Source organism: Takifugu rubripes, chromosome 13 (genome assembly GCF_901000725.2).
Source record: "Takifugu rubripes chromosome 13, fTakRub1.2, whole genome shotgun sequence".
In the NCBI taxonomy this organism is placed as follows: Eukaryota; Metazoa; Chordata; class Actinopteri; order Tetraodontiformes; family Tetraodontidae; genus Takifugu; species Takifugu rubripes.
The window spans coordinates 496908-568996 of record NC_042297.1 but is presented as its reverse complement, the minus strand read 5'-3'; the positions used below and the strand labels follow the sequence as shown (position 1 = coordinate 568996).

At 51.3% G+C, this 72089-nt stretch overlaps 1 protein-coding gene across 2 annotated transcripts; it reads right to left on the bottom strand.

Annotated features, from left to right (window-relative positions):
• Positions 1–31284: 31284 nt before the first annotated feature.
• On the bottom strand, positions 31285–58482 carry LOC101063854 (tyrosine-protein kinase CSK). Of its 2 annotated transcripts, XM_029846493.1 has the most exons (13): positions 58196–58482; positions 44482–44557; positions 44128–44241; positions 41599–41711; positions 37189–37408; positions 35728–35821; positions 35483–35548; positions 35076–35175; positions 34906–34996; positions 32429–32502; positions 32090–32285; positions 31892–31978; positions 31285–31692 (listed from the first exon to the last, which is right to left on the bottom strand). In XM_029846493.1, exons 2-13 carry the CDS (start codon positions 44494–44496, stop codon positions 31510–31512), a joined length of 1353 nt encoding a protein of 450 aa, XP_029702353.1. In that variant the 5' UTR covers positions 44497–44557; positions 58196–58482; the 3' UTR covers positions 31285–31509. The 2 variants fall into 2 exon arrangements, with proteins under 2 accessions (XP_029702353.1, XP_029702352.1); XM_029846492.1 differs by lacking the exons at positions 44482–44557; positions 58196–58482 and having other exon boundaries at positions 44128–44262.
• Between the last annotated feature and the right edge of the window lie 13607 nt (positions 58483–72089).

The window sequence follows — 72089 nt, the reverse complement described above, 5'->3', positions numbered from 1 at the left end:
ATGTTCTGGAGCAGAGCTTGGACCATGTTCTGGAGCAGAGCTTGGATCATGGTCTGGAGCAGAGCTTGGACCATGTTCTGGAGCAGAGCTTGGACCATGTTCTGGAGCAGAGCTTGGACCATGTTCTGGAGCAGAGCTTGGACCATGTTCTGCTCAACATTCCCACCTGCTTCCTTCAGCTCTGCGTCTCCGCCTGAGGGACAGAAACAAGACCTCAAACTCCTCAAACTGCTCATCTGCCTCAAACGTTCCTCATACTTGACATCATCAGACCTGCCAGGAGAGCCCACAGGAACCAACAACCTCTAATATCTCCAGCATCCATCTCCACCCCCATATGAGGCAGAATGCTAATGAGAACATGGTGAAGGTTCAGACAAAGAATGGTTCAAGACCCACCATGAAACAACTAAAAGGGAAGCCGCGTACCCGGCCCGGACGGTTACCGGGGCCCCACCCTGGAGCCAGGCCTGGGGCTGGGGCTCGATGGCGAGCGCCTGGTGGCCGGGCCTACGTCCATGGGGCCCGGCCGGGCCCAGCCCGAACCAGCTATGTGGACACTCCCGTCTCCAGTGGACCCACCACCCGCAGGGGGAGCATGAAGGGTCCGGTGCAGTGTGGATTGGGCGGCGGACCAAGGCGGGGGCCTTGGCGGTCCGATACTCGGTTATGGAAATTGGCTTTAGGAACATGGAACATCACCTCTCTGGTGGGGAAAGACCTGGAGCTTGTGGGGGAGGTTGAGCGTTACCGACTAGATGTGGTCGGCCTCGCCTCCACACAGAGCGTCGGCTCAGGAACCCAAGTCCTTGAGGGGTTGGACACTCTTCTACGCTGGAGTTGCTCAGGGTGAGAGACGGAGAGCGGGGGCGGGCTTTTTGCTTGCCCCCAGACTCTCTAGTTCGACGTTGGGGTTCTCGCGGTCGAGCGAAAGGGTTGCTTCCCTGCGCCTTCGGGTCGGGGAACGGGTTCTGACGGTTGTTTGTGCGTATGCACCAAACAATAGTTTAGAGTACCCGCCCTTTTTAGAGGATCTAGGACGGACGCTGGACAGTGTCCCGACTGGGGACTCCATCATGCTGCTGGGAGACTTCAACGCTCACGTGGGCAACGACAGCGTGACCTGGAAAGGCGTGATTGGGAGGAACAGTCTGCCCGATCAGAACCAGAGTGGTGTTCAGTTATTGGACTTCTGTGCTAGTGGCAGTTTGGCCATAACTAACACCATGTTCGAACATAAGGTTGTTCATCTGTGCTCTTGGCACCATGACGGCCTGGGCCGTAGGTCAATGATTGACTTCATAGTCGTGTCAGCTGATCTGCGGCCATATGTTTTGGACACTCGGGTGAAGAGAGGAGCAGAGCTGTCAACTGATCACTACCTGGTGGTGAGTTGGATCAGGTGGGGGGAGGGGGCCACCGCGTGGACCTGGCAGGCCCAAACGCTTAGTGAGGGTCTGTTGGGAACGGTTGGTGGAGGAACCCGTCAACTCCCACCTCCGACAGAGCTTTGATCGTGTTCCGAGGGCGGTAGGGGACATTGAGGCTGAATGGACCATGTTCCGCTCCGCCATTGTTGAGGCGGCTGTCGCGAGCTGTGGCTCCAAGGCCACCGAACAGGGACCTCCAACACGTGCTAGGATGGTTCGCGACCGAGTGTGAAGCGGCAGGGATGCGGATCAGCACCTCCAAGTCAGAGTCCATGGTCCTCGCTCGGAAAAAGGTAGAGTGCCTTCTCCGGGTTGGGGAGGAGGTCCTGCCCCAGGTGGAGGAGTTCAAGTATCTCGGGATCTTATTGACGAGTGAGGGTAGGATGGAACGGGAGATCGACAGGCGGATCGGAGCGGCATCAGCAGTGATGCGGGCGCTTAACCGATCCGTCGTGGTGAAGAAGGAGCTGAGCCGGAAGGCAAAGCTCTCGATTTACTGGTCGATCTACGTCCCAGTCCTCATCTATGGCCGTCATCAACGCTGGGTGATGACCGAAAGAACGAGATCGCGGATACAAGCGGCTGAAATGAGTTTCCTCCGCAGGGAGGCCGGGCTGAGCCTTAGAGAGGGTGAGAAGCTCAGACATCCGGGAGGAGCTCGGAGTACAACCGCTGCTCCTCCACATCGAGAGGAGTCAGCTGGGGAGGCTCGGGCATCTGGCCAGGATGCCTTCTGGACGCCTCCCTTTAGAGGTGCTCCGGACATGTCCCACCAGGAGGCGGCCTCGTGGCCGGCCCAGGACTAGGTGGAGAGATTACATCTCTCGCCTGGTTTGGGAGCGGCTGGGGGCCCCCGGAGGAGCTGATGGAAGTGGCCGGGGAGAGGCTGTCTGGGCACCCCTCCTGAAGCTGCTGCCCCCGCGACCCGGATCTGGATAAGCGGGAGAAAATAAAACTAAAAAGATGGGGAACCTGCTCTGATCAGATCACTACAACACAGCTAGCTTATTTGTTTCTCCAATGCACTAAAGCTAACATGCTAACACCAGGACAACTGCTGCAGCTCAACATCTGGGCTTGTATTAGTCCAGGAAGCTTCAAACATTGATAAAGGAACCATCCTCATCCACACACACGGCCACCACGGAATGATTGGATTTATGCTGACACGGGGCGAAGCGAAGAAGGAAGCACGCTAACTTAGCATCTCTCAGGGCTAGTAGGTATAGAAGGAGACACGCAGAGCTAAATTAGCATCTCTCAGGGCTAGTAGGTATAGAAGGAGACACGCAGAGCTAAATTAGCATCTCTCAGGGCTAGTAGGTATAGAAGGAGACACGCAGAGCTAAATTAGCATCTCTCAGGGCTAGTAGGTATAGAAGGAGACACGCAGAGCTAAATTAGCATCTCTCAGGGCTAGTAGGTATAGAAGGAGACACGCAGAGCTAAATTAGCATCTCTCAGGGCTAGTAGGTATAGGAGACACGCAGAGCTAAATTAGCATCTCTCAGGGCTAGTAGGTATAGAAGGAGACACGCAGAGCTAAATTAGCATCTCTCAGGGCTAGTAGGTATAGAAGGAGACACGCAGAGCTAAATTAGCATCTCTCAGGGCTAGTAGGTATAGAAGGAGACATGCAGAGCTAAATTAGCATCTCTCAGGGCTAGTAGGTATAGAAGGAGACACGCAGAGCTAAATTAGCATCTCTCAGGGCTAGTAGGTATAGAAGGAGACACGCAGAGCTCGAGTTGGAAGGAGAGGAGCCGTTTTTATTGAAATGATCTTGATGAAGAGCCTGATGCTGCTCCACACGTGCGCTGGCCTCGCTCACTGCCTGCTGCCCGTGGAGATGGTTGCTGGCACAAATCCCAGCAACCCGCCCCCCCCCCCCCCACTGGCGTGCTCAGGAGCCCAGGGCAGGAGGTGAAATGTCAGGCGCAAAATAGAAATTCATGCTGACAAGTGGTGCAGGAAACATGTCGTCTGCGACTTGGAACCTTGATGCTTCAAAGTCAAATGAACATGAAGCAGCACTGCAGGGCAGCCGGGGACCTTCAGAGGAGGTGCTGTTACATCACGGGGGGGCGTGCATGTGCAGCCAGGGGGGGCGTGCACGTGCTCCCCCCCCCCCCATGGTGGGGAGCACGGAGGCCTGCTCGTCTTTGATCTCCGTCCCCAGATCAGCCACAGATCTTCATAGATGTTCAGGTGTCCAAGCTGCTGCTGCATAACCTGAGGAGGAGCGACATCAGAGCAATCAGAGCAATCAGAGCAACATCAGAGCAACATGAGAGCAACATCAGAGCAACATGAGAGCAACATGAGAGCAACATCAGAGCAATCAGAGCAACATCAGAGCAATCAGAGCAACATCAGAGCAACATGAGAGCAACATGAGAGCAACATCAGAGCAACATGAGAGCAACATCAGAGCAACATCAGAGCAACATGAGACCAACATCAGAGCAACATGAGAGCAACATCAGAGCAACATCAGAGCAATCAGAGCAACATCAGAGCAACATCAGAGCAATCAGAGCAACATCAGAGCAACATGAGAGCAACATCAGAGCAACATCAGAGCAACATGAGAGCAACATCAGAGCAACATCAGAGCAATCAGAGCAACATCAGAGCAACATCAGAGCAATCAGAGCAACATCAGAGCAACATGAGAGCAACATCAGACCAACATCAGAGCAACATCAGAGCAACATGAGAGCAACATGAGAGCAACATGAGAGCAAAATCAGAGCAACATCAGAGCAATCAGAGCAACATCAGAGCAACATGAGAGCAACATCAGAGCAACATCAGAGCAACATCAGAGCAACATGAGAGCAACATGAGAGCAAAATCAGAGCAACATCAGAGCAACATGAGAGCAACATGAGAGCAACATCAGAGCAATCAGAGCAACATGAGAGCAATCAGAGCAACATGAGAGCAACATGAGAGCAACATCAGAGCAATCAGAGCAACATGAGAGCAACATGAGAGCAACATCAGAGCAATCAGAGCAACATGAGAGCAACATGAGAGCAGTACAGTAACTGGGCGTCAGTAACTGGACCTCATGTCAGTAACTGGGCGTCAGTAACTGGACCTCATGTCGATAACTGGACCTCAGGTCAGTAACTGGGCATCAGTAACTGGACCTCATGTCAGTAACTGGACCTCATGTCAATAACTGGACCTCATGTCAGTAACTGGACCTCATGTCAGTAACTGGGCGTCAGTAACTGGACCTCATGTCAGTAACTGGGCGTCAGTAACTGGACCTCAGGTCAGTAACTGGACCTCTTGTCAGTAACTGGACCTCATGTCAGTAACTGGACGTCAGTAACTGGACCTCATGTCGATAACTGGACCTCAGGTCAGTAACTGGACCTCATGTCAGTAACTGGACCTCATGTCAGTAACTGGGCGTCAGTAACTGGACCTCATGTCGATAACTGGACCTCAGGTCAGTAACTGGACCTCATGTAAGTAACTGGGCGTCAGTAACTGGACCTCATGTCATTAACTGGGCGTCAGTAACTGGGCGTCAGTAACTGGACCTCGTGTCAGTAACTGGACCTCATGTCAGTAACTGGGCGTCAGTAACTGGACCTCATGTCAGTAACTGGACCTCATGTCAGTAACTGGACCTCAGGTCAGTAACTGGGCGTCAGTAACTGGACCTCATGTCGATAACTGGACCTCATGTCAGTAACTGGACGTCAGTAACTGGACCTCATGTCGATAACTGGACCTCATGTCAGTAACTGGACCTCATGTCAGTAACTGGACCTCAGGTCAGTAACTGGGCGTCAGTAACTGGACCTCATGTCGATAACTGGACCTCATGTCAGTAACTGGGCGTCAGTAACTGGACCTCATGTCAGTAACTGGGCGTCAGTAACTGGACCTCATGTCATTAACTGGGCGTCAGTAACTGGGCGTCAGTAACTGGACCTCATGTCGATAACTGGACGTCATGTCAGTAACTGGGCGTCAGAAACTGGACCTCATGTCAGTAACTGGGCGTCAGTAACTGGACCTCATGTCGATAACTGGACCTCAGGTCAGTAACTGGGCATCAGTAACTGGACCTCATGTCAGTAACTGGACCTCATGTCAATAACTGGACCTCATGTCAGTAACTGGACCTCATGTCAGTAACTGGGCGTCAGTAACTGGACCTCATGTCAGTAACTGGGCGTCAGTAACTGGACCTCAGGTCAGTAACTGGACCTCTTGTCAGTAACTGGACGTCAGTAACTGGACCTCATGTCGATAACTGGACCTCAGGTCAGTAACTGGACCTCATGTCAGTAACTGGACCTCATGTCAGTAACTGGGCGTCAGTAACTGGACCTCATGTCGATAACTGGACCTCAGGTCAGTAACTGGACCTCATGTCAGTAACTGGACCTCATGTAAGTAACTGGGCGTCAGTAACTGGACCTCATGTCATTAACTGGGCGTCAGTAACTGGGCGTCAGTAACTGGACCTCATGTCGATAACTGGACGTCATGTCAGTAACTGGGCGTCAGTAACTGGACCTCATGTCAGTAACTGGGCGTCAGTAACTGGACCTCATGTCGATAACTGGACCTCAGGTCAGTAACTGGGCATCAGTAACTGGACCTCATGTCAGTAACTGGACCTCATGTCAATAACTGGACCTCATGTCAGTAACTGGACCTCATGTCAGTAACTGGGCGTCAGTAACTGGACCTCATGTCAGTAACTGGACGTCAGTAACTGGACCTCAGGTCAGTAACTGGACCTCTTGTCAGTAACTGGACGTCAGTAACTGGACCTCATGTCGATAACTGGACCTCAGGTCAGTAACTGGACCTCATGTCAGTAACTGGACCTCATGTCAGTAACTGGGCGTCAGTAACTGGACCTCATGTCGATAACTGGACCTCAGGTCAGTAACTGGACCTCATGTCAGTAACTGGACCTCATGTAAGTAACTGGGCGTCAGTAACTGGACCTCATGTCATTAACTGGGCGTCAGTAACTGGGCGTCAGTAACTGGACCTCATGTCGATAACTGGACCTCATGTCAGTAACTGGGCGTCAGTAACTGGACCTCATGTCAGTAACTGGGCGTCAGTAACTGGACCTCATGTCGATAACTGGACCTCATGTCAGTAACTGGGCGTCAGTAACTGGACCTCATGTCAGTAACTGGGCGTCAGTAACTGGACCTCATGTCGATAACTGGACCTCAGGTCAGTAACTGGGCATCAGTAACTGGACCTCATGTCAGTAACTGGACCTCATGTCAGTAACTGGACCTCATGTCAGTAACTGGGCGTCAGTAACTGGACCTCATGTCAGTAACTGGGCGTCAGTAACTGGACCTCAGGTCAGTAACTGGACCTCTTGTCAGTAACTGGACCTCATGTCAGTAACTGGACGTCAGTAACTGGACCTCATGTCGATAACTGGACCTCAGGTCAGTAACTGGACCTCATGTCAGTAACTGGACCTCATGTCAGTAACTGGGCGTCAGTAACTGGACCTCATGTCGATAACTGGACCTCAGGTCAGTAACTGGACCTCATGTAAGTAACTGGGCGTCAGTAACTGGACCTCATGTCATTAACTGGGCGTCAGTAACTGGGCGTCAGTAACTGGACCTCGTGTCAGTAACTGGACCTCATGTCAGTAACTGGGCGTCAGTAACTGGACCTCATGTCAGTAACTGGGCATCAGTAACTGGACCTCATGTCGATAACTGGACCTCATGTCAGTAACTGGGCGTCAGTAACTGGACCTCATGTCAGTAACTGGGCGTCAGTAACTGGACCTCATGTCGATAACTGGACCCTCAGGTCAGTAACTGGGCATCAGTAACTGGACCTCATGTCAGTAACTGGACCTCATGTCAATAACTGGACCTCATGTCAGTAACTGGACCTCATGTCAGTAACTGGGCGTCAGTAACTGGACCTCATGTCAGTAACTGGGCGTCAGTAACTGGACCTCAGGTCAGTAACTGGACCTCTTGTCAGTAACTGGACCTCATGTCAGTAACTGGACGTCAGTAACTGGACCTCATGTCGATAACTGGACCTCAGGTCAGTAACTGGACCTCATGTCAGTAACTGGACCTCATGTCAGTAACTGGGCGTCAGTAACTGGACCTCATGTCGATAACTGGACCTCAGGTCAGTAACTGGACCTCATGTAAGTAACTGGGCGTCAGTAACTGGACCTCATGTCATTAACTGGGCGTCAGTAACTGGGCGTCAGTAACTGGACCTCGTGTCAGTAACTGGACCTCATGTCAGTAACTGGGCGTCAGTAACTGGACCTCATGTCAGTAACTGGACCTCATGTCAGTAACTGGACCTCAGGTCAGTAACTGGGCGTCAGTAACTGGACCTCATGTCGATAACTGGACCTCATGTCAGTAACTGGGCGTCAGTAACTGGACCTCATGTCGATAACTGGACCTCAGGTCAGTAACTGGACCTCATGTCAGTAACTGGACCTCAGGTCAGTAACTGGGCGTCAGTAACTGGACCTCATGTCGATAACTGGACCTCATGTCAGTAACTGGGCGTCAGTAACTGGACCTCATGTCAGTAACTGGGCGTCAGTAACTGGACCTCATGTCATTAACTGGGCGTCAGTAACTGGGCGTCAGTAACTGGACCTCATGTCGATAACTGGACGTCATGTCAGTAACTGGGCGTCAGTAACTGGACCTCATGTCAGTAACTGGGCGTCAGTAACTGGACCTCATGTCGATAACTGGACCTCAGGTCAGTAACTGGGCATCAGTAACTGGACCTCATGTCAGTAACTGGACCTCATGTCAATAACTGGACCTCATGTCAGTAACTGGACCTCATGTCAGTAACTGGACCTCATGTCAGTAACTGGACGTCAGTAACTGGACCTCAGGTCAGTAACTGGACCTCTTGTCAGTAACTGGACGTCAGTAACTGGACCTCATGTCGATAACTGGACCTCAGGTCAGTAACTGGACCTCATGTCAGTAACTGGACCTCATGTCAGTAACTGGGCGTCAGTAACTGGACCTCATGTCGATAACTGGACCTCAGGTCAGTAACTGGACCTCATGTCAGTAACTGGACCTCATGTAAGTAACTGGGCGTCAGTAACTGGACCTCATGTCATTAACTGGGCGTCAGTAACTGGGCGTCAGTAACTGGACCTCATGTCGATAACTGGACCTCATGTCAGTAACTGGGCGTCAGTAACTGGACCTCATGTCAGTAACTGGGCGTCAGTAACTGGACCTCATGTCGATAACTGGACCTCATGTCAGTAACTGGGCGTCAGTAACTGGACCTCATGTCGATAACTGGACCTCATGTCAGTAACTGGGCGTCAGTAACTGGACCTCATGTCGATAACTGGACCTCAGGTCAGTAACTGGGCGTCAGTAACTGGACATCATGTCAGTAACTGGACCTCATGTCAGTAACTGGACCTCATGTCGATAACTGGACCTCATGTCAGTAACTGGGCGTCAGTAACTGGACCTCATGTCGATAACTGGACCTCAGGTCAGTAACTGGGCGTCAGTAACTGGACCTCATGTCAGTAACTGGACCTCATGTCAATAACTGGACCTCATGTCAGTAACTGGACCTCATGTCAGTAACTGGGCGTCAGTAACTGGACCTCATGTCAGTAACTGGGCGTCAGTAACTGGACCTCAGGTCAGTAACTGGACCTCTTGTCAGTAACTGGACCTCATGTCAGTAACTGGACGTCAGTAACTGGACCTCATGTCGATAACTGGACCTCAGGTCAGTAACTGGACCTCATGTCAGTAACTGGACCTCTTGTCAGTAACTGGACCTCATGTCAGTAACTGGACGTCAGTAACTGGACCTCATGTCGATAACTGGACCTCAGGTCAGTAACTGGACCTCATGTCGATAACTGGACCTCAGGTCAGTAACTGGACCTCATGTCAGTAACTGGACCTCATGTAAGTAACTGGGCGTCAGTAACTGGACCTCATGTCATTAACTGGGCGTCAGTAACTGGGCGTCAGTAACTGGACCTCGTGTCAGTAACTGGACCTCATGTCAGTAACTGGGCGTCAGTAACTGGACCTCATGTCAGTAACTGGGCGTCAGTAACTGGACCTCATGTCGATAACTGGACCTCATGTCAGTAACTGGGCGTCAGTAACTGGACCTCATGTCAGTAACTGGGCGTCAGTAACTGGACCTCATGTCGATAACTGGACCTCAGGTCAGTAACTGGGCATCAGTAACTGGACCTCATGTCAGTAACTGGACCTCATGTCAATAACTGGACCTCATGTCAGTAACTGGACCTCATGTCAGTAACTGGGCGTCAGTAACTGGACCTCATGTCAGTAACTGGGCGTCAGTAACTGGACCTCAGGTCAGTAACTGGACCTCTTGTCAGTAACTGGACCTCATGTCAGTAACTGGACGTCAGTAACTGGACCTCATGTCGATAACTGGACCTCAGGTCAGTAACTGGACCTCATGTCAGTAACTGGACCTCATGTCAGTAACTGGGCGTCAGTAACTGGACCTCATGTCGATAACTGGACCTCAGGTCAGTAACTGGACCTCATGTAAGTAACTGGGCGTCAGTAACTGGACCTCATGTCATTAACTGGGCGTCAGTAACTGGGCGTCAGTAACTGGACCTCGTGTCAGTAACTGGACCTCATGTCAGTAACTGGGCGTCAGTAACTGGACCTCATGTCAGTAACTGGACCTCATGTCAGTAACTGGACCTCAGGTCAGTAATTGGGCGTCAGTAACTGGACCTCATGTCGATAACTGGACCTCATGTCAGTAACTGGGCGTCAGTAACTGGACCTCATGTCGATAACTGGACCTCAGGTCAGTAACTGGACCTCATGTCAGTAACTGGACCTCAGGTCAGTAACTGGGCGTCAGTAACTGGACCTCATGTCGATAACTGGACCTCATGTCAGTAACTGGGCGTCAGTAACTGGACCTCATGTCAGTAACTGGGCGTCAGTAACTGGACCTCATGTCATTAACTGGGCGTCAGTAACTGGGCGTCAGTAACTGGACCTCATGTCGATAACTGGACGTCATGTCAGTAACTGGGCGTCAGTAACTGGACCTCATGTCAGTAACTGGGCGTCAGTAACTGGACCTCATGTCGATAACTGGACCTCAGGTCAGTAACTGGGCATCAGTAACTGGACCTCATGTCAGTAACTGGACCTCATGTCAATAACTGGACCTCATGTCAGTAACTGGACCTCATGTCAGTAACTGGACCTCATGTCAGTAACTGGACGTCAGTAACTGGACCTCAGGTCAGTAACTGGACCTCTTGTCAGTAACTGGACGTCAGTAACTGGACCTCATGTCGATAACTGGACCTCAGGTCAGTAACTGGACCTCATGTCAGTAACTGGACCTCATGTCAGTAACTGGGCGTCAGTAACTGGACCTCATGTCGATAACTGGACCTCAGGTCAGTAACTGGACCTCATGTCAGTAACTGGACCTCATGTAAGTAACTGGGCGTCAGTAACTGGACCTCATGTCATTAACTGGGCGTCAGTAACTGGGCGTCAGTAACTGGACCTCATGTCGATAACTGGACCTCATGTCAGTAACTGGGCGTCAGTAACTGGACCTCATGTCAGTAACTGGGCGTCAGTAACTGGACCTCATGTCGATAACTGGACCTCATGTCAGTAACTGGGCGTCAGTAACTGGACCTCATGTCGATAACTGGACCTCATGTCAGTAACTGGGCGTCAGTAACTGGACCTCATGTCGATAACTGGACCTCAGGTCAGTAACTGGGCGTCAGTAACTGGACATCATGTCAGTAACTGGACCTCATGTCAGTAACTGGACCTCATGTCGATAACTGGACCTCATGTCAGTAACTGGGCGTCAGTAACTGGACCTCATGTCGATAACTGGACCTCAGGTCAGTAACTGGGCGTCAGTAACTGGACCTCATGTCAGTAACTGGACCTCATGTCAATAACTGGACCTCATGTCAGTAACTGGACCTCATGTCAGTAACTGGGCGTCAGTAACTGGACCTCATGTCAGTAACTGGGCGTCAGTAACTGGACCTCAGGTCAGTAACTGGACCTCTTGTCAGTAACTGGACCTCATGTCAGTAACTGGACGTCAGTAACTGGACCTCATGTCGATAACTGGACCTCAGGTCAGTAACTGGACCTCATGTCAGTAACTGGACCTCTTGTCAGTAACTGGACCTCATGTCAGTAACTGGACCTCATGTCAGTAACTGGACCTCATGTCGATAACTGGACCTCAGGTCAGTAACTGGACCTCATGTCGATAACTGGACCTCAGGTCAGTAACTGGACCTCATGTCAGTAACTGGACCTCATGTCAGTAACTGGACCTCATGTCAGTAACTGGGCGTCAGTAACTGGACCTCATGTCGATAACTTGACCTCAGGTCAGTAACTGGACCTCATGTCAGTAACTGGACCTCATGTCAGTAACTGGGCGTCAGTAACTGGACCTCATGTCATTAACTGGGCGTCAGTAACTGGGCGTCAGTAACTGGACCTCATGTCATTAACTGGGCGTCAGTAACTGGGCGTCAGTAACTGGACCTCATGTCGATAACTGGACCTCATGTCAGTAACTGGGCGTCAGTAACTGGACCTCATGTCAGTAACTGGGCGTCAGTAACTGGACCTCATGTCGATAACTGGACCTCATGTCAGTAACTGGGCGTCAGTAACTGGACCTCATGTCGATAACTGGACCTCATGTCAGTAACTGGGCGTCAGTAACTGGACCTCATGTCGATAACTGGACCTCAGGTCAGTAACTGGGCATCAGTAACTGGACCTCATGTCAGTAACTGGACCTCATGTCAATAACTGGACCTCATGTCAGTAACTGGACCTCATGTCAGTAACTGGGCGTCAGTAACTGGACCTCAGGTCAGTAACTGGACCTCTTGTCAGTAACTGGACCTCATGTCAGTAACTGGACGTCAGTAACTGGACCTCATGTTGATAACTGGACCTCAGGTCAGTAACTGGACCTCATGTCGATAACTGGACCTCAGGTCAGTAACTGGACCTCATGTCAGTAACTGGACCTCATGTCAGTAACTGGACCTCATGTCAGTAACTGGGCGTCAGTAACTGGACCTCATGTCGATAACTGGACCTCAGGTCAGTAACTGGACCTCATGTCAGTAACTGGACCTCATGTCAGTAACTGGGCGTCAGTAACTGGACCTCATGTCATTAACTGGGCGTCAGTAACTGGGCGTCAGTAACTGGACCTCATGTCATTAACTGGGCGTCAGTAACTGGGCGTCAGTAACTGGACCTCATGTCGATAACTGGACCTCATGTCAGTAACTGGGCGTCAGTAACTGGACCTCATGTCAGTAACTGGGCGTCAGTAACTGGACCTCATGTCGATAACTGGACCTCATGTCAGTAACTGGGCGTCAGTAACTGGACCTCATGTCGATAACTGGACCTCATGTCAGTAACTGGGCGTCAGTAACTGGACCTCATGTCGATAACTGGACCTCAGGTCAGTAACTGGGCGTCAGTAACTGGACCTCATGTCAGTAACTGGACCTCATGTCAATAACTGGACCTCATGTCAGTAACTGGACCTCATGTCAGTAACTGGGCGTCAGTAACTGGACCTCATGTCAGTAACTGGGCGTCAGTAACTGGACCTCAGGTCAGTAACTGGACCTCTTGTCAGTAACTGGACCTCATGTCAGTAACTGGACGTCAGTAACTGGACCTCATGTCGATAACTGGACCTCAGGTCAGTAACTGGACCTCATGTCAGTAACTGGACCTCATGTCAGTAACTGGGCGTCAGTAACTGGACCTCATGTCGATAACTGGACCTCAGGTCAGTAACTGGACCTCATGTCAGTAACTGGACCTCATGTAAGTAACTGGGCGTCAGTAACTGGACCTCATGTCATTAACTGGGCGTCAGTAACTGGGCGTCAGTAACTGGACCTCATGTCAGTAACTGGACCTCATGTCGATAACTGGACCTCATGTCAGTAACTGGGCGTCAGTAACTGGACCTCATGTCAGTAACTGGGCGTCAGTAACTGGACCTCATGTCGATAACTGGACCTCATGTCAGTAACTGGGCGTCAGTAACTGGACCTCATGTCAGTAACTGGGCGTCAGTAACTGGACCTCATGTCGATAACTGGACCTCAGGTCAGTAACTGGGCATCAGTAACTGGACCTCATGTCAGTAACTGGACCTCATGTCAATAACTGGACCTCATGTCAGTAACTGGACCTCATGTCAGTAACTGGGCGTCAGTAACTGGACCTCAGGTCAGTAACTGGACCTCTTGTCAGTAACTGGACCTCATGTCAGTAACTGGACGTCAGTAACTGGACCTCATGTCGATAACTGGACCTCAGGTCAGTAACTGGACCTCATGTCAGTAACTGGACCTCATGTCAGTAACTGGGCGTCAGTAACTGGACCTCATGTCGATAACTGGACCTCAGGTCAGTAACTGGACCTCATGTAAGTAACTGGGCGTCAGTAACTGGACCTCATGTCATTAACTAGGCGTCAGTAACTGGACCTCATGTCAGTAACTGGACCTCATGTCAGTAACTGGGCGTCAGTAACTGGACCTCATGTCAGTAACTGGACCTCAGGTCAGTAACTGGACCTCATGTCAGTAACTGGACCTCATGTCAGTAACTGGACCTCATGTCAGTAACTGGGCGTCAGTAACTGGACCTCATGTCGATAAGTGGACCTCAGGTCAGTAACTGGGCGTCAGTAACTGGACCTCATGTCGATAACTGGACCTCATGTCAGTAACTGGGCGTCAGTAACTGGACCTCATGTCGATAACTGGACCTCAGGTCAGTAACTGGACCTCATGTCAGTAACTGGACCTCAGGTCAGTAACTGGGCGTCAGTAACTGGACCTCATGTCGATAACTGGACCTCATGTCAGTAACTGGGTGTCAGTAACTGGACCTCATGTCAGTAACTGGGCGTCAGTAACTGGACCTCATGTCATTAACTGGGCGTCAGTAACTGGGCGTCAGTAACTGGACCTCATGTCGATAACTGGACGTCATGTCAGTAACTGGGCGTCAGTAACTGGACCTCATGTCAGTAACTGGGCGTCAGTAACTGGACCTCATGTCGATAACTGGACCTCAGGTCAGTAACTGGGCATCAGTAACTGGACCTCATGTCAGTAACTGGACCTCATGTCAATAACTGGACCTCATGTCAGTAACTGGACCTCATGTCAGTAACTGGGCGTCAGTAACTGGACCTCATGTCAGTAACTGGGCGTCAGTAACTGGACCTCAGGTCAGTAACTGGACCTCTTGTCAGTAACTGGACCTCATGTCAGTAACTGGACGTCAGTAACTGGACCTCATGTCGATAACTGGACCTCAGGTCAGTAACTGGACCTCATGTCAGTAACTGGACCTCATGTCAGTAACTGGGCGTCAGTAACTGGACCTCATGTCGATAACTGGACCTCAGGTCAGTAACTGGACCTCATGTAAGTAACTGGGCGTCAGTAACTGGACCTCATGTCATTAACTGGGCGTCAGTAACTGGGCGTCAGTAACTGGACCTCATGTCAGTAACTGGACCTCATGTCAGTAACTGGGCGTCAGTAACTGGACCTCATGTCAGTAACTGGGCGTCAGTAACTGGACCTCATGTCAGTAACTGGACCTCATGTTGATAACTGGACCTCAGGTCAGTAACTGGACCTCATGTTGATAACTGGACCTCATGTCAGTAACTGGACCTCATGTCAGTAACTGGGCGTCAGTAACTGGACCTCATGTCAGTAACTGGACCTCATGTCAGTAACTGGGCGTCAGTAACTGGACCTCATGTCGATAACTGGACCTCAGGTCAGTAACTGGACCTCATGTAAGTAACTGGGCGTCAGTAACTGGACCTCATGTCATTAACTGGGCGTCAGTAACTGGGCGTCAGTAACTGGACCTCATGTCAGTAACTGGACCTCATGTCAGTAACTGGGCGTCAGTAACTGGACCTCATGTCAGTAACTGGACCTCAGGTCAGTAACTGGACCTCATGTCAGTAACTGGACCTCATGTCAGTAACTGGGCGTCAGTAACTGGACCTCATGTCGATAAGTGGACCTCAGGTCAGTAACTGGGCGTCAGTAACTGGACCTCATGTCGATAACTGGACCTCATGTCAGTAACTGGGCGTCAGTAACTGGACCTCATGTCGATAACTGGACCTCAGGTCAGTAACTGGACCTCATGTCAGTAACTGGACCTCAGGTCAGTAACTGGGCGTCAGTAACTGGACCTCATGTCGATAACTGGACCTCATGTCAGTAACTGGGCGTCAGTAACTGGACCTCATGTCAGTAACTGGGCGTCAGTAACTGGACCTCATGTCATTAACTGGGCGTCAGTAACTGGACCTCATGTCAGTAACTGGGCGTCAGTAACTGGACCTCAGGTCAGTAACTGGACCTCTTGTCAGTAACTGGACCTCATGTCAGTAACTGTAGGTCAGTAACTGGACCTCATGTCGATAACTGGACCTCAGGTCAGTAACCGGACCTCATGTCAGTAACTGGACCTCATGTCAGTAACTGGGCGTCAGTAACTGGACCTCATGTCGATAACTGGACCTCAGGTCAGTAACTGGACCTCATGTAAGTAACTGGGTGTCAGTAACTGGACCTCATGTCATTAACTGGGCGTCAGTAACTGGGCGTCAGTAACTGGACCTCATGTCAGTAACTGGACCTCATGTCAGTAACTGGGCGTCAGTAACTGGACCTCATGTCAGTAACTGGACCTCATGTCGATAACTGGACCTCATGTCAGTAACTGGGCATCAGTAACTGGACCTCATGTCAGTAACTGGACCTCATGTCAATAACTGGACCTCATGTCAGTAACTGGACCTCATGTCAGTAACTGGGCGTCAGTAACTGGACCTCATGTCAGTAACTGGGCGTCAGTAACTGGACCTCAGGTCAGTAACTGGACCTCTTGTCAGTAACTGGACCTCATGTCAGTAACTGGACGTCAGTAACTGGACCTCATGTCGATAACTGGACCTCAGGTCAGTAACTGGACCTCATGTCAGTAACTGGACCTCATGTCAGTAACTGGGCGTCAGTAACTGGACCTCATGTCGATAACTGGACCTCAGGTCAGTAACTGGACCTCATGTAAGTAACTGGGCGTCAGTAACTGGACCTCATGTCATTAACTGGGCGTCAGTAACTGGGCGTCAGTAACTGGACCTCATGTCAGTAACTGGACCTCATGTCAGTAACTGGGCGTCAGTAACTGGACCTCATGTCAGTAACTGGACCTCATGTCAGTAACTGGACCTCAGGTCAGTAACTGGACCTCAGGTCAGTAACTGGACCTCATGTCAGTAACTGGGCGTCAGTAACTGGACCTCATGTCGATAAGTGGACCTCAGGTCAGTAACTTGGCGTCAGTAACTGGACCTCATGTCGATAACTGGACCTCATGTCAGTAACTGGGCGTCAGTAACTGGACCTCATGTCGATAACTGGACCTCAGGTCAGTAACTGGACCTCATGTCAGTAACTGGGCGTCAGTAACTGGACCTCATGTCAGTAACTGGACCTCAGGTCAGTAACTGGACCTCATGTCAGTAACTGGACCTCATGTCAGTAACTGGGCGTCAGTAACTGGACCTCATGTCGATAAGTGGACCTCAGGTCAGTAACTGGGCGTCAGTAACTGGACCTCATGTCGATAACTGGACCTCATGTCAGTAACTGGGCGTCAGTAACTGGACCTCATGTCGATAACTGGACCTCAGGTCAGTAACTGGACCTCATGTCAGTAACTGGACCTCAGGTCAGTAACTGGGCGTCAGTAACTGGACCTCATGTCAGTAACTGGGCGTCAGTAACTGGACCTCAGGTCAGTAACTGGACCTCATGTCAGTAACTGGACCTCATGTCGATAACTGGACCTCATGTCAGTAACTGGGCGTCAGTAACTGGACCTCATGTCAGTAACTGGGCGTCAGTAACTGGACCTCATGTCGATAACTGGACCTCATGTCAGTAACTGGGCGTCAGTAACTGGACCTCATGTCAGTAACTGGGCGTCAGTAACTGGACCTCATGTCGATAACTGGACCTCAGGTCAGTAACTGGGCATCAGTAACTGGACCTCATGTCAGTAACTGGACCTCATGTCAATAACTGGACCTCATGTCAGTAACTGGACCTCATGTCAGTAACTGGGCGTCAGTAACTGGACCTCAGGTCAGTAACTGGACCTCTTGTCAGTAACTGGACCTCATGTCAGTAACTGGACGTCAGTAACTGGACCTCATGTCGATAACTGGACCTCAGGTCAGTAACTGGACCTCATGTCAGTAACTGGACCTCATGTCAGTAACTGGGCGTCAGTAACTGGACCTCATGTCGATAACTGGACCTCAGGTCAGTAACTGGACCTCATGTAAGTAACTGGGCGTCAGTAACTGGACCTCATGTCATTAACTAGGCGTCAGTAACTGGACCTCATGTCAGTAACTGGACCTCATGTCAGTAACTGGGCGTCAGTAACTGGACCTCATGTCAGTAACTGGACCTCAGGTCAGTAACTGGACCTCATGTCAGTAACTGGACCTCATGTCAGTAACTGGGCGTCAGTAACTGGACCTCATGTCGATAAGTGGACCTCAGGTCAGTAACTGGGCGTCAGTAACTGGACCTCATGTCGATAACTGGACCTCATGTCAGTAACTGGGCGTCAGTAACTGGACCTCATGTCGATAACTGGACCTCAGGTCAGTAACTGGACCTCATGTCAGTAACTGGACCTCAGGTCAGTAACTGGGCGTCAGTAACTGGACCTCATGTCGATAACTGGACCTCATGTCAGTAACTGGGTGTCAGTAACTGGACCTCATGTCAGTAACTGGGCGTCAGTAACTGGACCTCATGTCATTAACTGGGCGTCAGTAACTGGGCGTCAGTAACTGGACCTCATGTCGATAACTGGACGTCATGTCAGTAACTGGGCGTCAGTAACTGGACCTCATGTCAGTAACTGGGCGTCAGTAACTGGACCTCATGTCGATAACTGGACCTCAGGTCAGTAACTGGGCATCAGTAACTGGACCTCATGTCAGTAACTGGACCTCATGTCAATAACTGGACCTCATGTCAGTAACTGGACCTCATGTCAGTAACTGGGCGTCAGTAACTGGACCTCATGTCAGTAACTGGGCGTCAGTAACTGGACCTCAGGTCAGTAACTGGACCTCTTGTCAGTAACTGGACCTCATGTCAGTAACTGGACGTCAGTAACTGGACCTCATGTCGATAACTGGACCTCAGGTCAGTAACTGGACCTCATGTCAGTAACTGGACCTCATGTCAGTAACTGGGCGTCAGTAACTGGACCTCATGTCGATAACTGGACCTCAGGTCAGTAACTGGACCTCATGTAAGTAACTGGGCGTCAGTAACTGGACCTCATGTCATTAACTGGGCGTCAGTAACTGGGCGTCAGTAACTGGACCTCATGTCAGTAACTGGACCTCATGTCAGTAACTGGGCGTCAGTAACTGGACCTCATGTCAGTAACTGGGCGTCAGTAACTGGACCTCATGTCAGTAACTGGACCTCATGTTGATAACTGGACCTCAGGTCAGTAACTGGACCTCATGTTGATAACTGGACCTCATGTCAGTAACTGGACCTCATGTCAGTAACTGGGCGTCAGTAACTGGACCTCATGTCAGTAACTGGACCTCATGTCAGTAACTGGGCGTCAGTAACTGGACCTCATGTCGATAACTGGACCTCAGGTCAGTAACTGGACCTCATGTAAGTAACTGGGCGTCAGTAACTGGACCTCATGTCATTAACTGGGCGTCAGTAACTGGGCGTCAGTAACTGGACCTCATGTCAGTAACTGGACCTCATGTCAGTAACTGGGCGTCAGTAACTGGACCTCATGTCAGTAACTGGGCGTCAGTAACTGGACCTCATGTCGATAACTGGACCTCAGGTCAGTAACTGGGCATCAGTAACTGGACCTCATGTCAGTAACTGGACCTCATGTCAATAACTGGACCTCATGTCAGTAACTGGACCTCATGTCAGTAACTGGGCGTCAGTAACTGGACCTCATGTCAGTAACTGGGCGTCAGTAACTGGACCTCAGGTCAGTAACTGGACCTCTTGTCAGTAACTGGACCTCATGTCAGTAACTGGACGTCAGTAACTGGACCTCATGTCGATAACTGGACCTCAGGTCAGTAACTGGACCTCATGTCAGTAACTGGAGCTCATGTCAGTAACTGGACCTCATGTCAGTAACTGGGCGTCAGTAACTGGACCTCATGTCGATAACTGGACCTCAGGTCAGTAACTGGACCTCATGTAAGTAACTGGGCGTCAGTAACTGGACCTCATGTCATTAACTGGGCGTCAGTAACTGGGCGTCAGTAACTGGACCTCATGTCAGTAACTGGACCTCATGTCAGTAACTGGGCGTCAGTAACTGGACCTCATGTCAGTAACTGGACCTCATGTCGATAACTGGACCTCATGTCAGTAACTGGGCGTCAGTAACTGGACCTCATGTCAGTAACTGGACCTCATGTTGATAACTGGACCTCAGGTCAGTAACTGGACCTCATGTTGATAACTGGACCTCATGTCAGTAACTGGACCTCATGTCAGTAACTGGGCGTCAGTAACTGGACCTCATGTCAGTAACTGGACCTCATGTCAGTAACTGGGCGTCAGTAACTGGACCTCATGTCGATAACTGGACCTCAGGTCAGTAACTGGACCTCATGTAAGTAACTGGGCGTCAGTAACTGGACCTCATGTCATTAACTGGGCGTCAGTAACTGGGCGTCAGTAACTGGACCTCATGTCAGTAACTGGACCTCATGTCAGTAACTGGGCGTCAGTAACTGGACCTCATGTCAGTAACTGGACCTCAGGTCAGTAACTGGACCTCATGTCAGTAACTGGACCTCATGTCAGTAACTGGGCGTCAGTAACTGGACCTCATGTCGATAAGTGGACCTCAGGTCAGTAACTGGGCGTCAGTAACTGGACCTCATGTCGATAACTGGACCTCATGTCAGTAACTGGGCGTCAGTAACTGGGCGTCAGTAACTGGACCTCATGTCAGTAACTGGGCGTCAGTAACTGGACCTCAGGTCAGTAACTGGACCTCTTGTCAGTAACTGGACCTCATGTCAGTAACTGGACGTCAGTAACTGGACCTCATGTCGATAACTGGACCTCAGGTCAGTAACTGGACCTCATGTCAGTAACTGGACCTCATGTCAGTAACTGGGCGTCAGTAACTGGACCTCATGTCGATAACTGGACCTCAGGTCAGTAACTGGACCTCATGTAAGTAACTGGGCGTCAGTAACTGGACCTCATGTCATTAACTGGGCGTCAGTAACTGGGCGTCAGTAACTGGACCTCATGTCAGTAACTGGACCTCATGTCAGTAACTGGGCGTCAGTAACTGGACCTCATGTCAGTAACTGGACCTCATGTCGATAACTGGACCTCATGTCAGTAACTGGGCGTCAGTAACTGGACCTCATGTCAGTAACTGGACTTCATGTTGATAACTGGACCTCAGGTCAGTAACTGGACCTCATGTTGATAACTGGACCTCATGTCAGTAACTGGACCTCATGTCAGTAACTGGGCGTCAGTAACTGGACCTCATGTCAGTAACTGGACCTCATGTCAGTAACTGGGCGTCAGTAACTGGACCTCATGTCGATAACTGGACCTCAGGTCAGTAACTGGACCTCATGTCATTAACTGGGCGTCAGTAACTGGGCGTCAGTAACTGGACCTCATGTCAGTAACTGGACCTCATGTCAGTAACTGGGCGTCAGTAACTGGACCTCATGTCAGTAACTGGACCTCAGGTCAGTAACTGGACCTCATGTCAGTAACTGGACCTCATGTCAGTAACTGGGCGTCAGTAACTGGACCTCATGTCGATAAGTGGACCTCAGGTCAGTACCTGGGCGTCAGTAACTGGACCTCATGTCGATAACTGGACCTCATGTCAGTAACTGGGCGTCAGTAACTGGACCTCATGTCGATAACTGGACCTCAGGTCAGTAACTGGACCTCATGTCAGTAACTGGACCTCATGTCAGTAACTGGACCTCAGGTCAGTAACTGGGGGTCAGTAACTGGACCTCATGTCGATAACTGGACCTCATGTCAGTAACTGGGCGTCAGTAACTGGACCTCATGTCAGTAACTGGGCGTCAGTAACTGGACCTCATGTCATTAACTGGGCGTCAGTAACTGGGCGTCAGTAACTGGACCTCATGTCGATAACTGGACGTCAAGTCAGTAACTGGGCGTCAGTAACTGGACCTCATGTCAGTAACTGGGCGTCAGTAACTGGACCTCATGTCAGTAACTGGACCTCATGTCAGTAACTGGGCGTCAGTAACTGGACCTCATGTCGATAACTGGACCTCAGGTCAGTAACTGGACCTCATGTAAGTAACTGGGCGTCAGTAACTGGACCTCATGTCATTAACTGGGCGTCAGTAACTGGGCGTCAGTAACTGGACCTCATGTCAGTAACTGGACCTCATGTCAGTAACTGGGCGTCAGTAACTGGACCTCATGTCAGTAACTGGACCTCATGTCGATAACTGGACCTCATGTCAGTAACTGGGCGTCAGTAACTGGACCTCATGTCAGTAACTGGACCTCATGTTGATAACTGGACCTCAGGTCAGTAACTGGACCTCATGTTGATAACTGGACCTCATGTCAGTAACTGGACCTCATGTCAGTAACTGGGCGTCAGTAACTGGACCTCATGTCAGTAACTGGACCTCATGTCAGTAACTGGGCGTCAGTAACTGGACCTCATGTCGATAACTGGACCTCAGGTCAGTAACTGGACCTCATGTAAGTAACTGGGCGTCAGTAACTGGACCTCATGTCATTAACTGGGCGTCAGTAACTGGGCGTCAGTAACTGGACCTCATGTCAGTAACTGGACCTCATGTCAGTAACTGGGCGTCAGTAACTGGACCTCATGTCAGTAACTGGACCTCATGTCGATAACTGGACCTCATGTCAGTAACTGGGCGTCAGTAACTGGACCTCATGTCAGTAACTGGACCTCATGTTGATAACTGGACCTCAGGTCAGTAACTGGACCTCATGTTGATAACTGGACCTCATGTCAGTAACTGGACCTCATGTCAGTAACTGGGCGTCAGTAACTGGACCTCATGTCAGTAACTGGACCTCATGTCAGTAACTGGGCGTCAGTAACTGGACCTCATGTCGATAACTGGACCTCAGGTCAGTAACTGGACCTCATGTAAGTAACTGGGCGTCAGTAACTGGACCTCATGTCATTAACTGGGCGTCAGTAACTGGGCGTCAGTAACTGGACCTCATGTCGATAACTGGACCTCATGTCAGTAACTGGGCGTCAGTAACTGGACCTCATGTCAGTAACTGGGCGTCAGTAACTGGACCTCATGTCATTAACTGGGCGTCAGTAACTGGGCGTCAGTAACTGGACCTCATGTCGATAACTGGACGTCATGTCAGTAACTGGGCGTCAGTAACTGGACCTCATGTCAGTAACTGGGCGTCAGTAACTGGACCTCATGTCGATAACTGGACCTCAGGTCAGTAACTGGGCATCAGTAACTGGACCTCATGTCAGTAACTGGACCTCATGTCAATAACTGGACCTCATGTCAGTAACTGGGCGTCAGTAACTGGGCGTCAGTAACTGGACCTCATGTCAGTAACTGGGCGTCAGTAACTGGACCTCAGGTCAGTAACTGGACCTCTTGTCAGTAACTGGACCTCATGTCAGTAACTGGACGTCAGTAACTGGACCTCATGTCGATAACTGGACCTCAGGTCAGTAACTGGACCTCATGTCAGTAACTGGACCTCATGTCAGTAACTGGGCGTCAGTAACTGGACCTCATGTCGATAACTGGACCTCAGGTCAGTAACTGGACCTCATGTAAGTAACTGGGCGTCAGTAACTGGACCTCATGTCATTAACTGGGCGTCAGTAACTGGGCGTCAGTAACTGGACCTCATGTCAGTAACTGGACCTCATGTCAGTAACTGGGCGTCAGTAACTGGACCTCATGTCAGTAACTGGACCTCATGTCGATAACTGGACCTCATGTCAGTAACTGGGCGTCAGTAACTGGACCTCATGTCAGTAACTGGACCTCATGTTGATAACTGGACCTCAGGTCAGTAACTGGACCTCATGTTGATAACTGGACCTCATGTCAGTAACTGGACCTCATGTCAGTAACTGGGCGTCAGTAACTGGACCTCATGTCAGTAACTGGACCTCATTTCAGTAACTGGGCGTCAGTAACTGGACCTCATGTCGATAACTGGACCTCAGGTCAGTAACTGGACCTCATGTAAGTAACTGGGCGTCAGTAACTGGACCTCATGTCATTAACTGGGCGTCAGTAACTGGGCGTCAGTAACTGGACCTCATGTCAGTAACTGGGCGTCAGTAACTGGACCTCAGGTCAGTAACTGGACCTCTTGTCAGTAACTGGACCTCATGTCAGTAACTGGACGTCAGTAACTGGACCTCATGTCGATAACTGGACCTCAGGTCAGTAACTGGACCTCATGTCAGTAACTGGACCTCATGTCAGTAACTGGGCGTCAGTAACTGGACCTCATGTCGATAACTGGACCTCAGGTCAGTAACTGGACCTCATGTAAGTAACTGGGCGTCAGTAACTGGACCTCATGTCATTAACTGGGCGTCAGTAACTGGGCGTCAGTAACTGGACCTCATGTCAGTAACTGGACCTCATGTCAGTAACTGGGCGTCAGTAACTGGACCTCATGTCAGTAACTGGACCTCATGTCGATAACTGGACCTCATGTCAGTAACTGGGCGTCAGTAACTGGACCTCATGTCAGTAACTGGACCTCATGTTGATAACTGGACCTCAGGTCAGTAACTGGACCTCATGTTGATAACTGGACCTCATGTCAGTAACTGGACCTCATGTCAGTAACTGGGCGTCAGTAACTGGACCTCATGTCAGTAACTGGACCTCATTTCAGTAACTGGGCGTCAGTAACTGGACCTCATGTCGATAACTGGACCTCAGGTCAGTAACTGGACCTCATGTAAGTAACTGGGCGTCAGTAACTGGACCTCATGTCATTAACTGGGCGTCAGTAACTGGGCGTCAGTAACTGGACCTCATGTCGATAACTGGACCTCATGTCAGTAACTGGGCGTCAGTAACTGGACCTCATGTCAGTAACTGGGCGTCAGTAACTGGACCTCATGTCATTAACTGGGCGTCAGTAACTGGGCGTCAGTAACTGGACCTCATGTCGATAACTGGACGTCATGTCAGTAACTGGGCGTCAGTAACTGGACCTCATGTCAGTAACTGGGCGTCAGTAACTGGACCTCATGTCGATAACTGGACCTCAGGTCAGTAACTGGGCATCAGTAACTGGACCTCATGTCAGTAACTGGACCTCATGTCAATAACTGGACCTCATGTCAGTAACTGGGCGTCAGTAACTGGGCGTCAGTAACTGGACCTCATGTCAGTAACTGGGCGTCAGTAACTGGACCTCAGGTCAGTAACTGGACCTCTTGTCAGTAACTGGACCTCATGTCAGTAACTGGACGTCAGTAACTGGACCTCATGTCGATAACTGGACCTCAGGTCAGTAACTGGACCTCATGTCAGTAACTGGACCTCATGTCAGTAACTGGGCGTCAGTAACTGGACCTCATGTCGATAACTGGACCTCAGGTCAGTAACTGGACCTCATGTAAGTAACTGGGCGTCAGTAACTGGACCTCATGTCATTAACTGGGCGTCAGTAACTGGACCTCATGTCAGTAACTGGACCTCATGTCAGTAACTGGGCGTCAGTAACTGGACCTCATGTCGATAACTGGACCTCAGGTCAGTAACTGGACCTCATGTAAGTAACTGGGCGTCAGTAACTGGACCTCATGTCATTAACTGGGCGTCAGTAACTGGGCGTCAGTAACTGGACCTCATGTCAGTAACTGGACCTCATGTCAGTAACTGGGCGTCAGTAACTGGACCTCATGTCAGTAACTGGACCTCATGTCGATAACTGGACCTCATGTCAGTAACTGGGTGTCAGTAACTGGACCTCATGTCAGTAACTGGACCTCATGTTGATAACTGGACCTCAGGTCAGTAACTGGACCTCATGTTGATAACTGGACCTCATGTCAGTAACTGGACCTCATGTCAGTAACTGGGCGTCAGTAACTGGACCTCATGTCAGTAACTGGACCTCATGTCAGTAACTGGGCGTCAGTAACTGGACCTCATGTCGATAACTGGACCTCATGTCAGTAACTGGACCTCATGTAAGTAACTGGGCGTCAGTAACTGGACCTCATGTCATTAACTGGGCGTCAGTAACTGGGCGTCAGTAACTGGACCTCATGTCAGTAACTGGACCTCATGTCAGTAACTGGGCGTCAGTAACTGGACCTCATGTCAGTAACTGGACCTCATGTCGATAACTGGACCTCATGTCAGTAACTGGGCGTCAGTAACTGGACCTCATGTCAGTAACTGGACCTCATGTTGATAACTGGACCTCAGGTCAGTAACTGGACCTCATGTTGATAACTGGACCTCAGGTCAGTAACTGGACCTCATGTCAGTAACTGGACCTCATGTCAGTAACTGGGCGTCAGTAACTGGACCTCATGTCGATAACTGGACCTCAGGTCAGTAACTGGACCTCATGTCATTAACTGGGCGTCAGTAACTGGGCGTCAGTAACTGGACCTCATGTCAGTAACTGGACCTCATGTCAGTAACTGGGCGTCAGTAACTGGACCTCATGTCAGTAACTGGACCTCAGGTCAGTAACTGGACCTCATGTCAGTAACTGGACCTCATGTCAGTAACTGGGCGTCAGTAACTGGACCTCATGTCGATAAGTGGACCTCAGGTCAGTAACTGGGCGTCAGTAACTGGACCTCATGTCGATAACTGGACCTCATGTCAGTAACTGGGCGTCAGTAACTGGACCTCATGTCGATAACTGGACCTCAGGTCAGTAACTGGACCTCATGTCAGTAACTGGACCTCAGGTCAGTAACTGGGCGTCAGTAACTGGACCTCATGTCGATAACTGGACCTCATGTCAGTAACTGGGCGTCAGTAACTGGACCTCATGTCAGTAACTGGGCGTCAGTAACTGGACCTCATGTCATTAACTGGGCGTCAGTAACTGGGCGTCAGTAACTGGACCTCATGTCGATAACTGGACGTCATGTCAGTAACTGGGCGTCAGTAACTGGACCTCATGTCAGTAACTGGGCGTCAGTAACTGGACCTCATGTCGATAACTGGACCTCAGGTCAGTAACTGGGCATCAGTAACTGGACCTCATGTCAGTAACTGGACCTCATGTCAATAACTGGACCTCATGTCAGTAACTGGACCTCATGTCAGTAACTGGGCGTCAGTAACTGGACCTCATGTCAGTAACTGGGCGTCAGTAACTGGACCTCAGGTCAGTAACTGGACCTCTTGTCAGTAACTGGACCTCATGTCAGTAACTGGACGTCAGTAACTGGACCTCATGTCGATAACTGGACCTCAGGTCAGTAACTGGACCTCATGTCAGTAACTGGACCTCATGTCAGTAACTGGGCGTCAGTAACTGGACCTCATGTCGATAACTGGACGTCAGGTCAGTAACTGGACCTCATGTAAGTAACTGGGCGTCAGTAACTGGACCTCATGTCAGTAACTGGACCTCATGTCAGTAACTGGGCGTCAGTAACTGGACCTCATGTCAGTAACTGGGCGTCAGTAACTGGAACTCATGTCGATAACTGGACCTCATGTCAGTAACTGGGCGTCAGTAACTGGACCTCATGTCGATAAGTGGACCTCAGGTCAGTAACTGGGCGTCAGTAACTGGACCTCATGTCGATAACTGGACCTCATGTCAGTAACTGGGTGTCAGTAACTGGACCTCATGTTGATAACTGGACCTCATGTCGATAACTGGACCTCATGTCAGTAACTGGGCGTCAGTAACTGGACCTCATGTTGATAACTGGACCTCAGGTCAGTAACTGGACCTCATGTCAGTAACTGGACCTCAGCCCCCCCCCCCCACACCTTTAAGGCTTCCAGGCCCGACTGGACCCGCAGCAATCGTCAGGGTCCCGGGCGTTGTGTGGTCACGTGGACTCAGCGTCTCCTCCCCGCCTGCAGATCCAGAACTGAAGAGCCGATTAAGGCTCCAGCGGGTGCTCAGAACCTGGAGCCGTGGGGGCGTCAGGATTAGGGAGCTGGGGCCTCCGGCGGAGCGTTGGCCAGTCACGGGCCCGTCACCGCGAGCCCTCATCAGAGCGCCGCCACTAACGGGCTCCATTTTAATCCTCCAGCCTCCAACGCCCAAGAAACATAACGGCCGCGAGCACAATCTGAATATTAGATATTCTGGGATGTACGTTGTGCTCACCCTCTGTTCCTGTACAGGCGTACAGGTGTACAGGTATACAGGCGTGCAGGTGTGCAGCTGTACAGGTGTGCAGGTGTACAGGTATACAGGTGTGCAGGTGTACAGGTATCCAGAGTAGCCACTTACCTGGATCACTGTGAATATACGTCCTGTGTTTATTCTGAATTCTATTTTATCTTATTTTTCTCTGCGTGCTCCTGCTGTTGTTGCACTGTAAATTTCCCCGTGTGGGACAATAAAGGACCTGAACCTGGACCTGAACCTGGACCTGGACCACCAGAAGGCTGCGAGGTGAAAGGAACATGATGAGCACGTCCTTAATCCCCTGGCTGACCTTTGACCCCGGAGACTCTCCATCACACCCTTCATCCAAACATCAAATCTGCCGTAAAGCTTCGCTGTGACCTCAGGATTTGTGATTCCCCTCTGGAGAGCTGATTTGTGACTGGTCTGTGGGGGGGCTGGGCTGTGGGGGGGGGCTGGTCTGTGGGGGCGGGGCCTGGGGGGTGGGGGGCTGCCATGATCCTTCCTGACAGCAGCACAGACCGCCGGCCTTACATAACCACACGTCCCCTCAGCTCCCAGTCCCTGCCATCACAACGGGCCAGAATCCCAGTCCACCCAGCAGGAGACCTGGAGGATGCGGGTGTGCACGTGTGTGCACGTGTGTGCACGTGTCCCCCCCCAGCAGCTGGGCCGACCGATGCTCCTTCATACCTGTGAAGCGTCTGATCCTTCACCAGCTGATCAGAAGGTCAAAGCACGACGTCACTGACCTCAAGGTTGGTAGCGACAATAGAGTAGATCACACGATAGAGTAGATCACATGATCATATGATAGACTAGATCACATGATAGAGTAGATCACACGAGTAGATCACATGATAGAGTAGATCACACGATAGACTAGATCACACGAGTAGATCACATGATAGATTAGATCACATGATCACTCTAGATGTTATCTCATCAACATCTAGTCTCTCTGTGAGGAATCTAGGAGTAACTTTTGATCAAAATCTCTCCTTCAACTCACACATTAAATTAGGGTTAGTGCCTAGTGCCTCTCTAGTCTCTAGTGCCTTTTTCCACCTGAGGAACATCTCAAAGATCAGGAAGCTACTGACCCACCACGATGCTGAAAAGTTAGTCCAGCATTTGTTCCTTCCAGGCTGGACTATTGTGATTCTTTATTATCAGGGTGTCCAAACAACTCTTTAAGAAGCCTCCAGCTGATCCAAAATGCTGCAGCCAGAGTTCTGACAGGTACTGACCACAGAGGTCACATGACTCCTGTAATGGCATCGCTTCATTGGCTGCCCGTTAAATTTAGAATAATTTTTAAAATCCTTCTTCTGACCTACAAGGTCCTCAGAGGCCTAGCTCCATCCTACCTGGAGGAGCTAGTGACACCTTACCAGCCCAATAGACCGCTCCGCTCTCAGAATGCTGGTCTACTTGTGGTTCCCAGAGTCTCTAGGGGTAGAATGGGGGGCCGAGCATTTAGCTCCCAGGCCCCGCTGCTATGGAACCAGCTCCCTGTCCAGGCCCCCCTGCTATGGAACCAGCTCCCTGTCCAGGCCCCCCTGCTATGGGACCAGCTCCCTGTCCAGGCCCCCCTGCTATGGAACCAGCTCCCTGTCCAGGCCCCCCTGCTATGGAACCAGCTCCCTGTCCAGGTACGGGAGGCTGACTCCATTGCTACTTTAAGATCAGACTTAAAACCTTCCTCTTTGTTGAGGCTTATTATACACTAGCAGAACACCTGCTGAGGAGCCACACCGATGGGCTTCTGGCCATTTGATCTCCAGGTTGGAAAGACCTGAAACCAACTGCCAACAAGGGAGGTAAAGGTCCAGAGGAAAGTGGGGTGGGGCCCCAACCAACCAAACAGAAGGTCCAGGTGCAGGACAGAAGGTCCAGGTGCAGGACAGAAGGTCCAGGTGCCCGACAGAAGGTCCAGGTGCAGGACAGAAGGTCCAGGTGCAGGACAGAAGGTCCAGGTGCCCGACAGAAGGTCCAGGTGCAGGACAGAAGGTCCAGGTGCAGGACAGAAGGTCCAGGTGCAGGACAGAAGGTCCAGGTGCAGGAGACCCCTGCTGCCAGGGTTCCTGCAGGGTTCCTGCAGGGCTCCACAGAGATGCAGGGGCTCTGGCTGGTTGCAGATGGAATGATTTATTCATGATAGCATAATAAAACAATGAACACTGACAGCACTGACAGTTGAGCCCAAGGCCTCACACACAGCATGCACCCCCCACCCCCCACCCCCCAGACACAGAACGTTCCTCAAAGTCCTCCGTTCTTCTCCGAGTCCTCTTTGACGTCGCGCTGCTCTTTTTAATCATTTAAATAGATTTTGATATAAAAACAAGCCCACTTATGATGAGTCCACCATGTTTGTCCACCCCCCCACCGTCTGCTGCTGCGGGGGGGCCGCCCCGCTCCGCTCCTGCTCCGCTGGGTAGAGGTGGAACATCACTGACAAGGTGTTGGCGGTGGGGGGGTTAAAAAACAGTTTGATAGCCCCCCCGTCAAAAAGCAAAGCTAAAAAAAGATTGAATAAAAAAGGCAATTAAAAAATGGATGCACAATAATCCGATGGAGGGAGGTGGAGCTCTGCAGACTGGAGGCACTTTGGCACAGAGCGAAGGCCCCACACCTGACACCACCCTGGGAGGGGGGGCGGAATGATGAAGACCACAGGTCCACGCAGAAGAAGACAGCACCTGACAAACATGGAGGAAAAGGCCCGCCTCCCCTCCAGGTAATGCCATGTTTGGGAGAGGAGGAGGATTAAAGGAGGAGAGGAGGGTTCTGGGGGGGGGCAGAGGCCAGAGGGCAGACCAGGAGGGGGGGACAGAGGGCAGACCAGGAGGGGGGGCAGGGGGCAGATGGCAGACCAGGAGGGGGGGCGGGCAGAGGGTAGACCAGGAGGAGGGCAGAGGCCAAAGGGCAGACCAGGAGGGGGGGACAGAGGGCAGACCAGGGGGGGGGGAGGAGGCCAAAGGGCAGACCAGGAGGGGGGGGGGGGCAGAGGCCAGACCAGGAGGGGGGGGGGGGGGACAGAGGCCAAAGGGCAGACCAGGAGGGGGGGGCAGAGGCCAGACCAGGAGGGGGGGGGGGGGACAGAGGCCAAAGGGCAGACCAGGAGGGGGGGACAGAGGGCAGACCGGGGGGGGGGGAGGAGGCCAAAGGGCAGACCAGGAGGGGGGGGGGGGGGGCAGAGGCCAGACCAGGAGGGGGGGGGGGGGGGGGGGGGGGACAGAGGCCAAAGGGCCATCGAGAGAAGAAAGAAGCTGCACAACACAAACAGGAAACCAGTTCAGTGGAAGCACAGGTGGTGGTGGGGGGCTGGTGGACTGCCTGGGCAGGGGCCATGGTCCCACAAGACAGCGGGAGAAGGGTCCTGTGCCCCCCCTCCTCTGGTCACAGCCGTGCCTCAGTCCGGCCTCCCGCTGTCCCCCCACCCCCTCTCTACAGGTAGAGCTCCTTGGCTCTGATATGCTGCAGCTTCTCCCTCAGCATCCGGAAGGAGGGTCGTGAGGCCGAGTCCAGGGTCCAGCACTGCTTCATCAGGTCATACACAGCGGGGGGGCACCCGTCCGGGGCGTCCATCTTGTATCCCTTCTCTACCCGAGGCACCACCTCCTTCAGCGGCTGGGGGAGACAGAGAGGACGGAGACGCTTCAGAAACAGCTGCTTCCCTCCATCCCATCATTCCACCCTTGCACACACACTCATGCTAACGTCTGCTTCTGCTCGCTCCTCAGGAGGCCTGAGCACACATTCTGACCCACGCTTCCTGTGGGTCCCGCTGACAAAGCCTGCCCCCTGCTGGTGGGGTCCGGGTACTTACAATTCTAGGATAAGGCACCCGGCCAAAAGAGTAGATCTCCCAGAGCAGGATCCCATAGCTCCAGACGTCCGACTTGGTGGAAAACCTCTGAAAGACAAGAGCCCCCGTCAGACAGGCACTGACACAGCTGGAGGGGGGGTCTGAAAGGACGGACACAGAGCTGAACAACAACGGGGGCAAACAGGGAGGACATTGGACCTTCTCTCTGAGAGCTTCTGGGGAGGTCCATTTGACGGGCAGCTTGGCCGTGTCCTGGATGGAGGAGGCCTCCTTGGTCAGACCGAAGTCGCTGACTTTGGCAATGTTGTCTTCAGAAACCAGCACGTTTCGAGCAGCCAGGTCTCTGTGGACAAAGTTGTTGGCCTCCAGGTACTCCATGGCCTCACAGACGTCTCTGGAAGGTGCAGCCAGACAGGAGACATGAGCAGTTACAGACTCAGAGGCCCTCAGGTGGGGAGAGGCTTTAGCACACAGCAACCAAAGGCTAACACTCAAGCTAGCGCCTGTTTTACGGCCTAAACCTGAAAGCAGACTCACAGAGAGAACTTGAGCAAACAGTCGCCGCCGAGCACGGTCCGTCCTCGAGAGCGCAGGTAGTCCACGAGGCTGCCCTGGATCGGAGCACACAGCACACGTGCAGGTCAAAACCAGCCGTTCATTACAGGGTGGAAGTGCGAGTGCATCAGACCGACAACATTAGCGAGGAGGCATGTGACGCCACATTCCCCGGGGGTTAGATCTACACCTGCGCCTGATCAAGGAGGCCCACCAGCCCCCCTTCCTGAGGAAGACCCCCGCCTTCAGCCGTCTGTGTGATAGACAGCACCCTAACCAACAGCCTGGTATAGCAGCTGCGCTAGCGCTCAGCGCTAGCACTGAGCGCCAGGCTCTGCAGCGGGTGGAGGAACCTGCCCGACGCATCACAGGAACCCACTTCCTGCCATCGAGGACATCCAGAAGAAGCTCTGGCTGCATCTCAGAACCCTCAGGACCAGGACCAGCTTCTCCTCCAGAGCCGGGTCCTTGCTGAACTCCAGCTGACCCCCCACACACACCACTGCACTACACTTACACACTAGCCTACGTAGCTACAGTTTAAACTTATTTATACACTTTAGCTTAACTTTTCATCTGCACATTCCTAACTTATCACAATTCTTCCAGTTTTATATAAATATTCTCTGCACTTCTAGTTTAATGTCCAAACTCATCTGTAAAGTGTGTTGATACTAACCCTAACCCTCTAACCCTAACCCTGTTGATACTAACCCTGACCCTGTTGATACTAACCCTGACCCTGTTGATACTAACCCTAACCCTGTTGATATTAACCCTGACCCTGTTGATACTAACCCTAACCCTCTAACCCTAACCCTGTTGATACTAACCCTGACCCTGTTGATACTAACCCTAACCCTGTTGATACTAACCCTGTTGATACTAACCCTAACCCTGTTGATACCAACCCTAACCCTGTTAATACTAACCCTAACCCTGTTGATACCAACCCTAACCCTGTTAATACTAACCCTAACCCTGTTAATACTAACCCTAACCCTGTTGATACTAACCCTAACCCTGTTGATACTAACCCTAACCCTGTTGATACCAACCCTAACCCTGTTAATACTAACCCTAACCCTGTTGATACCAACCCTAACCCTGTTAATACTAACCCTAACCCTGTTGATACTAACCCTAACCCTGTTAATACTAACCCTAACCCTGTTGATACCAACCCTAACCCTGTTGATACCAACCCTAACCCTGTTAATACTAACCCTAACCCTGTTGATACTAACCCTAACCCTCTAACCCTAACCCTGTTGATACTAACCCTGACCCTGTTGATACTAACCCTAACCCTCTAACCCTGTTGATACTAACCCTGACCCTGTTGATACTAACCCTAACCCTCCAACCCTAACCCTGTTGATACTAACCCTAACCCTGTTGATACTAACCCTAACCCTCTAACCCTGTTGATACTAACCCTGACCCTGTTGATACTAACCCTAACCCTCCAACCCTAACCCTGTTGATACTAACCCTAACCCTGTTGATACTAACCCTAACCCTGTTGATACTAACCCTAACCCTCTAACCCTAACCCTGTTGATACTAACCCTGACCCTGTTGATACTAACCCTAACCCTCTAACCCTGTTGATACTAACCCTAACCCTGTTGATACCAACCCTAACCCTGTTAATACTAACCCTAACCCTGTTGATACCAACCCCTAACCCTGTTAATACTAACCCTAACCCTGTTGATACTAACCCTAACCCTGTTAATACTAACCCTAACCCTGTTGATACCAACCCTAACCCTGTTGATACCAACCCTAACCCTGTTAATACTAACCCTAACCCTGTTGATACCAACCCTAACCCTGTTAATACTAACCCTAACCCTGTTGATACTAACCCTAACCCTCTAACCCTAACCCTGTTGATACTAACCCTGACCCTGTTGATACTAACCCTAACCCTCTAACCCTGTTGATACTAACCCTGACCCTGTTGATACTAACCCTAACCCTCCAACCCTAACCCTGTTGATACTAACCCTAACCCTGTTGATACTAACCCTGACCCTGTTGATACTAACCCTAACCCTCCAACCCTAACCCTGTTGATACTAACCCTAACCATCTAACCCTAACCCTGTTGATACTAACCCTGACCCTGTTGATACTAACCCTAACCCTGACCCTGTTGATACTAACCCTAACCCTGTTGATATTAACCCTGACCCTGTTGATACTAACCCTAACCCTCCAACCCTAACCCTGTTGATACTAACCCTAACCCTGTTGATACTAACCCTAACCCTGTTGATACCAACCCTAACCCTGTTAATACTAACCCTAACCCTGTTGATACTAACCCTAACCCTGTTGATACTAACCCTAACCCTCTAACCCTAAGCTGCTCTCCTGCTGAGATGCTAACTGCATGCTGCTGCTCTGTAGCTGCACGTGTGCACTAGAGGGTTGTCATGGTACCCTACCTTAGCCATGTACTCTGTGACGATGTAGAGACTGCCCCGCTCCTCAACAATTACCCCCAACAACTGCACCAGGTTGTTGTGCCTCAGTTGCCTTTAGGAAAGAGAGGAGCAACAGAGCCGTTAGCCACCATTAGCAGCTCTCTTCTTCTGGGAGAACAGCAGGTAGTTACGTCATGACTGAGGCCTCGGCAATGAACGCTTGAGCGGTGGCGTCGTTCTTGATGCACTTGACTGCAACCTTGGTCCCCCGGTAGTCTCCGACCATCACATCTGGCAAGAGCGAGAGACGTTAGTTGGTTAGGGTTGGGTTAGGGTTAGGGTTGGGGTTGGGGTTGGGTTGGGGTTGGGTTAGGGTTGGGGTTGGGGTTGGGTTAGGGTTGGGTTAGGGTTAGGGGTTGGGTTAGGGTTGGGGTTGGGGTTGGGTTAGGGTTGGGTTGGGGTTAGGGTTAGGGTTAGAGTTAGGGTTGGGGTTGGGTTAGGGTTAGGGTTGGGGTTGGGTTAGGGTTGGGGTTGGGGTTGGGGTTAGGTTGGGTTGGGTTAGGGTTGGTGTGGTGGCCTGATGGATTCACCGTCTCACCTCCAAACTCCCCTTTGCCGATGGTCTGCAGCAGTTTCAGGTCCTTCCTGTTCAGGGCCCAGCCACCTGCCCAGACCAGGAGAACCACCTTCAGCACCTTGTGAACTCAGCTCCATGCAGGTCAACGTGCATTACCCTCGGAGGCTAACCCCTTTATGCTATCACTGTTTTATAGGGCTGTTGTGCATCTGTCAGCACACAAAAACAGTCTAAGGCGACACCAGTGATGCTCAGTGTGCACTCACTCCTGGAGAACTCGTCTTGGGCCGCCACCGTTCCCTCCATCACCTTGGGTTTGATCAGCCTGGTGCAGAGGCCGTCCGCGTCTTTGGTGTAGTGCTGGGGACACACACAGGTTACTGCTGCTGCACCCTGACCCCTGACCCCTAAACGGTGCATTTGTGAGGCAAAGCCTGTGTCAAGTGCTGCTAACATGTGTCACCCAGAGTTAACCCCGAGTTAACCCCGAGTTAACCCCGAGTTAACCCCGAGTTAACCCCGAGTTAACCAGAGCTCACACCTTCCCAATGTTGCCTGTGGATCACACTACTGGGTGTGTGAACCCCGTCGATGACCCGACCAGTTCCTGTATTAGCGTAGCACATCCAGATGGCCAGTGACCATCATGCAGGACACAGGTGTTTGGCCAGTGACCATCATGCAGCACACAGGTGTTTGGCCAGTGACCATCATGCAGGACACAGGTGTTTGGCCAGTGACCATCATGCAGCACACAGGTGTTTGGCCAGTGACCATCATGCAGCATACAGGTGTTTGGCCAGTGACCATCATGCAGGCCACAGGTGTTTGGCCAGTGACCATCATGCAGCACACAGGTGTTTGGCCAGTGACCAGAGCCCCCAGAACAGCAGAGCTACAGCAGAAAGCTCAGCATGTCGGATGTGATGTGAACCAGCAGGGGGCACTGTTGGGAAAGGAGCAGCTCTCCCCCATCAGCAGCTGTAATAGCAGAGCACTAAAACTGTCAACCCTTTGTTATATAGAGTCTAGAACACATGTTTGGGTTGATTAGCGAGCTAATCTAGATAACGAGGCTCTCTAACCCTTCTCAGTGGAGCGCAGATGCTCTCCTGGAGAGCACGAGGCGCCACGTGGCCGCTCTGCTGCACGATGGTGCTTTAAGTTTAACTTCCATTATAATGAGATGTTGAATTTAAATATTTATTATACACATTTTTACAGCGTTGGAAAACTGTAAGAATGTTTGTCACATTTTTCTTCCTACAGAAATTATATTAAAATATAAAATATAGTCACACCATCTATTTCCATTTTCATATTTTTGAAAGAGCTCCAGGGAGCCACTAGGGCGGCGCTAGAGAGCCGCGTGTTGCCGACCCCTGTTGTGACCCCTGCTCCGACCCCTGCTCTGACCCTTCTGACCACCCAGGGAAGCTGCCACAGGTGTGATTGCTTGTGTTTGATGCAGGTGTGTATCTCCAGATCAGCTGTGTGTGTGTGTGTGTGTGTGCGTGTGTGTGTGTTAAGTTAAGCCCAGGACGCCGTCGCCCCACCACCTGAACCAGGCAACAGAACCCAACGACCCCTGCTGGGCAGATCACAGCGCCTCTCTACGTGCACGTCTACGTGCACAGCAGCTATAGTGGGAGGAGGTCTGTGTCTGGGCCACTGGCCTCCTGAGTCCAGAGGCCCCATCCACATGGGTCGGTGCTGCTGCCCCTCACCTCAACCAGCTGCATCAGGTTCTCAAAGTACTCCTCCTCGTCGATGGTGAGCTTGCCGTTGTGGTAAATGATGCGGTAGTGCTCCACCTTCCCGTCACAGCTCACACACAGGGTGTAATCTCCAGGGTAGTTGGTGCTCTCCCGCACCAGGAAGAGGCCCGTCTCTGGAGGGTACAGGAGCCGCTCCGCCTGCTCCCGAGTGATCTTCCCATGGAACCACCTGGAGGAAGAGCAGAACCTCAGCTACACCGTGATGCTTGTGGATCAGTACCTTTATTCCTACAGCTGTCTCCAGCAGGTGGCAGTACAACGAACGTTCCAGTCAGATTTACTGTCCAGGATGGAAAAAAGGACCAAAAAGGAGCGAGGTGGAGGCAGAGGCTGCCACAGGAACCCCCCCAACACCTGCAGGATCTGCAGGGCTGGAGAACCCTAACCCTAACCCCCCCCAACACCTGCAGGATCTAGCTCCTAACCCCTAACCCCTAGCTCCTAACCCTCTAACTCCTAACCCTAACCTGCAGGATCTAGCTCCTAACCCCTAACCCCTAGCTCCTAACCCCTAACTATGACTCCTAACCCTGACTCCTAACCCCTAACTCTGACTCCTAACCCCTAGCTCCTAACCTTAACCCCTAGCTCCTAATCCCTAACTCTGACTCCTAACCCTGACTCCTAACCCCTAACTCTGACTCCTAACTCCTAGCTCCTAACCCTCTAACTCCTAACCTGCAGGATCTAGCTCCTAACCCCTAACCCCTAGCTCCTAACCCCTAACTATGACTCCTAACCCTGACTCCTAACCCCTAACTCTGACTCCTAACCCCTAACCCCTAGCTCCTAACCCCTAACTCTGACTCCTAACCCCTAGCTCCTAACCTTAACCCCTAACCCCTAGCTCCTAACCCCTAACTCTGACTCCTAACTCCTAGCTCCTAACCCTCTAACTCCTAACCCTCTAACTCCTAACCCTGACTCCTAACCCCTAACTGTAAACCCTAACCCCTAGTTCCTAACCCTAACCCCTAGTTCCTAACCCTAACTCCTAACCCCTAACTCCAAACCCCTAGCTCTGACTCCTAACCCCTAGCTCCTAACTTTAACCCCTAACCCCTAGCTCCTAACCTTAACCCCTAACCCCTAGCTCTAACCCCTAGCTCCTAACCCCTAACTCCGACTCCTAACCCCTAGCTCCTAACCCCTAGCTCTGACTCCTAACCCCTAGCTCCTAACCTTAACCCCTAACCCCTAGCTCCTAACCTTAACCCCTAACCCCTAGCTCTAACCCCTAGCTCCTAACCCCTAACTCCAAACCCCTAACTCCAAACCCCTAACTCCAAACCCCTAACTCCGACTCCTAACCCCTAGCTCCTAACCTTAACCCCTAGCTCCTAACCCCTAACTCCTAACCCCTAGCTCCTAACCTTAACCCCTAGCTCCTAACCTTAACCCCTAGCTCCTAACCTTAACCCCTAGCTCCTAACCTTAACCCTAGGCCCTAGCTCCTAACCCTAACCCCTAACTCTGACTCCTAACCCCTAACTCCAAACCCCTAACTCCAAACCCCTAACTCCAAACCCCTAACTCCGACTCCTAACCCCTAGCTCCTAACCTTAACCCCTAGCTCCTAACCCCTAACTCCTAACCCCTAGCTCCTAACCTTAACCCCTAGCTCCTAACCTTAACCCCTAGCTCCTAACCTTAACCCCTAGCTCCTAACCTTAACCCCTAGGCCCTAGCTCCTAACCCTAACCCCTAACTCTGACTCCTAACCCCTAACTGTAAACCCTAACCCCTAGCTCTAACCCCTAGCTCTGACTCCAAACCCCTAACTCCAAACCCCTAACTCCAAACCCCTAACTGTAAACCCTAACCCCTAGCTCCTAACCTTAACCCCTAACCCCTAGCTCCTAACCTTAACCCCAAACCCCTAGCTCCTAACCCCTAACTCTGACTCCTAACCCCTAGCTCCTAACCCCTAACTGTAAACCCTAACCCCTAGCTCTAACCCCTAGCTCTGACTCCTAGCTCCTAACCTTAACCCCTAACCCTAACTCCTAACCCCTAACTCCGACTCCTAACCCCTAGCTCCTAACCCTCTAACTCCTAACCCCTAACTCTGACTCCTAACCCCTAACTGTAAACCCTAACCCCTAGCTCCTAACCCTAACTCCTAACCCCTAACTCTGACTCCTAACCCCTAGCTCCTAACCTTAACCCCTAACCCTAACTCCTAACCCCTAACTCCAACTCCTAACCCCTAGCTCCTAACCTTAACCCCTAACCCCTAGCTCCTAACCCCTAACTCCTAACCCCTAACTCTGACTCCTAACCCCTAACTGTAAACCCTAACTCCTAACCCCTAACTGTAAACCCTAACCCCTAGCTCCTAACCCTAACTCCTAACCCCTAACTCTGACTCCTAACCCCTAACTCCGACTCCTAACCCCTAGCTCCTAACCTTAACCCCTAACCCTAACTCCTAACCCCTAACTCCAACTCCTAACCCCTAGCTCCTAACCCTCTAACTCCTAACCCCTAACTCTGACTCCTAACCCCTAACTGTAAACCCTAACCCCTAGCTCCTAACCCTAACTCCTAACCCCTAACTCTGACTCCTAACCCCTAGCTCCTAACCTTAACCCCTAACCCTAACTCCTAACCCCTAACTCCAACTCCTAACCCCTAGCTCCTAACCTTAACCCCTAACCCCTAGCTCCTAACCCCTAACTCCTAACCCCTAACTCTGACTCCTAACCCCTAACTCCTAACCCCTAACTGTAAACCCTAACCCCTAGCTCCTAACCCTAACTCCTAACTCCTAACCCCTAACTCTGACTCCTAACCCCTAACTCCGACTCCTAACCCCTAGCTCCTAACCTTAACCCCTAACCCCTAGCTCCTAACCCCTAACTCCTAACCCCTAACTCCTAACCCCTAACCCCTAACTGTAAACCCTAACTCCTAACCCCTAACTGTAAACCCTAAACCCTAGCTCTAACCCCTAGCTCCTAACCTTAACCCCTAACCCCTAACCCCTAGCTCCTAACCCCTAGCTCCTAACCCCTAACTCCTAACCCCTAGCTCCTAACCCCTAACTCCTAACCCCTAACTCCTAACCCCTAACTCCTAACCCCTAACTGTAAACCCTAACTCCTAACCCCTAACTGTAAACCCTAAACCCTAGCTCTAACCCCTAGCTCCTAACCTTAACCCCTAACCCCTAGCTCCTAACCCCTAGCTCCTAACCCCTAACTCCTAACCCCTAACTCCTAACCCCTAACTCCTAACCCCTAACTGTAAACCCTAAACCCTAGCTCTAACCCCTAGCTCCTAACCTTAACCCCTAACCCCTAGCTCCTAACCCCTAGCTCCTAACCCCTAACTCCTAACTCCTAACCCCTAACTCCTAACCCCTAACCCCTAACTGTAAACCCTAACCCCTAGCTCTAACCCCTAGCTCTGACTCCAAACCCCTAACTCCAAACCCCTAACTCCAAACCCCTAACTGTAAACCCTAACCCCTAGCTCCTAACCTTAACCCCTAACCCCTAGCTCCTAACCTTAACCCCAAACCCCTAGCTCCTAACCCCTAACTCTGACTCCTAACCCCTAGCTCCTAACCCCTAACTGTAAACCCTAACCCCTAGCTCTAACCCCTAGCTCTGACTCCTAGCTCCTAACCTTAACCCCTAACCCTAACTCCTAACCCCTAACTCCGACTCCTAACCCCTAGCTCCTAACCCTCTAACTCCTAACCCCTAACTCTGACTCCTAACCCCTAACTGTAAACCCTAACCCCTAGCTCCTAACCCTAACTCCTAACCCCTAACTCTGACTCCTAACCCCTAGCTCCTAACCTTAACCCCTAACCCTAACTCCTAACCCCTAACTCCAACTCCTAACCCCTAGCTCCTAACCTTAACCCCTAACCCCTAGCTCCTAACCCCTAACTCCTAACCCCTAACTCTGACTCCTAACCCCTAACTGTAAACCCTAACTCCTAACCCCTAACTGTAAACCCTAACCCCTAGCTCCTAACCCTAACTCCTAACCCCTAACTCTGACTCCTAACCCCTAACTCCGACTCCTAACCCCTAGCTCCTAACCTTAACCCCTAACCCCTAGCTCCTAACCCCTAACTCCTAACCCCTAACCCCTAACTGTAAACCCTAACTCCTAACCCCTAACTGTAAACCCTAACCCCTAGCTCTAACCCCTAGCTCCTAACCTTAACCCTAACCCCTGGACCCAGGACAGGGTCCAGCCTCCATCTCTTATCTTTTGGGTGTAGCTGGAGGCTGGACCCAGGACAGGGTTCAGAACCCTTTGCTTAAGCCAAGAATTCTGTTGGACCTGGATGTCTGAGAACGTTCCCTGACCCAGGTGGACATGCTGTGTGGTACTTACGGCATGAGGCTGAGCTTCCCTCCGGACTTCACCCCCTCCCTCTTCTGGACATAGTTAGCTGGGATGGTGCCCTCTCTGCCCACCGTGTTTCTGGCCCGGTACCAGTTTGGATCCTGTCACAGAAGCACAGTATTAAGGGGGACTGATTCAGACGAGCTGAAGCTTCCATAGGATGAATCCTGTGCCTCCATAACCAGCTGCACATCTCATCAAACTGCATCTTGGACCCGTTCTGAAGGGTGAGACTTTTAGATAATCTGGATACTGGTGCTGGTTCTGGGTCTTGGGTCAGCCTGGACCACTGCTGGAGCGGCACACCTCCCATCTGAACCTTTGCAGGACCACGTGAGACCACATTCCAGATTACTGGAACTGTGAGACCAGTTGAAAAATGTAAAGAATTTGCATTTTACACTGTTGGATCTAAAGGAGGCTCAAAGTCCAGCTTTAAGATGCAAAAAGAGGAAACTGGAGCGGTAAAAAGAGGACGGAACGTCTTCATGACATCAATTAACCGACAGGTGTTGTGTCCTGGTCTAAGGTCTGGGGCCTGGGCTGGTCCCTCCAGGATGGAGGTCTGGACCAGGAACCTTGCTGCTCTCTTTGGGCTCATGGTCTCGTTGACACCTCCATTATGACCATTATAACACCATGTGTTTTGGGTCGGTGGAACCTGTCCAGGAACCATCATTGATCAGGACGTGAGCGCGCTCCTGGACGTGAGCGCGTCCCTGGACGTGAGCGAGCTCCTGGACGTGAGCGCGTCCCTGGACGTGAGCGAGCCCCTGGACGTGAGCGCGTCCCTGGACGTGAGCGCGTCCCTGGACGTGAGCGAGCTCCTGGACGTGAGCGAGCTCCTGGACGTGAGCGAGCTCTTGGACGTGAGCGAGCCCCTGGACGTGAGCGCGTCCCTGGACGTGAGCGAGCTCCTGGACGTGAGCGAGCTCCTGGACGTGAGCGCGTCCCTGGACGTGAGCGCGTCCCTGGACGTGAGCGAGCTCCTGGACGTGAGCGCGTCCCTGGACGTGAGCGAGCTCCTGGACGTGAGCGAGCTCCTGGACGTGAGCGAGCGCGTCCCTGGACGTGAGCGAGCGCGTCCCTGGACGTGAGCGAGCGCGTCCCTGGACGTGAGCGAGCGCGTCCCTGGACATGAGCGCGTCCCTGGACGTGAGCGAGCTCCTGGACGTGAGCGAGCTCCTGGACGTGAGCGAGCGCGTCCCTGGACGTGAGCGCGTCCCTGGACGTGAGCGAGCTCCTGGACGTGAGCGAGCGCGTCCCTGGACGTGAGCGAGCTCCTGGACGTGAGCGAGCGCGTCCCTGGACGTGAGCGAGCGCGTCCCTGGACGTGAGCGCGTCCCTGGACGTGAGCGAGCTCCTGGACGTGAGCGCGTCCCTGGACCTGAGCGCGTCCCTGGACCTGAGCGCGTCCCTGGACCTGAGCGCGTCCCTGGACGTGAGCGAGCTCCTGGACGTGAGCGAGCTCCTGGACGTGAGCGAGCGCGTCCCTGGACGTGAGCGCGTCCCTGGACGTGAGCGAGCTCCTGGACGTGAGCGAGCGCGTCCCTGGACGTGAGCGAGCTCCTGGACGTGAGCGAGCGCGTCCCTGGACGTGAGCGAGCGCGTCCCTGGACGTGAGCGCGTCCCTGGACGTGAGCGAGCTCCTGGACGTGAGCGCGTCCCTGGACCTGAGCGCGTCCCTGGACCTGAGCGCGTCCCTGGACCTGAGCGCGTCCCTGGACCTGAGCGCGTCCCTGGACGTGAGCGAGCTCCTGGACGTGAGCGCGTCCCTGGACCTGAGCGCGTCCCTGGACGTGAGCGCGTCCCTGGACCTGAGCGCGTCCCTGGACCTGAGCGCGTCCCTGGACCTGAGCGCGTCCCTGGACCTGAGCGCGTCCCTGGACGTGAGCGAGCTCCTGGACGTGAGCGCGTCCCTGGACCTGAGCGCGTCCCTGGACGTGAGCGCGTCCCTGGACCTGAGCGCGTCCCTGGACGTGAGCGAGCTCCTGGACGTGAGCGCGTCCCTGGACGTGAGCGCGTCCCTGGACCTGAGCGCATCCCTGGACCTGAGCGCGTCCCTGGACCTGAGCGCGTCCCTGGACCTGAGCGCGTCCCTGGACCTGAGCGCGTCCCTGGACCTGAGCGCGTCCCTGGACCTGAGCGCGTTGGAAGCCACCTGAGCTCCAACAGCAAAATATGCAAATTCGTGTAATTCTTCAGATGCTTTGAAGCCAAACAGAAGCAGCTGTTTTTACTGGCTCAGTTCCATGAGACTGATGTGAGAAGTGTGGTTCTGCTTTGGAAGCTCGCATGTTCTAAAGGTTTGTGTGGTTCCAGGCAACATTACAGCCCTGAATCCTGAGTTTGGGATGTGATGTGCTGAGGGACTGGTGCTGAGGGACTGGTGCTGAGGGACTGGTGCTGAGGGACTGGTGCTGAGGGACTGGTGCTGAGGGACTGGTGCTGAGGGACGGTCCCTCCCTGAGAGCACCATGGCTGACAGCTGTGGGGGCCGGACTGGGCCGCTCTTACCCTGGTGACTCCAATAATAGTCAACACGTCTCCTTTACAGAAAGGCAGGTCCTGTTCATTGGCAGTCTGGAAGTTGTACTTGGCTACACACTCTGTTCCGGTGGACCATGGCACCTGCAGAGGTAAAGGGCTCATGGTCACATGACAGTCACAAAATTCAAATCAAAGAAAATGCAAATACTTTAGATCTTGTCGTCTAACTGGCTGGTTGAACATCCGACGCTTACATGCATGACCTTTGGCAAAGGTCAATGCCCCAATTCTGAGCCAAGCAGAGCTCCTCAGGACAGGAACCCAAGAACTTCTGCATGGTGATGTGGTGATTCCGAGTCCACGTGAGAAGATCCTACTTACATGCATCCCAGACATGATGAAGGGATTGTGGAGTCAGGAGTCCAGCAGCTTCACCGGTCAGCGTGTACCATCAGAGCTGGGATGAGAAAACACAGATAACAGTTCAGCATTTTGGGGGCTAACCTTTGAAAACAGGCCCTAACCCTGACTACAGGAACCCTAACCCTGACTACAGGAGCCCTAACCCTGACTACAGGAGCCCTAACCCTGACTACAGGAGCCCTAACCCTAACCCTGACTACAGGAACCCTAACCCTAAAGAGTAGCTGACTACAGGAACCCTAACCCTGACTACAGGAACCCTAACCCTAACCCTGACTACAGGAGCCCTAACCCTAACCCTGACTACAGGAACCCTAACCCTAAAGAGTAGCTGACTACAGGAACCCTAACCCTGACTACAGGAACCCTAACCCTGACTACAGGAACCCTAACCCTGACTACAGGAGCCCTAACCCTGACTACAGGAACCCTAACCCTAACCCTGACTACAGGAACCCTAACCCTGACTACAGGAACCCTAACCCTAACCCTGTAGAGTAGCTGACTACAGGAACCCTAACCCTGACTACAGGAACCCTAACCCTGACTACAGGAGCCCTAACCCTGACTACAGGAGCCCTAACCCTGACTACAGGAGCCCTAACCCTGACTACAGGAACCCTAACCCTGACTACAGGAACCCTAACCCTGACTACAGGAACCCTAACCCTAACCCTGTAGAGTAGCTGACTACAGGAACCCTAACCCTGACTACAGGAACCCTAACCCTGACTACAGGAACCCTAACCCTGACTACAGGAGCCCTAACCCTGACTACAGGAGCCCTAACCCTGACTACAGGAACCCTAACCCTAACTACAGGAACCCTAACCCTGACTACAGGAGCCCTAACCCTGACTACAGGAACCCTAACCCTAACCCTGACTACAGGAACCCTAACCCTAACCCTGTAGAGTAGCTGACTACAGGAACCCTAACCCTGACTACAGGAACCCTAACCCTGACTACAGGAGCCCTAACCCTAACCCTGACTACAGGAGCCCTAACCCTGACTACAGGAACCCTAACCCTGACTACAGGAACCCTAACCCTGACTACAGGAGCCCTAACCCTGACTACAGGAACCCTAACCCTGACTACAGGAACCCTAACCCTAACCCTGACTACAGGAGCCCTAACCCTGACTACAGGAGCCCTAACCCTGACTACAGGAACCCTAACCCTGACTACAGGAACCCTAACCCTGGCTACAGGAGCCCTAACCCTGACTACAGGAGCCCTAACCCTGACTACAGGAACCCTAACCCTGACTACAGGAACCCTAACCCTAACCCTGACTACAGGAGCCCTAGCCCTGACTACAGGAGCCCTAACCCTGACTACAGGAACCCTAACCCTGACTACAGGAACCCTAACCCTAACCCTGACTACAGGAACCCTAACCCTGACTACAGGAACCCTAACCCTAACCCTGACTACAGGAACCCTAACCCTAACTACAGGAACCCTAACCCTGACTACAGGAGCCCTAACCCTGACTACAGGAACCCTAACCCTAACCCTGACTACAGGAACCCTAACCCTGACTACAGGAGCCCTAACCCTGACTACAGGAACCCTAACCCTGACTACAGGAACCCTAACCCTGACTACAGGAGCCCTAACCCTGACTACAGGAACCCTAACCCTGACTACAGGAACCCTAACCCTAACCCTGTAGAGTAGCTGACTACAGGAACCCTAACCCTGACTACAGGAACCCTAACCCTGACTACAGGAGCCCTAACCCTGACTACAGGAACCCTAACCCTAACCCTGTAGAGTAGCTGACTACAGGAACCCTAACCCTGACTACAGGAGCCCTAACCCTGACTACAGGAGCCCTAACCCTGACTACAGGAACCCTAACCCTAACCCTGACTACAGGAACCCTAACCCTGACTACAGGAACCCTAACCCTGACTACAGGAGCCCTAACCCTGACTACAGGAACCCTAACCCTAACCCTGACTACAGGAACCCTAACCCTGACTACAGGAGCCCTAACCCTGACTACAGGAACCCTAACCCTGACTACAGGAACCCTAACCCTGACTACAGGAACCCTAACCCTGACTACAGGAGCCCTAACCCTGACTACAGGAACCCTAACCCTAACCCTGTAGAGTAGCTGACTACAGGAACCCTAACCCTGACTACAGGAACCCTAACCCTGACTACAGGAGCCCTAACCCTGACTACAGGAACCCTAACCCTAACCCTGTAGAGTAGCTGACTACAGGAACCCTAACCCTGACTACAGGAACCCTAACCCTAACCCTGTAGAGTAGCTGACTACAGGAACCCTAACCCTGACTACAGGAACCCTAACCCTAAAGAGTAGCTGACTACAGGAACCCTAACCCTGACTACAGGAACCCTAACCCTGACTACAGGAGCCCTAACCCTGACTACAGGAACCCTAACCCTAACCCTGACTACAGGAACCCTAACCCTGACTACAGGAACCCTAACCCTGACTACAGGAACCCTAACCCCTAACATTTGGCCTTCTTCAATTATCCTGACAAAAATTAGACAGGTCTGGACACAACTGGTCTGAATCTGCATCTGAAGCAGTTCTTCACCGTCTGGGTGATCTAACCCTAACCATCTGGGTGATCTAACCCTAACCGTCTGGGTGATCTAACCCTAACCGTCTGGGTGATCTAACCCTAACCCTAACCGTCTGGGTGATCTAACCCTAACCGTCTGGGTGATCTAACCCTAACCGTCTGGGTGATCTAACCCTAACCCTAACCATCTGGGTGATCTAACCCTAACCCTAACCATCTGGGTGATCTAACCCTAACCATCTGGGTGATCTAACCCTAACCCTAACCGTCTGGGTGATCTAACCCTAACCATCTGGGTGATCTAACCCTAACCCTAACCGTCTGGGTGATCTAACCCTAACCCTAACCGTCTGGGTGATCTAACCCTAACCGTCTGGGTGATCTAACCCTAACCCTAACCGTCTGGGTGATCTAACCCTAACCCTAACCGTCTGGGTGATCTAACCCTAACCGTCTGGGTGATCTAACCCTAACCGTCTGGGTGATCTAACCCTAACCGTCTGGGTGATCTAACCCTAACCATCTGGGTGATCTAACGCTAACCATCTGGGTGATCTAACCCTAACCCTAACCGTCTGGGTGATCTAACCCTAACCGTCTGGGTGATCTAACCCTAACCCTAACCCTAACCGTCTGGGTGATCTAACCCTAACCGTCTGGGTGATCTAACCCTAACCCTAACCCTAACCGTCTGGGTGATCTAACCCTAACCGTCTGGGTGATCTAACCCTAACCCTAACCCTAACCGTCTGGGTGATCTAACCCTAACCGTCTGGGTGATCTAACCCTAACCCTAACTAGCATGAAGAACTACTACAGGACGAGGAACATCCCAGTTCAGAGGCTGCGTATCAGCAGTTGACACAAGCATCTCTTCCAGTGAAGAGAACAGGAAATTTCAAAACAGGAAGTGGCTAGCTGGGTTATGGTTAAGGCTAGCAGCGCTGCTAGCTCCAGGGGATCTATGGCGATGTTTGTCAGAGCGCCATATCCTGTGTTGAATCAGGAAAAGGCCTAATTGCAGACCGCCGCACGCCGGCCGAGCCAAATATATCCAAGGCCCAGCAGCACCCTGAGGGCAGCACAGTCCAGAAAGAAAAGGGGTGATCTAACCCTAACCCTAACCGTCTGGGTGATCTAACCCTAACCGTCTGGGTGATCTAACCCTAACCGTCTGGGTGATCTAACCCTAACCGTCTGGGTGATCTAACCCTAACCGTCTGGGTGATCTAACCCTAACCCTAACCGTCTGGGTGATCTAACCCTAACCCTAACCGTCTGGGTGATCTAACCCTAACCCTAACCGTCTGGGTGATCTAACCCTAACCCTAACCGTCTGGGTGATCTAACCCTAACCGTCTGGGTGATCTAACCCTAACCGTCTGGGTGATCTAACCCTAACCGTCTGGGTGATCTAACCCTAACCCTAACTAGCATGAAGAACTACTACAGGACGAGGAACATCCCAGTTCAGAGGCTGCGTATCAGCAGTTGACACAAGCATCTCTTCCAGTGAAGAGAACAGGAAATTTCAAAACAGGAAGTGGCTAGCTGGGTTATGGTTAAGGCTAGCTGCGCTGCTAGCTCCAGGGGATCTATGGCGATGTTTGTCAGAGCGCCATATCCTGTGTTGAATCAGGAAAAGGCCTAATTGCAGACCGCCGCACGCCGGCCGAGCCAAATATATCCAAGGCCCAGCAGCACCCTGAGGGCAGCACAGTCCAGAAAGAAAATCCCCAAAGCATTCTGGGAAAACTGAGCAACTTTCTACACCACTCTTTTCATTACATTTGTTCACCATTCAAGTTAACCTGATAACAGCTGCTGGCTGGTTTTAGTCACACCCCCGTCTCCATGATGGCTGGAGCGCTGACCCTCGTTAGTGTGATGATTCGTTATGACTATCGTTATGATCTGGTGACCCCACGTACGACCACGGCTAGGAGAGAATATCAAACTTTTCACAGTTAGGGTTAGGTTAATGGTTAACCCATAGTTAACCATTAACCTAACCCTAACGGTTAACTAAGGGTTTGTTATCCTGAAATCTGAACAAGGCCGAGGGTTACCATGGTTAGGATTAACATGGTTAGGGTTAGCATGGTTAGGATTAGGGTTAGCATAGTTAGGGTTAGCATGGTTAGGATTAACATGTTAGGGTTAGCATGGTTAGGATTAGGGTAAGCATAGTTAGGGTTAGCATGGTTAGGGTTAGCATGGTTAGGGTCAGCATGGTTAGGGTCAGCATGGTTAGGGTTAGCATGGTTAGGGTCAGCATGGTTAGGGTCAGCATGGTTAGGGTTAGCATGGTTAGGGTTAGCATGGTTAGGGTCAGCATGGTTAGGGTTAGCATGGTTAGGGTCAGCATGGAGGCGGCCTTCCAGTGTGGTGACTAGCGTCGAGAGCGTAGACTGCTGTGCTCCTCAAAGATGACCCCCTTCCCCCCCACCAACGGTTCACTAATCCAACACCACGAGCACACAGGCGGCGCACGGGCGGCGCACACAGGCGGCACACGGGCGACGCACACGGGCGGCACACGGGCGGCGCACACGGGCGGCGCAGACGGGCGGCACACGGGCGGCACACGGGCGGCGCAGACGGGCGGCACACGGGCGGCACACGGGCGGCGCACACGGGCGGCGCACACGGGCGGCACACGGGCGGCGCAGACGGGCGGCACACGGGCGGCGCACACGGGCGGCACACGGGCGGCACACGGGCGGCGCAGACGGGCGGCACACGGGCGGCACACGGGCGGCGCACACGGGCGGCACACGGGCGGCACACGGGCGGCGCAGACGGGCGGCACACGGGCGGCGCACACGGGCGGCACACGGGCGGCGCACAGGCGCCGCACACGGGCGGCACACACAAGGCCGACGTGCAGGTGTTTGACAGAGGGACCATCTCACATTACTGACGCAGGAAAAGTGGAGCTGCGAGAATTTCTGACTAGAAATCTAATTTAGTTTCTGCTCCATTTTCTGCCCTCTAGTTGGGCTCCTAAAGGCTTTAGAATGAGTCCAGATCAATGCAGAGCTGTGTTGTTGCCATGGAAACAGCTTTGTAACGGTAGATATTAGCAAATGTGTCCTTTGTCACTGTAAAGTGAGAGTTAACCATCAACCATCATCAGCCTGGATGCAGAACCCAAACACACTCCAGCACGTGACCGTTTCAAAGGAACACACAGGAAGTGAACTCCACACACACGGCTCAGCGTTGCAACAGAGCGTCCCACACGGAGCCTTCCTCAGCACGCCGGGGTCAGGGTCAGGGTCAGGGGTCAGGGTCAGGGTTGGGTTTAGGGTCAGGGTCTCAGACTCTTCTGTGAGGAGGTCGACAGTAAGTTACAGACACCATTCAGCACCTGGGTCGATGGACTCAAACACACACGTCAAACACACACGTCAAACACACACGTGAAAATGAGCCTCCAAGGCTGGGAACACTCGAGCATTTTCAAATCTTTCACACTGAACAATAACTGATTCTGGGACAACGCACTGCTGTCCGGCACCTGGCCCCTCTGGCCCCTCTGGCTCTGCTCTGAGTTATAAATACATGTGAAACACCTCAATGGAGATGTGAAGATATTGGGATCCTGACTCAGTATTGATCAGGGTCAGGGTTGGGTTTAGGGTCAGGGTTGGGGTCAGGGGTTAGGGGTCAGGGTTGGGTTTAGGGTTAGGGTCAGGGTTAGGGTTATAAACGGCCCATGTAGCCGCCCGCCTCTACTCCAGTCACCCTCCAGAACCATCAGCCCACATAAAGAACCAAGCAGGAAGAAGACAGAAGCGACAGCGGGCCCACGGTCTGCTCCTCTGACGTAACCAGGCTCTGCTCACCAACAACGGCGGATTAGAAAAGCAGCCAGGCAGGAAGTAGAAGAAAGAAAGGAAGAGGGAGAGAAAACCGCCCTTCTCCTCCCTCCATTAGTGGGACGCTGCTAGATGGAGAGAGCAGGAGGAGGAAGGGTAGTGGTGACAGCTTATTGTTTAAGCTCTGTGTGCTGTAGCACGCACGTGCACGCGCACACACACACTTATCCTCTCATCTCTGGCAGCACCAGGCTGCAGTTGTTTATTCATTGCATCAATTAGAGCAAGGCTCAACTCTCCTTTTGGGATTTCCCCGTTAGCTGCTGGATCCAGCAGCACAAACCACCTCTAGGCTTCTGTGGTCTGCAGCGTTAGCTAGCTTGGGCTCCGGTGGGCAGGTCAGGTAACAATGGATGGCTCTATCACAGAGATTTAGGCCACACATCAGAAGAGCAAGAGAATAAGAGCAGCTCCTACAGGAAAGGTGGACCTGCTCCCCCCTCTGAGGTGGCCAGGGTCGTCGCTGAACCCTGAGATTCTGACCAATGTCGTCTTCAGGTTGGAGCAGCGCAGATCTCCAATGAGTACGGTTGGAAATCTAAAGTAACTCGTCATCTCACACCTCACCTGAGTGCCGATGATTGTTGGATTTACAATGAAACCACCTTGGTTTAAACATTTCTCTGGGCCGTTAGTGAGAGGCTGTGAACTACCTCAGAGGTGCCCTCTAGATCAGGAGCCCTCAGAGGTGCCCTCTAGATCAGGAGCCCTCAGAGGTGCCCTCTAGATCAGGAGCCCTCAGAGGTGCCCTCTAGATCAGGAGCCCTCAGAGGTGCCCTCTAGATCAGGAGCCCTCAGAGGTGCCCTCTAGATCAGGAGCCCTCAGAGGTGCCCTCTAGATCAGGTGCCCTCAGAGGTGCCCTCTAGATCAGGTGCCCTCAGAGGTGCCCTCTAGATCAGGTGCCCTCAGAGGTGCCCTCAGAGGTGCCCTCTAGATCAGGTGCCCTCAGAGGTGCCCTCTAGATCAGGTGCCCTCAGAGGTGCCCTCAGAGGTGCCCTCAGAGGTGCCCTCTAGATCAGGTGCCCTCAGAGGTGCCCTCTAGATCAGTGGAGGAGAAGAGAAGGCAGCAAAGGAAGAGGAACAAAGGAAGAGGAACAAAGAAGGTGGAGCAGGTGCAGCTCCAGAGCTCTGGGATAAGGGTTAGGGTTAAAAGAGTGTGACCAATGAAAAGCCTTCCGACAAAGGCTGGTGGACGCGGGTCAAAGGGTTATCGTGGCTGACTAACCAACCTATGTGATGACGCTGACGTATCCACCTGTCCTGTTCTGAACATCTCACCACACATGTTGTCAACACGGATGTTGTCATCAGAATTTTGACCCCACTTTTCAACCAAACCAAGCAAACGTGCACATATGGTGCACATGTGAAGGACGTCCTGCTCAAGAAAGCTCACAGCACATTTCTATACCTGCAGCTTGTGGAGAAAGGTCAGCACTGTGGGGCAGAACCACAACCAGGAGATGCGTACACTGCTCAGCTTCAGCAGACAAGAGCTCAGCAAGGCTCTGCTAACAGAGCAGATGAGTGCAGCCACCACCAGAAGATCCAGAGCTTCTCTTCATGACCCGAGCAACACAAGACACCCAGGACTGTTGCTGGACACCTGAAGCGCACGTAAATGTGTTGGTCTGAGTGATATTGGTGCCTCGTATCACACAGACATGATGGGAGATGGATGAGCTCCAGCAGGTATACACCTGTAGACCACTATATACCTCAGTGGACGTTATGTTCAGCAGCATGATGAGCCATCTTTAGAAAAGCAGGATTCCATCTCTTTGTTATCTGACACAACAGGTCAACAGGTCAACAGCTCACACACACACACACACACACACACCAACAACACTGACAACAGAAAACAAGCATGGCGATGCTAACAGCCTAGCATACTGAGACAGAGACTCAGAGATGACAGACAGAACTGACAGTTGGGAGGACTGAGAAGTGGAGGGTTAGATAACAGCAGTCACCAGTCAGTTCTGCAGGTCCCTCTCACCCATGAGGGTCAGAGGTCGGGGCATGGGGCACACTTTAGTATTCATGTCTGGAGTCATCCATGCTGGGGGCAACCAAAGCCCGTTAGGGTCAGTGGGGTTAGGGTTAGTAGGGTCAGTAGGGTTAGGGTCAGTAGGGTTAGGGTCAGTAGGGTTAGGGTTAGTAGGGTCAGTAGGGTTAGGGTTAGTAGGGTCAGTAGGGTTAGGGTCAGTAGGGTCAGTAGGGTTAGGGTCAGTGGGGTTAGGGTTAGTAGGGTTAGGGTTAGTAGGGTCAGGGTCAGTAGGGTCAGGGTCAGTAGGGTTAGGGTTAGTAGGGTCAGTAGGGTTAGGGTCAGAAGGGTCAGTAGGGTTAGGGTTAGTAGGGTCAGTAGGGTTAGGGTCAGTGGGGTTAGGGTTAGTAGGGTTAGGGTTAGTAGGGTCAGTAGGGTTAGGGTCAGAAGGGTCAGTAGGGTTAGGGTCAGAAGGGTTAGGGTCAGTAGGGTTAGGGTTAGTAGGGTCAGTAGGGTTAGGGTCAGTGGGGTTAGGGTTAGTAGGGTCAGGGTTAGTAGGGTCAGTGGGGTTAGGGTCAGAAGGGTCAGTAGGGTTAGGGTCAGAAGGGTTAGGGTCAGTAGGGTTAGGGTCAGTAGGGTCAGGAGGGTTAGGGTTAGTAGAGTTAGCCAAGTTTGTCTCTACGATTGCTTGTGTTTTATGCAGAACTGTAGCTCACACACACACACACACACACACACACACACACACACATATATATGTATATATATATGTGTGTAGTTGTACTTCCATCATCTGTGATTCCAAATTTTGTAATATCTCAATGTCCACATCAAAATCTGGTATAGCATTAGTTTCTTCACCTTTTAAGACAAGAATAATTAATATTTGCCCAGACAAAAGCAAGCAAATATTACCTGTTAATACTCAGGCCTGTTTCAGTCCAACCCCAGAGACGGCCTTAACTGGGTCATGTTTCTTTTCATAGGCCGCCGTACGAAATGTAGCCTAATTAGCCACAAAGCTAAAGCCCAGAAGACGCTGCTGCTACTGTAATGGAATGTATTCTCAGTAGCGGTGGAAGAGTAAAGACGAGCTCACGACCATCCTCAAATATCCCCAACTACTGTTGAAATGCTTATCTGGAAAACTGTAATGTTTGTTCAAAATTGTTTCCCAGTATCATCGGCGCATCACTTTAGCATCAATGATGTCATTTCATGGCGGCGTAGAGCCACCACAAGCCCTTTATGTCTATTGTTACTGTATGTTGTATCATATGACCCCTTCAACACCATGCTGAACTTGAACCCCCCACCAGGGGGGGTATGAACGTCACCCTACACTGTCAAAACTCAAACTGTGCTTTATGCAGCAACATTTGATGGAAAATTCGCCCTTGAGCATCATAAATGTGATCAAGTCTGCTGCAGAGTCAACAGTGAGGGTTAGGGGTTAGAGGGTTAGGGTTGGGGTTAGAGGGTTAGGATTGGGGGTTAGGGTTAGAGGGTTAAGGTTGGGGGTTAGGGTTAGAGGGTTAGGGGGTTAGAGGGTTAGGGTTAGAGGGTTAGGGTTTGGGGGTTAGGGTTAGAGGGTTAGGGGGTTAGGGTTAGAGGGTTAAGGTTGGGGGTTAGGGTTAGAGGGTTAGGGGGTTAGAGGGTTAGGGTTTGGGGGTTAGGGTTAGAGGGTTAGGGGGTTAGGGTTAGAGGGTTAGGGTTAGAATTAGGGCTAGAGCTAGCATTTTACTGAGCTCAGTAAGGTTAGTTGATGTGACTGATGAATTAGGTGGACTTCTGTCATCTGTTATGAGGACTAAAAGCCCTCCATTATACAAGACTATGTAGCCAACATGTTGTAGACAGTCGTGTTATAGGAGTTATGAACCTAAATATCCTGTCTCGGTGCCCTGGTTTATTTAGTGTGCCTACTTAGACTGGTTAACAGCTCGCGCTACAGCAGCTAACGACCAATAGTGTGACTTGATCTGACACCACCAGCACATCTGCAACAGATTAAAGCTCATTCTAACCGACCAGTCAGGTTCAATTCATGTTTACATGGCATTCCTTAGAATCACATGATGCTTAAATGACTTTTCTGAGATGTTTTTAACTCTAACCCTGACCCCCAAACGTACCCAAACATCCACTTTCTGCCGCTTCTCTAATACCAGGACAGCAGCCTGAACACCCAGACTTTCCTCTCCCTGGAGACGTCCTCCAGCTCTTCAGGGAGAATCCAAGGTGTTCCCAGGGCTTTAACATATGCCTGGAACACCTCCCAAGGTAGGTGTCCAGGGGCTGTGGAACCAGCTCCCTGTCCAGGTCCAGGATGCTGACCTCTTTAAGACAATGAAACAGGTTCTACAACAAACCTATCAGTTAATATCAGGCCAGTTTCAGGAAGATCCAGGAACGGCTACGTAGACCGAGGGATATTAGCAGACACAGACTTAGCTGGATGTGTGAGGTGAACATGTTACACACATTTATGTGTGTAACACAGAGCAACCCCAACCCTCGCCTCCACAGAGCAACCCCAACCCTCGCCTCCACAGAGCAACCCCAACCCTCGCCTCCACAGAGCAACCCCAACCCTCGCCTCCACAGAGCAACCCCAACCCTCGCCTCCACAGAGCAACCCTAACCCTAGCCTCCACAGAGCAACCCTAACCCTCTCGAGTACCCGGTCTGGGTCCAAACCAGTCAGAGCTAAAGCCAGTGGGAGGACTGTGCTCTCAGGCAATGCCTCCACTCGTACAGGCTGAGCACCCCCCTTACAGTGCACGTAATGTGACCTCCTTTCTCAACACCCTTCCTGCTTCCTCTCAGCATTGTGACGTCCTATGGACGACTGGGGCAGCACTTCAGGTTCCATGTTGGCCAAGCAGCTTCTGCTAAGGGGTCTATACAACGGTGAAGGCTACGGTGCAGCTAACCCTAACTCTTTAGTTCAAATGAACAAAGCAGCTTTGATCCCAAGACTTTAGAGTAGGTCCAGTCAGCACCGTGCTGTCTACCAGCAGACTATAGGATCCACACTTTGTTTTTAATGTTGGGGTCAGATCTGGAGCAATGAACTGGCTCGGGACCACCTGAGTAACGTCTCTTCTTACCAGTTCACGGATTGACTCAGTGTTAACTTCTGGTCAGTCTGCCTGACTCTTCTGACTCTTCTGCTTGCACATTTAGCACCTGCACAGCTAGAACACTGCTGCTGGCACTCTGTGCATGTGACAATCCAGAATTTGACTTTACTGGGCTAGCCACAAGCCACGGAGCAAAGATGCAAATGCTACATTAGCATGGATGCAGTTGTCACAAAGGCCCGAGTGCATCAAGTCTCGTTGCATCTTAGCGTGCAAAGTGTATCACGCTAACCCAACCAAACGACTTCATCCCAAAAAGATTTAGATTCCCAACGTTCCTCAGGGGGGAGCAGATGGAGATGAGCTCCACTTCTACACAATTGTCTCTTCAGACTCCGAAACAGCGACTTTACCTTCATCTCACGTGCATCAGAAAAAGGACACAATGATAACAAATATTACAATTCTCAATTTAACTCGCAAAATATGGAATTAGAAAAACCATTAGCAATAACAATGCAGAACATTTAAATCTATAAAGGTTACATAAGTAGTTTGGAGGTACTCTGACATGTAAAGCACCCGAGGAAGATGGACTGTGACATGTAAAGCACCCGAGGAAGATGGACTGTGACATGTAAAGAACCTGAGGAAGATGTACTGTGACATGTAAAGAACCTGAGGAAGATGTACTCTGACATGTAAAGAACCTGAGGAAGATGGACTGTGACATGTAAAGAACCTGAGGAAGATGGACTGTGACATGTAAAGAACCCGAGGAAGATGGACTGTGACATGTAAAGAACCCGAGGAAGATGGACTGTGACATGTAAAGACCCTGAGGAAGATGGACTGTGACATGTAAAGAACCCGAGGAAGATGTACTGTGACATGTAAAGAACCTGAGGAAGATGTACTCTGACATGTAAAGAACCTGAGGAAGATGGACTGTGACATGTAAAGAACCTGAGGAAGATGGACTGTGACATGTAAAGAACCCGAGGAAGATGGACTGTGACATGTAAAGAACCCGAGGAAGATGGACTGTGACATGTAAAGACCCTGAGGAAGATGGACTGTGACATGTAAAGAACCCGAGGAAGATGGACTGTGACATGTAAAGAACCTGAGGAAGATGTACTGTGACATGTAAAGAACCTGAGGAAGATGGACTGTGACATGTAAAGCACGTAAACGGTGGCGGCACATTAGCCAACGCCGCCGCTAACAGCCAAGAGAAGCCCAACGACAGCAGGGGGGGCGTGCACACTCACCAGGCTCCCCACTAACTCCCATTTGGACTCGGTCAGCACTACAAGGACGGACAGCAGTAAAGTCCTTGGTTTGATCCTGGTTCCTGACCTTTTTAAGATCAAAGGTCAACGACCCTGCAGGATCATAAAGGAAATGTAACGATGCGTTCTGAAAACAGCTCATTCTTTTTTCGTGATTTGGCCCAAACTAGCAGCAGCTGCAGCAGAACCTGGTGCTTTCGACACCTTCCCAGGTCCAAAGTTCCAGACTTGGAGCTGCCTTGTTGCCACTGTGTCCTGGCGCGACAATACTTGGTCTATTTGACCTGAAATATTGAATGGGATTCACATTCTGATGCCATTTGTTAACAAGGTTTTGAACAAAAGCTCAGACATATATGTTCTACAACCTTAAGACAACCCTGAGTAGTTAGCCGACTCATTAGTTAACTAGTAATCCTCAGTAATAGTGACTAAACGTGTCATGGTGATGATGCTAACATGGATCCTTCTGCACAGCCAAGAAATCGCCACATATAAACTGCACCTAAAATATTGGACGTTTCCGGAAGCATCGTTTTCTTTGATGGGTTCGAATCTGAAGGATCGAACGGTACCGTCGACCCGGATGAATGTGTTGTCCAATATGTGGCGTGTTTAGCTGTGTCCGATAATGGATCCTATGACGTTACACCACCTTAACTAGCCGCTAAAGCTAACGCCGAAGGTTTATCTGGTTAACCAAACAGCACCTCAACCATGTCAGCATGTTAACTACATTTCACACACGCACACACACACAATAGCAGGACAGAAGCAGGAAGATCTCCCGGTGAGCTTCAGGTTGCAGATGCAACCCCAGACAAACGATGGGCAACTCACCGCAGAGATACCAGTGGAACCAGTGTGGCCAGTCTAGCGTCGGTGCTGCGAGCGAGACAAGCTAGCGATGAAGAGCCATGAGGAGCAGCCGTGCGGGCGGGCTGAGTTCGCTACAAAATCCCAAATGCGGCTCGACGTTGGCGGCGGTCCGATGTCTGCATCAGTGCGGGGGTTTTGCGTGCCTGTAAACGCGTATCCGTGCGTGTGCGGGGCGAATCTCTGCGGCCTGCTGCTGCTGCTGCTGCGAGAGGAAATGGTCTCCGGGGTGCGCATGCGCAGAGGAGCAGCGTGGCCATGCCAAGCGGCGTGACCGCGCCACCGTGCGGTCAACAGGTGAAGCGCTCTGCGGCCGACCGTGCGGGGGTTCCAGTTAGTCAGGGACCCTTTAATAATTACCCTTTAATAATTTAATTAATTACCGTAACACACTTTAAAAGGGCCAGAAGCACAAGTGAAATCAGGAATTTTTGGGATGTTTTCCTCATTTCAGGCTCAAAAAGCCGAAGCAACATTACAGCGGCTGCATTTATTAGGCTCAAATCTGAAGGAGGTGATTTCTTTTGCTTAAAGAACAAAGTCTTCCACAAAATGTTGATTTGGGAGCCACGCTAACCCTTTTCCACGCTCCCTCCTTGCCTCCCGTGGACCGTGAGCAGCTTCAGTCGACCATGAGGGTCTACTGGAACTCCAACAACTCTACAATGGGTGAATTTCACCACCATTACTGGAGCCTAAAGGGTTCCCAAATGCTCCCAGTTTAGTTCCAGTTTTTGGGAGTGTGCGGACGCGGTCTTCCCATGTGAATAACCTCTCATTCAGCCAGTGAGCGATGCTGGGTCCTTCCAAGCCAGGTTTCCTGGCCCCCCCAGTGCCGAGCAGCCCGGGTGGTCAATCAGGAAACTACCAACCACAGAGATGGTGGACGGTGGAGCTGGGATCAAAGTGTGAAGGACACAAATGTGAAAGAGCTGCAGATCTCCTCATGCTTCTCACTGTGTTGTCAGGAGCTTCTGGGGACCTGGACCTGCTGAAGAGCCGGACCTGAGGCCAGACGGGCGTTTCCCCCACCTCCAGCAGGTGAGCGCACCTGAGACGCCATGTTTAACACCATCTTTTTGGAAGGGTTATGAAAGTAGACTTAGTTTTCCTGTGTGGGTTCTAGCCCCACATAAACAAAATGATGGTGGTGGTCAGAATAGAAGGAGCTGGATGGACTTCAGGACTCAGGAGGGTGATGCATCCCTAGAGGGCATTGCTGGACTGTTGGAGGAAGGTTCCCGTGGTTACAATGGCCTCTGAACCTGGACACATTAAAGCACCACCATCATCACTTTGCTATTTCTTTAATCCATAAATGTGTATTTGAAATGAAAACATCACTGTTTAAAGTAGGGTTAGTAGGAAAATGCTACTAAATATCTCCTGTTCTGGAGGAGGAAGGAGGCCTTCTGAGGAGGATGAAGGCCTTCTGAGGAGGAAGGAGGCCTTCTGAGGAGGAGGGAGGCCTTCTGAGGAGGATGGAGGCCTTCTGAGGAGGAGGGAGGCCTTCTGAGGAGGATGGAGGCCTTCTGAGGAGGAGGAAGGAGGCCTTCTGAGGAGGAGGGAGGCCTTCTGAGGAGGAGGGAGGCCTTCTGAGGAGGATGGAGGCCTTCTGAGGAGGATGGAGGCCTTCTGAGGAGGAGGGAGGCCTTCTGAGGAGGAGGGAGGCCTTCTGAGGAGGATGGAGGCCTTCTGTGAAGGTGGAGGGAGGCCTTCTGAGGAGGAGGGAGGCCTTCTGTGAAGGTGGAGGGAGGCCTTCTGAGGAGGAGGAAGGAGGCCTTCTGAGGAGGAGGGAGGCCTTCTGAGGAGGATGGAGGCCTTCTGAGGAGGAGGAAGGAGGCCTTCTGAGGAGGAGGGAGGCCTTCTGAGGAGGATGGAGGCCTTCTGAGGAGGATGGAGGCCTTCTGAGGAGGAGGAAGGAGGCCTTCTGAGGAGGAGGGAGGCCTTCTGAGGAGGAGGGAGGCCTTCTGAGGAGGAGGGAGGCCTTCTGTGGAGGAGGAAGGCCTTCTGTGAAGGTGGAGGGAGGCCTTCTGAGGAGGAGGGAGGCCTTCTGAGGAGGAGGGAGGCCTTCTGAGGAGGATGGAGGCCTTCTGAGGAGGAGGGAGGCCTTCTGAGGAGGAGAGAGGCCTTCTGAGGAGGAGGGAGGCCTTCTGTGAAGGTGGAGGGAGGCTTTCTGTGAAGGTGGAGGGAGGCCTTCTGAGGAGGAGGGAGGCCTTCTGAGGAGGAAGGAGGCCTTCTGAGGAGGAGGGAGGCCTTCTGTGAAGGTGGAGGGAGGCTTTCTGTGAAGGTGGAGGGAGGCCTTCTGAGGAGGAAGGAGGCCTTCTGAGGAGGAAGGAGGCCTTCTGATGTGCTCAACATCTTGGTAACAGTACAGAGATGATCTGAGCTTCCAGGAGCTCCACGCTCAGGTGAGCTGGCCCAGAAGCTTGAAGCCTGTTTGTTATATCAGCTCAGCTGTTGATGTTCTTGGGTCCCACAAGATGCTGGAGCTCACCTTTGAACACCAACAGGACTGCTTCACTCTCTGGGGAGTCTCACCTGATTTAAGTAGCTGCAGAACTCTTGAGATATTAGGCTCTTGACCTTCTGACCTTGACCTTTTGCTTCCTTTATGCAGCTCACGTCTCCACACGTGTGGTTTCTATGGTTTTATTGCGTATGCAGGCAGTAGTAATCCAAGGTCACATGACATCGTAGGCTACTTTATGATCAAAACCTTTTGGCTTCTGTCATCTGTTGCTTGGCCAGCAGTTCATAACCTAAATGACCATAATGTAAAGGTCCAAAAATCCATCTGAAGTGAATTTATAGCAAATGAACACAAGGGTTAGCGTTAGCCGTAATGCTGACAACTGCATTGGTCCAAGGTCAATGCTAATTAGCTGTCATTAAGATGACAGCATGTCATGGAAATGGACAGACAGGATTATATAATGTAGACAGAGTGAGGTCAGGCTGCAGACAGGGTTAGGGTTAGAGGGTTAGGGTTAGGGGTTAGGGGGTTAGAGGGTTAGGGTTAGAGGGTTAGGGTTAGGGGTTAGGGGGGTAGGGTTAGGGTTAGAGGGTTAGAGGGTTAGAGGGTTAGGGTTAGAGGGTTAGGGTTAGGGGTTAGGGGGGTAGGGTTAGGGTTAGAGGGTTAGAGGGTTAGGGTTAGGGGTTAGGGGTTAGGGGGTTAGAGGGTTAGGGTTAGAGGGTTAGGGGGGTAGGGTTAGGGTTAGAGGGTTAGGGTTAGGGGTTAGGGGGTTAGGGTTAGGGTTAGGGGTTAGGGGGGTAGGGTTAGGGTTAGAGGGTTAGGGTTAGGGTTAGGGGTTAGGGGGTTAGGGTTAGAGGGTTAGAGGGTCAGGGCATTTCCTGCCTGGTAGGATGTAAATCCCGGCTTGAATTCAACCCTCGAGGAATGGATTTGAACTCCTCTGATTGGCCAGTCTAATCCATGAAGGCTGGAATCCAGCCAGGTTTTGCATCCTACCAGGGAGAAACTGCTTTCACCAGGTAAATGGAACCCCAGGTGAGAGTGTTTAACTGTAGGACAGAAAGTCTGGCTTGGATACGGCCCTCGAGGACTGGATTTGCCCACCCCTGGGTTAGGGTTAGGGTTAGAGGGTTAGGGTTAGAGGGTTAGAGGGTTAGGGTTAGAGGGTTAGGGTTAGAGGGTTAGAGTTAGGGTTAGGGTTAGAGGGTTAGGGTTAGAGGGTTAGGGTTAGGGTTAGAGGGTTAGGGTTAGAGGGTTAGGGTTAGGGTTAGAGGGTTAGGGTTGGGTTAGGGTTAGAGGGTTAGGGTTAGGGTTAGAGGGTTAGGGTTAGGGTTAGAGGGTTAGGGTTAGAGGGTTAGAGTTAGGGTTAGGGTTAGAGGGTTGGGGTTAGAGGGTTAGGGTTAGGGTTAGAGGGTTAGGGTTAGAGGGTTAGGGTTAGAGGGTTAGGGTTAGAGGGTTAGGGTTAGGGTTAGAGGGTTAGGGTTAGGGCTAGAGGGTTAGGGTTAGGGTTAGGGTTAGAGTTAGGGTTAGGGTTAGGGTTAGAGGGTTAGGGTTAGGGTTAGGGTTAGAGGGTTAGGTTAGGGTTAGGGTTAGGGTTAGGGCTAGAGGGTTAGGGTTAGAGGGTTAGGGTTAGGGTGTCCTCCCTCATCACATTTGCATATAACTGCTAACGTGTTAAAAGTCTTTTTTTCTATCTCAGACGGTGCAGCGGTCATTTGTCAGTCATCATGACGCCTCTTTTCTGTTGCTGTAAGTCACCAGGAGCCTGTTGTGCAGGTGCTTTTGTGCTGTCGGTGCCATTATTTAGTTGCACCACCCTGCTCAATGTTTTGACTAAATGGACAGCCGCTGTGGGGGGGGTTCAACCCAGTGCAGCCCCACCCCAGGGGGACTGGTTTGAAGCTTGGTCAGAAAGCATGTGGTGGTGCGTGTGAACTCTGGGCCCTGGGGAAGAGGCGTCTCACTGTGGCTGCCTCGTGTTTGTCATGTTTTGTAAAGGCTGCCAATCTTCCCTTTGTTACTGCAGACAGTGGTGACAAACAGGAGAGGAAATGGAGTCTTCAGTGCTGGGAACAGGATCAGGTCAGGAGGAGGAGGAATAAGACGGGAGTCCTCAAGCTTCCACATAGCCTTGCTCCCCTGGGAACCTCGTGTGTTTGTCTTTATTTGAGGGGTCTGGATTCTGGTTTTCAGGCACACTAAGAAAGATTAGTGACCTTGTGTTTCAGATATTTGGAGTTAGAAATGGGGAAAAAAGAAAATTGCCACCTTTAGGGTAAGGGTTAGCCACGTTGTGGCTTTTTCATGTTATAGAATTTTGGATTGACCTACTTTTCCTACATTTGATTTAGATTTGAAATGTGAATCACTGCCTACAGATGCAGGAGTGCACACAGTCTGCAGCCTGACCTCACCTAACCCTGTAACCCTCTAACCCTAATCCTAACCCCCTAACCCTAACCCCCTAACCCTCTAACCCTAACCCCCTAACCCTCTAACCACAACCCTAACCCCCTAACCCTCTAACCCTAACCCCCTAACCTTCTAACCACAACCCTAACCCCCTAACCCTCTAACCCTAACCCCCTAACCTTCTAACCACAACTCTAACCCCCTAACCCTCTAACCACAACCCTAACCCCCTAACCCTCTAACCCTAACCCCCTAACCTTCTAACCACAACCCTAACCCCCTAACCCTCTAACCCTAACCCCCTAACCTTCTAACCACAACTCTAACCCCCTAACCCTCTAACCCTAACCCTAACCCAACCCTAACCCTCTAACCCTAACCCTCTAACCCTAACCCTCTAACCCGAACCCAACCCTAACCCTCTAACCCTAATCCTCTAACCCTAATCCTAACCCCCTAACCCTCTAACCCTAACCCTCTAACCCTAACCCAACCCTAACCCTCTAACCCTCTAACCCTAACCCAACCCTAACCCTCTAACCCTAACCCTCTAACTCTAACCCTCTAACCCTAACCCTCTAACCCTAACCCTCTAACCCTAACCCAACCCTAACCCTCTAACCCTAACCCAACCCTAACCCTCTAACCCTAACCCTCTAACCCTAACCCTAACTAACAAATGTGATGAGGGAGGACACCCTTACCCTAATCCTTGTTTTCTATTCAGAATGACCCCCCCCCCCCCCCCCCCAAAGCTTCTGCATATAATTGTTATCATTTTTTTCCTAAAAATGCTTGAGGTTCCTTTGATTTAAACCTGGGAAGCTCAGTAATTTGCTTTTGACTTTAATGTGGAACTAAAGTTCTCTTTTTCTCTCTCGATTAGATCGGTCATCACGGTGAAGCCAGGGGAGCTACGCTACTTCTGCATCTCGTCTCACCTTGTCTCCTTGAATGCAGGGAGGCTACACATTGGGCAAATATTAGGGTGCCCCCCAGTTCATCTCAGGGTTCTATATGAGCATTTGTGGGTTCGGCACCTTGCTCAAGGGTATCTCGGCAGTGCTGTGAAGGTGTTCTGGCCCTCTGCTTCTTAGCCCAGTTCCCAACAGGCTGAGCTACCAGGATACTAAGTTCCTACTGTTGGAACCCGCTGATAAATATGGATGCTGAAAGGCAGTTTAGGCTTGATTGGCTGCCTTTAGCTCGCAGGAGCATGTGCTAATGCTAGCACACACCTTATTCCACAGTGCTAGCTGCTGCGTGCAAGGCTGCCATGCTGTCGCACAAAAACATTAATTCCATAAGAACAAAATTCTGGCTTGTCTTAATGCTGGTTGATACAAACACATAAGACAACTCGTAAATTTCAGTGGAATGCAGAAAAACGTGTGATAGTTTTAGTTACAGCCCCCTGCTTGAAGTGCCAAAGTCAAGGGAAGAGGGCGCCACACCACTGTGCACCGAGGACTGTTTCAGCGGGTGTGCCTTTACACTCAAACAAGTTTTTACTATTGAACACACCTTCCAAACACGTACACAATCTCTTCATTTACACCCACCACACAGGCAGTGATTTGGGCAGGCACACACGCTGAATGTGGAGCCAAAAAGTCAACTAGCCAAACCGGGTAGCAATAACTTGGAACCAGTGCCAAAATCAACTCAAGTGGAAGCAGCTGTTTAAATCTGTCACAGTAACAGATAAAAGGAAGCTCCCCACAGGCGGATCACTCAAGTGCTGGGATGATCCAAGAGTTACACAGATAAACTGTGCTGACTGAGGAGGAAGACGCTATTCCTCCACGTGCACAAACGTTTATGCCTTTTTTTGACCAATTTGCAAATGTAATTGATGCAAATGACAAACTGCATATTTGCTGGCTTAAAAACAAATTCTACACTAACTGAGTAATGCTGCTGCTTCACCACAGTGAGCGCAGCTTCCTGGTAAATGCACGCAGCGTGCACACAAAGGTCCCAGCTGGTATGATAAACGACCTAGGCCACAGGGTGAAAGGTCGAGAATGTTCTATCATAGTAGAGGTGTGCCATATCTTTAATAATGGGGAAATGGGAAGGAAGAGAGAAGCGGTTTTGTACTGACAATACAGTATAGCAACTTTAGCACGTTGCTCTGCGTTACTGAGTTGTCTTTTTACAAGAAGAAATTCCAGGTCAGGAGTATCACAGTTGGTTCCTCTTTCACTGGGGCTGTTTATGTAAAGTTGTAGAGCGGCTCGGTAATTACAGAGCACGGTAGAAGCAGATTAAGATGACAGGTTTGGGAAGTAGATCTATCTGCACGCTAAGAAAGGGAAGCTGTGACTGGCAGCTGTGGACGCAGTGACAAACAGCTGTTTCTGCTGTGGGAGGATCAGAACTTTTGTATGTCACACCTGAGCCATCCAGCCTGGGAAATAAGTTAGATTTAGTTCTCTTTAGTTTAGGGTTATCATGTTAGGGTTAGGGTTAGAGGGTTAGGGTTATCATGTTAGGGTTAGGGTTAGGGTTAGAGGGTTAGGGTTAGAGGGTTAGGGTTATCATGTTAGGGTTAGGGTTAGAGGGTTAGGGTTATCATGTTAGGGTTAGGGTTAGAGGGTTAGGGTTATCATGTTAGGGTTAGGGTTAGAGGGTTAGGGTTATCATGTTAGGGTTAGGGTTAGGGTTATCATGTTAGGGTTAGGGTTATCATGTTAGGGTTAGGGTTAGGGTTATCATGTTAGGGTTATCATGTTAGGGTTATCATGTTAGGGTTAGGGTTATCATGTTAGGGTTAGGGTTATCATGTTAGGGTTAGGGTTATCATGTTAGGGTTAGGGTTAGGGTTAGAGGGTTATCATGTTCTCATTGATCACCTGACTAGAAGGGCTCGCTTGTGGCGAACCACCAAATGAGAATGTCAGGTTTCAGCCTACATCTCCTTCCAAGCTGTTGCCATGGAAGCCCAGTTTGATGCTTACCTGCGGCGCCTGAGGAGTTATGTCAAGGATGACTTGTTCTCCTACGATCCTCCGAGGTCGTTGGATGAACTCGTCCAGCTGACAATGCGGTTGGATCGACATATCTAGGCCAGACAGGAGGAGAGGCAGTGAGAAGTAGTTGACTGACACCTTAACCAGCCTCGTTCTTCTTCAGATGCCGCAGCTTCCATGGCCATGCCTCAGGAAGAGAAGGCTGGGACCATGCAGGTCTGCAGGTCTGAACAACAGCACAGTCCCCAGGACAACCCCTGACTATACGACGGGTCCTGGTTCAACAACAGTGCAGGAAGTACTGAGCCCAGCCACTAGTGCCATGGATGGACGTCTTCATGCCTCTGTCACCTTCATGGGGTTTGTGTTTGGCCAGGGGAGCCTCCAGATGGACCATCTAAAGTCTCTGCCATGACTGTCGGACCCATTCCTGAGACCCACAGAGGTACCCACTCAACTCTTACACTAGCAGTTTATAATTAGAATTAATATATTTCCCTGATCTCTGCCTATTCCTTTCTCTACCTGTTGCCCCTTCTCCCACCCCTTCTCCTCTCCTCTCCTCTCCTCTCCTCTCCTCTCCTCTACCTGTCCTCCTCCCCCCTCCTTTTCTTTTCCTCTCCTCTCCTCTCCTGTCCTCTCCTCCCCTCCTTTCCTCTCCTCTCCTCTCCTCTACCTGTCCTCTCCTCTCCTCTACCTGTCCTCCTCCCCCCTCCTTTTCTTTTCCTCTCCTCTCCTGTCCACTCCTCTCCTCCCCTCCTTTCCTCTCCTCTCCTCTACCTGTCCTCTCCTCTCCTCTACCTGTCCTCCTCCCCCCTCCTTTTCTTTTCCTCTCCCCTCCTCTCCTGTCCTCTCCCCTCCTCCTCTCCTCTCCTCTCCTTTCCTCCCCTCTCCTCTCCTCCTCTCCTCTCCTTTCCTCCCCTCTCCTCTCCTCTCCTCTCCTCCCTCTCTACCCCCCCCCCCCCATCAGCAGGAGGGTCTCTCTACATGAGCCTGGTCCTGCTCAAGGTTTCTTCCTCTTAAAGGGGAGTTTTAACCCTAACCCTTAAAGGGGACTAGGGGGGGGCATGAGGGGACTAGGGGGGGCATGAGGGCACTAGGGGGGGCATGAGGGGACTAGGGGGACAGGGGGGAAATGAGGGGACTAGGGGGGACATGAGGGAACAAGGGGGGACATGAGGGGACAGAACAAGCAGGTTTGAGAGTATTTCATGACCAATTGATCAAAAACCAAAAAGTATCCTAAAGTACAATTCAAACATGTTTTAAAGGAGATGAGAGACTCGACCCAGACATGCATGATGCACATTCTGAATGTGTTAGGGGCAGGAGGGGGGCAGGGGGGTGGGGGGTGCCGTCGCAGCCATTGTGTGTTTTTGAAAAACATCCCAACTGTTTCAGAGTTTTGGCTCAACGCTCAAGTCTCCATTCATCTTATCCAGCAAGGTTTCACCAGCCCGGAGAACAGAGCACTGCTGTCTTTAGAGGTGCTCAATAAAGTTTACATACGTGTACGGAGGGAAAAAAGTCAATACAGGACAAAAAAAGAAAAGAAAAACTGGAAAAACCTGGCCATCAACTCCAACCAATGCTGGGCTCTCACGCTAACTCGTAGGCAGAGGCAGAGTCGCACGCTACTGTCAGAGTGACAGCTAAGGTACCGCGGACGCTCTCACGCTAAAGTCTGGGAGGTTCGTTCATGACACACTGGCAGTGATACAAAGCCACTAGCATACGGCGGTGTGTCCTAACCACGACGCACCACACACAGGTGTTATTTTGCATTCATTCCTTCACTAAACTAGTGTGTCAGCGTGCAATTAGTGTAATCAGCCACTGTGCAGACAAAACTTTGTGGAATGTGACGCATTTCTGTCTAAACAAAAGGATCCTTCAATGGCAAAAGGAGGTCCATCATGTCTCCACGATTCAAATGAATCCCATTCAAAATCTCTGATGTCTTTTTTTAAAAACACCATTATATGAATTATATGAGTGGAAGAAAAAAGACAACTGTAACAAAGTGCTTTGTAGTAGTGTAGTAGTGGTAGTTATAGTGGTTATGGTGGTTATAGTGGTTATAGTGGTTACAGTGACAAAGGAAACAGAGCAAAGCTGCGAGGAAGAGCAGGTCGGGTGACGTCGGAGGGCTGCAGCAACACAAACCTGCCTCCCAGAAGCAGAAGGAACGGAGGCGCTTCTTCTGATACATCAGGTCCAGTCTTTGGATACAAATACTCTTGTAAAATGGAACCACTGTTGAACAAATACTTTGGATCACACAGAGTTTCATGGAATTATAAATAACTTTCTTTCATGCTATTGTTGCTCTCTTACACAACCTTTTTTTTTTGCTTTTATCCCAACCGGATTCTAAATTCCCTTGTAAGTCTCCCAGAAAGATCAATGGCAGATACTCTGAAACCATTTCTGGAATCTGATCTCAAGTATTGGCCCACCCTGCCTTCCCTTCTTGGTGAGCTGGGACATGGGCCTGGCGTTGCGTTGCGTGTGAATGCACCAGCCCTGTGGGCCCTGGCCCCCCAGCCACCAGCCTGAGCGCTGGAGATTAAAATAAAAACTCAAAGGTAAACATTGCTTCCACAATTGATATCGCTCTGGCCTTCCCAGCACACTGGGACCACATGGCTTCCTGTTGGGAAGGGGGGGCTTCCTGTGCAGCCCAGAGGCAGGCGAGAGGGGCAGGCTTTGCATAACCTTTACTACAAGAGCAGACGCAGAGAAGGGGGGGTGTTTATTGATCTTAGTCACACATGTACTGTAAAGAGGAACCTCGGTACGAGCTTCTAGCACGCTATGGGAATCTTATGGAGGAGACAGCAAAAAAGTATCTGGTCCAAAAAAGTTCCTACCAACAGAGAATGAGAAGAATGAAGACATGGAGCGATCTGCTTTTCCAATGAGAAAAAGAGTCATTAAATCTTTCAATTAATGAGAGAGCCAGATGCAGAGGGTTAGGGTTAGAGGGTTAGAGGGTTACGGTTAGGGTTAGAGGGTTAGGGTTAGGGGTTAGGGTTAGAGGGTTAGGGTTAGAGGTTAGGGTTAGAGGGTTAGGGTTAGAGGGTTAGGGTTAGGGTTAGAGGGTTAGGGTTAGAGGGTTAGGGTTAGGGGTTAGAGGGTTAGGGTTAGGGTTAGAGGGTTAGGGTTAGGGGTTAGGGTTAGAGGGTTAGGGTTAGAGGGTTAGGGTTAGAGGGTTAGAGGGTTAGGGGTTAGAGGGTTAGGGTTAGAGGGTTATGGTTAGGGTTAGGGTTAGGGTTAGAGGGTTAGGGTTAGAGGGTTAGGGTTAGAGGGTTAGAGGGTTAGGGTTAGAGGGTTAGAGGGTTAGGGTTAGAGGGTTAGGGTTAGAGGGTTAGGGTTAGAGGTTAGAGGGTTAGGGTTAGAGGGTTATGGTTAGGGTTAGAGGGTTAGGGTTAGAGGGTTAGGGTTAGGGGTTAGGGTTAGAGGGTTAGGGTTAGAGGGTTAGGGTTAGGGGTTAGAGGGTTAGGGTTAGAGCGTTATGGTTAGGGTTAGAGGGTTAGGGTTAGAGGGTTAGGGTTAGGGGTTAGGGTTAGAGGGTTAGGGTTAGAGGTTAGGGTTAGAGGGTTAGAGGGTTAGGGGTTAGAGGGTTAGGGTTAGAGGGTTATGGTTAGGGTTAGAGGGTTAGGGTTAGAGGGTTAGGGTTAGGGTTAGAGGGTTAGGGTTAGAGGGTTAGGGTTAGAGGGTTAGAGGGTTAGGGTTAGGGGTTAGAGGGTTAGGGTTAGAGGGTTAGAGGGTTAGAGGGTTAGGGTTAGAGGGTTAGGGTTAGAGGGTTAGGGTTAGAGGTTAGAGGGTTAGGGTTAGAGGGTTATGGTTAGGGTTAGAGGGTTAGGGTTAGAGGGTTAGGGGTTAGGGTTAGAGGGTTAGGGTTAGAGGGTTAGAGGGTTAGAGGGTTAGGGGTTAGAGGGTTAGGGTTAGAGGGTTATGGTTAGGGTTAGAGGGTTAGGGTTAGAGGGTTAGGGTTAGGGGTAGAGGGTTAGGGTTAGAGGTTAGGGTTAGAGGGTTAGGGTTAGAGGGTTAGGGGGTTACGGTTAGGGTTAGAGGGTTAGGGTTAGAGGGTTACGGTTAGGGTTAGAGGGTTAGGGTTAGAGGGTTAGAGGGTTACGGTTAGGGTTAGAGGGTTAGAGGGTTACGGTTAGGGTTAGAGGGTTAGGGTTAGAGGGTTAGGGTTAGAGGGTTAGAGGGTTACGGTTAGGGTTAGAGGGTTAGGGTTAGAAGGTTAGAGGGTTACGGTTAGGGTTAGAGGGTTAGGGTTAGAGGGTTACGGTTAGGGTTAGAGGGTTAGGGTTAGGGTTAGAGGGTTAGAGGGTTACGGTTAGGGTTAGAGGGTTAGAGGGTTACGGTTAGGGTTAGAGGGTTAGGGGTTAGGGTTAGAGGGTTACGGTTAGGGTTAGAGGGTTAGGGGTTAGGGTTAGAGGGTTAGGGTTAGAGGTTAGGGTTAGAGGGTTAGGGTTAGAGGTTAGAGCGTTAGGGTTAGAGGGTTAGGGTTAGGGGGTTAGGGTTAGAGGGTTAGGGTTAGGGTTGGGGTTGGGGTTAGAGGGTTAGGGTTAGAGGGTTAGGGTTAGGGTTAGAGGGTTAGGGGGTTAGGGTTAGGGTTAGATGAGTGACTGCCAGCCTCATCTTTAGGGCGAGCGCTAATGTCAGCTTCAGGCGGAATTCTGCATTATCCATTCCCCTGTCTCGGCTGACCTTTGACTTCTCCATTGTCTATTGTCCTGAGTGTGAAAGTAAATGGTCCACAGAGACCACTGAGCGGTCTAACAATGGTCCCTACACGGTTCACCTGGAATATTTGAATTTAGAATGAGCCTTTTCAGTCTTTATGCATATATAATAATGCAATATATAATGTTCCTGCTCATTTCCACCCATGAATTACCTCTACAGCCCACTGTGGTGATGGTTCGAGAAGAGGCAAGTTCACAACGATGCAGCAACCGCTTCATTGTGGGGTCTTCATAATGAGGCAGTTCAAAGGTGATATGTATTGATAAGACGGGACGCCAACGTGCTGCTTCTTCGTTTATTCAGTCAACTCCCAGGTGGGAAGTGCAATGTGCATGAGCGCTATATCCTCTCAGAGCTCACACCGAAGTGGATGACACAGATGCCACGGTCCGAATTAACAGTCTCAATACTATCTAGGTGGTTGGTAATCAATACACCACAAAAGGTCTCTTGATGTCATTAGCATGTAAACATAAACACAAAATGTCCTCAAAATGCCAATAAATGAGCAGTCTTGACCAGAATCATGAGAGAACAAATCCGTTATTACAGTCTTAGATGGCTCCGGTGGATCGGCTAATCCTAACCCTAACCCTAACCTCGTCTGTATCCTGGTCTGTTACCTGGTCTGTTACCTGGTGTGTTACCTGGTCTGTAACCTGGTCTGTACCTGGTCTGTTACCTGGTCTGTTACCTGGTCTGTAACCTGGTCTGTATCCTGGTCTGTTACCTGGTCTGTATCCTGGTCTGTAACCTGGTCTGTATCCTGGTCTGTTACCTGGTCTGTACCTGGTCTGTTACCTGGTCTGTTACCTGGTCTGTAACCTGGTCTGTATCCTGGTCTGTTACCTGGTCTGTATCCTGGTCTGTTACCTGGTCTGTGCACTGCCTCCCCTTGGTGGATTCAATCATGACACGTTCCAACTCTTTCCCTCCCACAACCAGGCTGCAGAACAGAACAGATTGGGACGTTCTCTGTGGGGGGGGGTCTGATGTGAAGTGCATCACTCATCATGTGATGTAGCAAGAAGGTAGCAGGCAGGTGGGGGCCGGCATGAGAAACATCACAGGCCTGAAGTGGAAGCTGGCCGATGATCTCAACAGGTTCTTTGATAGATCTGGCAGCCCTGAACCAGAGCTGGCTCCCACCTGCCCCTGCCTCCATCACACCTTTGACATCAACTCCTCAGTTATCCCATAATATGTCTTCCCCACCAAGGAACTGAAGGGA

What these genes read in the sequence shown, in the direction of transcription:
- LOC101063854 (XM_029846492.1), bottom strand. Translation starts at nt 44,262, where the DNA reads ATGAGCCCTTTACCTCTGCAGGTGCCATGGTCCACCGGAACAGAGTGT. An exon ending in ACCTGATGCAGCTGGTTGAG is followed by an intron (nt 35,822 to 37,188) that starts GTGAGGGGCAGC and finishes GTGTGTCCCCAG; the next exon opens with CACTACACCAAAGACGCGGA. An exon ending in GCCGAGGCCTCAGTCATGAC is followed by an intron (nt 34,997 to 35,075) that starts GTAACTACCTGC and finishes TCTTTCCTAAAG; the next exon opens with GCAACTGAGGCACAACAACC.